The sequence below is a fragment of the Phoca vitulina genome, unplaced genomic scaffold, assembly GCF_004348235.1.
Source record: "Phoca vitulina isolate PV1807 unplaced genomic scaffold, GSC_HSeal_1.0 scaffold11, whole genome shotgun sequence".
Taxonomy (NCBI): domain Eukaryota; kingdom Metazoa; phylum Chordata; class Mammalia; order Carnivora; family Phocidae; genus Phoca; species Phoca vitulina.
In genome coordinates, this window is record NW_022589714.1 from 35,740,632 (window position 1) to 35,812,720 (window position 72,089).

At 38.9% G+C, this 72,089-nt stretch overlaps 1 protein-coding gene and 1 non-coding gene across 2 annotated transcripts; one reads left to right on the forward strand and one right to left on the reverse strand.

Moving 5' to 3' along the window:
* Positions 1–13,688: 13,688 nt before the first annotated feature.
* Positions 13,689–40,112, reverse strand: OPN5 (opsin 5). Its single transcript, XM_032409415.1, has 6 exons — positions 39,983–40,112; positions 35,997–36,116; positions 32,220–32,390; positions 28,092–28,426; positions 16,899–17,140; positions 13,689–13,752 (listed from the first exon to the last, which is right to left on the reverse strand). The coding sequence occupies exons 1-6, from the start codon at positions 40,110–40,112 to the stop codon at positions 13,689–13,691; spliced, it is 1,062 nt and encodes a 353-aa protein (XP_032265306.1).
* LOC116635956 lies at positions 18,262–18,368 on the forward strand. The gene has a single exon (XR_004300254.1). It is a non-coding gene; the product is annotated as a U6 spliceosomal RNA (small nuclear RNA).
* Positions 40,113–72,089: the final 31,977 nt, after the last annotated feature.

Below are 72,089 nucleotides of genomic sequence, written 5' to 3' on the forward strand. Positions count from 1 at the left end.
AACTAACTACTCTGGACACAGTTTTATGTTTAGGGAAACTAAATTAGTGCTCATTTCCAGACATTCTGGCTCATTTTCAGAGTGAAAAATGGTGAAGCTACTGAGCAAGTATCTGAATTGTCTTGGGAGAGAAGGCAGAGGAGGTGCAATTTTAGATGGGAGAAAAATATTCTCTGTCTCATTTTAATTACTTAAGCCAGAGTATTTTTAATCAGGAAAGACATTTCCTTTTCCTTTGCCACCATTATCCACATCCAATTAATTAGCAACTCTTGTCATTTTTCAATTCCAAAATACTTCTAAAATCCATCCCTTCCTCTGCAACCCAGGTCCAACTATTCAGACCCTTTTCAGCCCTCAGCTAGATTCATTTTCCTCCTACTCCTTCTTAAAACCATCCTTCAATGCTTCTCAAACTGTGGAGTATATAAAACTCACCTGGGGCGTTTAATAAACACCACTAGAGTTAAATATCACACAGTTTTAAATTGGTACCACTCCACAGAAAGTCTGATGTGGGAGGTATGGATTAGGGCAAGGTGATTTACATTTTAGTTTTTTGGTTTTTTTTTTTTTAATTTTATTATGTTATGTTAGTCACCATACAATACATCATTAGTTTTTGATGTGGTGATCCACGATCCATTGTTTTCGTATAACACCCAGTGCTCCATGCAGTACGTGCCCTCCTTAATACCCATCACCAGGCTAACCAACCCCCCCTTCCCTCTAAAACCCTGTTTGTTTCTCAGAGTCCATAGTCTCTCATGGTTCATCTCTCCCTCCAATTCCCGTCCCTCTCATTTTTCCCTTACTTCTCCTAGTGTCCTCCATGCTATTCCTTATGTTCCACAAATAAGTGAAATCACATGATAATTGACTTTCTCTGCTTGACTTATTTCACTTAGCATAATCTCCTCCAGTCCCATCCATGTTGATGTAAAAGTTGGGTATTCATCCTTTCTGATGGCTGAGTAATATTCCATTGTATATATGGACCACATCTTCTTTATCCATTCATCTATTGAAGGGCATCTCGGCTCTTTCCACAGTTTGGCTATTGAGGACATTGCTGCTATGAACATTGGGGTGCATATGGCCCTTCTTTTCACTACATCTGTGTCTTTGGGGTAAATACCCAGTAGTGCAATTGCTGGGTCATAGGGTAGCTCTATTTTTAAATTTTTGAGGAACCTCCACAATATTTTCCAAAGTGGCTGTACCAACTTGCATTCCCACCAACAGTGTAAGAGGGTTCCCCTTTCTCCACAACCTCTCCAACATTTGTTGTTTCTTTCCCTGTCCATTTTTGCCATTCTAACTGGTGTAAGGGTATCTCAATGTGGTTTTGATTTGGATTTCCCTGATGGCTAATGATGATGAACATTTTTTCATGTGTCTGTTAGCCATTTGTATGTCTTCTTCAGAGAAGTGTCTTTTCATATCTTCTGCCCAATTTTTGACTTATTTGTTTTTTGGGTGTTGAGTTTGAGAAGTTCTTTATAGATCTTGGATACCAGCCCTTTATCTGTAGTGTCATTTGCAAATATCTTTTCCCATTCTGTGGGTTGCCTCTTTGTTTTGTTGACTGTTTCCTTTGCACACTTTTTATCTTGATGAAGTCCCAAAAGTTCATTTTTGCTTTTGTTTCACTAGCTTTTGGAGATGTATCTTGAAAGAAGTTGCTGTGAGCGATGTCAAAGAGGTTACTGCCTATGTTCTCCTCTAGGATTTTGATGGATTCCTGTCTCACATTGAGGTCTTTCATCCACTTTGACTTTATCTTTGTGAATGGTGTTAGAGAATGGTCGAGTTTCATTCTTCTGCATGTGGCTGTCCAATTTTCCCAGCACCATTTATTGAAGAGACTGTCTTTTTTCCACTGCATGTTTTTTCCTGCTTTGTCAAAGATTATTTGACCATAGAGTTGAGGGTCCATATCTGGGTTCTCTGTTCTTTTCCATTGGTCTGTAAGTCTGTTTTTGTGCCAGTACCATGCTGTCTTGGTGATCACTGCTTTGTAATATAGCTTGAAATCGGGCAACGTGTTGCCCCCAGCTTTGTTTTTCTTTTTCAACATTTCCTTGGCGATTCGGGGTCTTTTCTGATTCCACACAAATTTTAGGCTTGTTTGTTCCAGCACTTTGAAAAAGTTCTGATGTTCCTCCCTCTGTACGTAAGGAATCTCTTCCCCCTAACTGCCCTTAAGATGGTTTCCTTGGTTCTAAGATTTGCAAGTTTTACTATTACATTCCGGGGTGTTGGCCTGTTTTCCTTGATCTTGGGAGGGGTCCTCTCTGCCTCTTGGATGCGAATGTTTGTTTCATTCCCCAGATTAGGGAAGTTCTCAGCTACGATTTGCTCAAATACATCTTCTAGTCCCCTCTCTCTCTCCACTCCCTCCGGGATTCCAATTATTCTGACATTGGAACACTTCATGGTGTCACGTATTTCTCTGATTCTATTTTCATGGATTCTGAGTTGTTTTTCCTTGGCCTCCTCTTTTCCCTTTTTATCTATTATATTGTCTTCCAGGTCGCTTATTCGCTCTTCTGCCTCAGTGACCCTAGCTGTTAGATTATCTTGATTGGATTGGATCTCACTGATAGCATTTTTAAGTTCTGCCAATTCACCTTTTATTTCTGCCCTTAGAGACTCTATGTTGCCATTAATTGATTTCTCCATTCTAGCCATTGTCTTCACAATTGCTAGCCTGAATTCCATCTCCGACATCTTGGTTATATCTGCATCCATTTGTAAATCTGCAGCATAAGTCATAATCTCTGAGTCTTTTCTATTTTGGGGGCTCCTCCTCCTAGTCATTCTGTTGATGGGTGTTTGAGGGAATGTATAGAGTCCAAATTATTGACCAGAACCCAAGCAAGATGCACCTGTTTTCTTGGGACCTTAGGGTTGCTGGCCTCTTGTTTTCCCAGCCTGTCTTCTGCGGGAGGGGCCTGCTGCGCTGTTACTCAGGCAACCCTGTTTGGGCGGAGTTGCCCTGCCCCCCTGTGGCGGGGGATGTGCTCAGCGGGAATCAGTTTTTGGGGCTTTTGTTCTCTGGCGGCTTTACCTGTCTCTTCTGCGAGTCAGAGCAGAAGAGACCGTTTCCAGCCCTCTGCCTCAGAGCAGAGAGACCTCAGTCTGTTCTTCAGTGAGCTCTCCAGGCCACGCTGTCTCGGTTTCTGTCCGTGCTGCTATAAACTGCAGCATCCTGGGTTGTGCGCCCCTCCTCAGTGCTCCCAGTCCGGCCTCCAGGTCGGGGCACATTTCTGCCCTTTGTGCTTCTAAAACCGCCAGTCGCTCCCAGTTCACACGCGTTACCCTGCCGCTCAGGGTTTCCGCCCTGGGGGCTGCAGTTCGCAGGTGCGACCCCACCGCTCTGGGTTTCCGCCCCGGGGGCTACCCTAGAGTCCTTTCCCCGCCGCTACCGGTCTGCAAGTCTGTGCCCGTCCCCAGTGCGCGAGGCTGTCGCTCACCGGCGGTGCAGGATCCCCATGGCCAGGCACCCTCCCGCTGCCGTTTATCCTCCAATATCTGCCCGCGGAATCACGGCTCCCCGCTTCGTACCTCGAAACCAACCGCCTGCAATATTCTGTTTGTAGAGATCCAGATCTTCTTACATCTCAGGCTGGTTTCGTGGGTGCTCAGACTGGTCTGGTAGATATCCAGCTCAATTCCGGGGACCAGTTGAAATAGGGTCCCCTACTCCTCCACCATCTTTCCCCCGATTTACATTTTAAACAAGCGTCCAAGGCAACTCTGAGACAGGTGCTCCAACTGCTGGGTTTTGATGAGAACGAAGACCACATTGACCTCAAAGTATATGGTCCAAAATGGAACTCTGAAAACAACCTTCATGTACTAAAAACACAAGTTTCCCACAGTCGGCTGGAAACAAAAGAAGCTATTGACCTTGATGTCATGACTTTACAACCCCTTCCCTATCTCTATCCAATTTCTTGGAGCCTCTGCAATATATCATGCCTTTTCATAGAGTGTACTTTTTCTCACAAAGCTCTGTCAAGTTTTGAAGATGCTTCCAGCAATTTCTTCTGACCAACTCCTGTCAAAAATCTCTTCTTCCAGGACAGGTCCCATCCTTTCCCACACTAATCTGAATTAGAAGAGCCCTCCTATGCTCATACAGCTCACTATGCTGCCACTCTCATGCACTCCCCACAGGGCAATCATCCTTTACTCATCTGTTTTTCCACCAGACCATGACCTTTTTTCATAAAAGAGCATGCATTCTTTTTTGTAGTAAGTACTCATTAAATAATGTTTACTTGAGTTTATCCTCACATGTTATCACCTTAACACACCCCCATACAACTGATTCCCTTATAACATAAACATAGTTATGACTTGCACCTGGTCTGGGACCGCCTGACTATAAAAGGAATGGAAATTGGTTCTTAATTCCCCATTACTTTCGTAAATTGAGCAAGGAAGTAAAATTATTATAAAAAACCTAGAGTAGGATTTTAAAGCAAGCAAAAGGGAAAGAGAAATTTTAAATAGAGAACAAATCTGTCAGCCTCTACAGCAGTAAGAGGCACAGGTTCTGGAGGCAGCCTGAGAGAGCTGGAAGCACAGCTCTTCCGCTGACTGCGTGATTTGGAGTAGGTTGCCGAAATTCTCTGAACCTCGGTTTCCTCATAGGGAACAAAGAATATCCCCTGGAGTTTTTAAGACATGTAGAACAGTAGAGCAGATTTGGATAGATTTTTTTCTGTGAAGTATCAGAGAAAACAAATTTTGGGTTCTTCGAGACAATCTCTCTCTCAACACCTCAAAAGGGGAAGCAACTATAGACAATATGTAAACCAATGAGTGGTTGTGTTCCAATAAAACTTTATTTACAAAAATAGGCAGTGGGCCAGATTTGACCTGAGGGCTGTAGTTTGCTGACCTTTGCACCTAGAGCAATGCTTGTGACGTGTTAAACTTAATAATATTGTGGCTGTTATTATTTCCTTTGGAGAAATTTACTTCCTGGTAAGTAACTTGAGTTTTAACCTTTTATACGACCTTGTGTCGTATAGTGTAGTTCCCACTATAATGAGAACACATTTCATCTATTTGTATTAATTGGAATCAATACAGAATGGTTGCCATCTGAGATTCACAAGCCTCGATGATTTCCCACCACTACTCATTCATGTTGATCAACAGAAAAAAAAACAGAAGAGTATTTTCTGGGAGAATATAGCTGCTCCTGTAATTTCAACCATTCTGAAACACAGAACTTAATTTGAAAAAACTCATAAGACACTATAATAGGAAACGTGCAGCTATAGTAGTGGGCTGACTGATGTGAATGATTTTGCTTGTTTGAAAATCATTCATATTGAGTGATATACTATTTTAATTAATAGTTGTGCCAAATTAAATCAAGATGACACTGAATGAAACCAAAACACTAAACTGCTGAATATGGAACAAATAACTCCCTTTCTTCACTCCAGTATCACATTTATACTTATAGTGCCAAAAATATACACATCCCTAACCTTCAAAATTATTCAGTTGTTTCCAAACAGCAAGTCATGGCATTGATACCACTACCTAGAAAATGTAGAGTACCCAAGGGGTGAGGCCAACAGCTAGATGTTCTAGTTGGGGGGCTTGTGCAACTAAATTTGAGTACAATGATTTAACCACTTCTGGTATTTTCTTTAGGAGCTAATAATAATTTTTTTTAAAATGAGTTTAAAGAAGCCACACCTGCTTCTTTTCTATATCAACTTTTGCAAGCAACTTTTTTGTAGACTTTGCCTAGAATTTGTTGCTCTGTGCTCACATAGTCACCAGCTAATTAGATCTTCTCAGGGCCTGTGTCCACCTATAGGTCCTGAGATAGGAAATTCCCTCCTGATTCACTCTCAGTGTACCTCCAAGTTCTCTCTCATTTCTGCCTTTCCAACTCAACACATCATACTCCAGGGGCGTTGACTCTTGCCACAAACACCTTTGAGCCAGTTGCTTCTTACAGAGGTGCCTACCTGGTCTTCTGGCTCCCAGGCTAACTTGACTGCTGACTTCTAGAACAGTCATGCTTCTAGTCCACACACTTCCATTGCAGGCCCTTCATTGGTGCCTGCCCAGCTACCTCAGCTAACAATAGCAGGAAAAGCCTCAAGAGAGGTGGCTGGGGTCTTTTCTCTTACCCTGAACCATCTTCTCCTTCTTCTGAGAGCTATCATCTTTGGAGAGTGCCTGGTTTCATCCCCCTCCTGAGCTAAGGGCTTCATCTATGCCCCCACATCCAGGCTCAACTGCAGAATTGGATTATCTTTTGGTTGGATGCCCTGCCAGTTCCCCTCTGGCAGCGAGTTCCTGCAAACCACTAGTTTGGAAGTGCTTGTATAATCTCCAGGCTGGTCCTATATTTAGAGAAGAGTGCCAGTTTCTCCACTCACTGTGAGTATTTAGAGTGACTTGCTGCTTTAATATATTATTCCTCACTTCCAATGCTTTAAAGCTTTTCATCCGTCTGGGCTCATACATGGCTTTGCTTCTACATGGATGTAGTGTCAAAATTTGTAGATTCAGATATAATTCTAGGCAGTTTGGATACATCCCACATGCTTGCTGCCAAACTTGGCTCATTTTTCAAGTGGATCAGATGCTTTTCTTTTCCTCTAACAAAATTAGATTTTGTTCATTTGGGTGTGTGTGTATGCGGGAAGGGTGGTTGTTACAAGTCGATGACTCCTTCAAAATAGAAAATACAAAAGTGTAACTTTTGGTATTAAGAAAAAATATCCTTCTCTGTGAACAAGTTAGCTCTGGGTAACTAATCCCTACTAATACTGCTGTATGTGAGGAATATGCTGACTCACCCAACAGCCTCATATTCCCCTCCCCTGGTTTCCTGGGGAGGAGAATGGGAGCCTTGTACCCAGCATTCCACAGAGGGCTATTGTCTTAGATTTCTCCCTCCAACATACCTGGTGCCATACTATACCCTTGTTCTGAGGATAGAACACAGCTTAGAGTGTGTACTTCTCACAGAAGACTCCTATCCCCAGTGTCCAGGGAAGCTTTCAAGCCCCCAGTTCCCTGCTCTCACACCAGCTGCCCACTGGCTGGGTGTTATTACTCAGGCAAGTTCTGATTGTTACCATGTACAGTGGGGAAAGACTCATAACCACATTAGTCTTAACCTTAACACTGACTTAAACTTTAACGGACATACAAATCACCTTGTTAAATTGCAAATCCTGACTCCATAGATCAGGGTTTTGGCCCAAGTTCTGTATATCTAACCAGCTCCAAAAAAATACCCAGGCTCTGGGTCTGAAAACTACACTCCGGGCAACAAGGATTTAGACCACATTATATACAAATCATACATAAATATTGGTAGGCTAAAAATCCTAGATAAGCTTTCAAAATGGAATATTCTCTGCTTTAAATACATTCTCCAGCTAGGAACCAGGAGTCAGGTAACTATTTGACAATTTCTATAACTAGCTCAAACCCCAGAATTTCTGACTCTCCTCTTTCCCACGAAGAAACATAGTGGGAAATTATAGTGTTCTCACCTCAGTGAATTGTCTACAAAAGGCTGATCATCTTGACCCTTCCATTAGAGGTACTCTGGCTTCTTTATTCCAAGATGACTCCCACTGGAATAGAGCAAACCTCTACTCTTTTGGTCTCAACCACTACCTGCTGCCCCCAACCATGGCTCAGATGGGCCAACATCTTCTCAAGATGGCAATTGTTAATTGTCTTAATTGCCAATCTATCCCTGTAGCAGAAATACCAGTGGCCACTCCCACAGAATCTTGGTGTCATGTTTCTCACTTTCTCAAATAGCTTGAACATCTTCCAGATCTATAGTGACCAGACATCTTGAAGAACATACTTGTATTACCTTTAGAAAAGAGTTTACACAAACTGAGGGTTGCTGGAGTGGTGGGGGTGGGAGGGATGGGGTGGCTGGGTGATGGGCATTGGGGAGGGTATGTACTATGGTGAGCGCTGTGAATTGTGTAAGACTGATGAATCACAGACCTGTACCCGTGAACAAATAATATATTAAATGTTAATTAAAATAATTTTAAAAATAACAATTTAAAAATTTTTAAAAAGAAAAGAGTTTACAGCTATCACTACAGAACCCACTCAGAATACTTATATGATTCTTCTAACAGTGGTGATAATAATAGCTTCCATTTATGGAATGCTTTCAATGGGCCAGAACTATCCTAAGAATCTTACGAACTTTATTCAAATTACTCACAACAAATCCTAATTAGGGTAATACTGTCCCTATTTCACAGCTAGGACGATTGAAGACACTGGGAGATCAAGGTATTTGCCCATGTCCATGCAGCAGGTAAATGACAGACCCCGAGTTTGAGATCAGGCCTAGCTAACTCTGTGACTGTACTGTACTTCTAATATGATGCTCTCTCTCTCTGATGCTCTAGTCTTTGAGAGAAAATGTGCAATTCTCAGTGTACCAAATCAGCTGGCCAGCCCAATTTTGTGGTATCCTGGAAAGAAAACAGATTTGTGAACTTTCCCTTTGCTCAAACCAATCATTCAAACTCCTAGAGATTATAGGAGATCATTGCCCCAGCAAAGAATGAATTTGTCTCTAGAGGATTTGGCGGAAGCCCCATATTTCTCTTCTCAACTGGGGCACAGAGGCACATGTATAAATCAGTTCCCAGGATCTGTCCTGGCATTTTGCAGTTTCTCAAAGTATCCCATCAAAATAAAACCTATTGGCGTCTATGGATCCCCATCTATATTGGTTCCTCTTCAAATATAGTACAGGTGTTGGTCAAAAATATGTTGCAAGAGACTACTCAAACTAGCTTAAGTAAAAACTGAAATTTAGTTGCTTTAATAAGTGAGATTTTTCATGGTAAAGCTGGACCTGGGGTTAAAATGATATAGTGAAAAAATAAAAATAAAAATAAAAATTATTACTATTAAAATCATTTGCAATGTAAATAGAAGTCAAGACTTTGCCAAACCCCCAAATTCTTAAAGAACACATCCTCCTCTTCTTTTGTATCTCTCAAAATATTCAGAACTGTGTATACTGCAGACACTTAATAAAAGCTTCCAGAATTCAAAGCTGAATAAGTAAATTCAGTATTTTGAGCAAAAGCAATAATAATGCAAATACACAATTTAGAATAATTTTTGCCCTCAAATAGGTTTCATGTAATGTATATAATGCGTGTCTGTCTTTTCTAGAGCCTGTGGTACATGTGAGAGTACTCTACTCACACGTGTGCATATATGTGCACATGCGTACATACATATACATAGTCTATGATCAAATTGGGAAGGTTTCTATATACAATTACTATAGCATCTCATCTCTCTGGCCTGGTTAAGAAAACCAGGTTCAAAGTACCCAAGAAAAGTACTTTAAAAGCCAGTGCTTATTCTGATTTAAATCTCTTGGATAAAATTATTTTAAACATATTTTCCTGAGAGTTCCACAACCTTAATGAATGTTGAAAGTTATAAAATCTTTGAAAAATCATTCAAGGTCACAGTGGTGACTGGTGGCTTTGCTATGTGGGCTCACGGCTTGACATCCCGCCAATGTGTTTTCTTACCGAATCCCTGATAGCTCTTATATTTCTTGCCATTTGCTTCTTTTCACAAAAGGAGGGCAGAAAAGTCAACTCTTTAGCTTTCCGGGCAATAGGCCTGCTTCACTTTCTACAAAATTAGTTATTGAATCAAAAGCTCATGCTACCTTCACTAGCCTTTTTTCGATAATGGTATATCCTCACTCTAGATAAATCATCCACTGACATTTCAGCAGAATTTAAGATATTTTATTCTGCAGGTATCAGCGATCCCTTCAATATCCCCCTCACTCTCCACCTCTCTCCCTCCCCCTTCTTGTTCCTCCCTCATTTGCACTAACTTAATGGAGAAGCACTCCCATTGGCAGATTTGGGGTTCATATTTCTAAAAACCATTAATGGTGGTACTGTGTTTTTCCAGGGCAACATAAATGAGACAAAAATTCTAGTTACCATTTCAGTTCTAAATAAGTATAAGGCTTGACTCTTGAAACAATTGCATTTCTGAGAGTTAAATAATTGGGTTTAACTGTATAATATATTCCTATTCCTTCACTCTACTTGGAAAAAAATCAAAATATTTTTGGATTTTATTATGATTTTTGAAATCCAACCTTTGAAGGTAATAGGGCATTTCTATTCTTAATCCCCATTTCACAAATTCATTTATTCATTAATTTATTAATGGGACAGTCATATTTAAACAGGTACATAGAAGCAAGTGAATTTAAAATAAAACATAAATTAGGGATCTAGGATTTTACATCTAGATTCGGTACTCTATTCCATGCTTCCACATCTCTCCCGATTCAAACCTGAGAGCTACTCTTTTGATTTCGACCATTCAATTTCCCAGCACCCTTCCCATGGCAGGCACTGGGCCAGTTACCAGAACCCAAAGGAGATGAGGCATTGTGTCTGCTCAAGGTTTCAGAATTTCTTATACACAGCCTCACCAGCACAAAATGTAATATGTCTTGTTTCTAAGCTAAAGTAAGCTTAAATTGAATTTGTAGAAGTGTTTGGGGACTACATAGAGCTTTCTCCAATCATTGGAAGCCCCAGGGGAAGGGGCAATTATCCACCAACAGCCTGGTATATACAAGCCAACCCTCAAGGGCTCATTCTTTTTCTTCTCCGTTCTGCCCTAAGGACCAACTTTCTCCTTCCCTATCAGTACTAGTAACAATTCTGGTGTCTCCCAGCTCCCACAGTATCACTCAAAAAAATGTGGAACCAGAGCATGTAGAATCAGTTTTTAAATCATATTTTTCAACTGGAAGCAGAAGTTAATTATCAGATCTCCCCCCAAAGCTCCTAGTATTTACACTCTTCTGCCCCCCATAACTATGCTAATCCTTTCCTATACATGCTTTTCCCAGCTGTGTAAAAGACTACACCCTAGGGCGCCTGGGTGGCTCAGTTGTTAAGCGTCTGCCTTCAGCTCAGGTCATGATCCCAGGGTCCTGGGATCGAGTCCCACATCGGGCTCCCTGCTTGGCAGGAAGCCTGCTTCTCCCTCTCCCACTCCCCCTGCTTGTGTTCCTGCTCTCGCTGTCTCTCTCTCTGTCAAATAAATAAAATCTTTAAAAAAAAAAAAAAAGACTACACCCTAGAAATAGTCAATAATGACAGCGTACGGTGTCTACCTTCAGGGACTTCTATACAATGTCAGTGTCAAACTCTACCTTCTGGACACTCGTCTGAATGTTCTTTTCTACTTCCCTCCATCATTCACTTCCATAATTATTCCTTCAAAAACAAAACAAAAAATTCTTCACTTCATTTTCTTGAGGTCTTTTGAAACCAGCAATTTCTCCCTTAACATTCGTTCTTTTCCTACCTGCTTAACTTGCAAATTCTAATACCCATACGTCAGGTATGATTTTGGATTATTTTTACCTATTATTTTAAATATCTTCATCTGTCTTGTGGACAAATAACACAAATACGATTTGGTGTCTGCCCCCATCCTTCTCCCCTCCTGCACGGTGTCCCTTGGTAGACACCACTAGCCTCACTGTTTCCTAAGCAGATGCCTCCCTGTCATCCTTGGTTCTTCCACCTTCCATCCAATCAAGTGTCAAGATCTCCCACTTAAAGTATTTTAAACCTATATTCTCATCTCCATGTCTGTTACCAGTCCTTACTTAATTCAGGTCCACATAACTGTCATTTCTTTATAAAGCTGCCCAAATGGTCTCCCAACCTCTACTCTTGAAACCCATCCCCACGCAGAACAATCCACCCTCCACACTGCCCTCAGACTGGTCTTTCTAAAAGTTATAAACCTCATCACTTCTTTCCCCTGCCTAAAATCCCACAGGGTTCCTCTCCCCTTTGAGGTAAGATTCACATAAGAGCATCAACAACAAGGCCCTGGCCTGATCACAATTTCGTGCCTCACTTCTGACCACCACCATGCATGTTCATAACAATTATAGCAATTGCTAATATGTAAGGGCTGCTTCCTCCATTGCAGTCATGGTGCTAAGTGATTTACATGCATATTTTCTCACCTAAGCCTCACAAGGACCCTGTGAGCAAGATGTTGTTACTATCCCTGTTTTACAAGTTTGCTGAAGGGCCGTGAGCTGCAAACACAGGCAGTCTGACTGTGCTCTGAACCTGTGTCTACCTCCACCTGAGATGCCACACTCTTCCTCTGTAATTTACTCATCTGCCTATAAGTCCCTTGCTCCTCTATTCTAATAATAATCCTGCCTCTTTTGTCCCCACTTGGGTGAGCAGTCCCAAGCCCCAGGCAGAGTGGTCACTTCTTTTGCTAAATCAGAGACTGTTTTATACACACATCTACTGAGCCCTTATCATAAACCGCTGATGCACATCAACTCCATCTTCACTCCAACTCTGGAGAAAACTAATAGAGAAAAAACCCAAGCTACCAGGTACTGAGGGCTAAGCCTTGGAGGAAGGTCTGATCTCTATAAATCTTCAGACAGAAGGAGTGGAGAGATTATCAAGGGTATTGGAGGGGCCTCTCCCTTCCTTCTCCCTCTTCTCTCACCAGCTGTTATCAGAACTGTAGGATCAGAATTGTTGAGCAGGATTTAGGGTCATAACAGAAGGAGGAGGTGAATGGAGCATGGAGCATGGGGGACACCTGCCTAGAACTGGAATGAAAAGAACTGCAAGGAAGATGACCCTACTCCTTGGATTAGGAAAGAAGGTCAATTTGGAGCTAGTATTTACATGCCTGCCCCTTTCATTAGTTCTTAAGGGGCAAGCATCTACCTTTTGAAATCATTCCATCCCATTCTTATCTGCATTTCTTCACCTCATGCAGTATTTGTTGAAAACAACCCATGAACAAAAGAAAGAACAAAGATAACATATAACAAACAAATAAAAAAAAAAACTTATATATAGCTGTTTTCACTAAATTTGTTTCTTGAGTAATTATAGCTAGTAATGCCCTGTTATATCCACTATGTTAATATGTGCGGCTTAATGAGGAAAATCCATGTAGGTAAAATTATCATCAGTGGGAATTGTTTTTGCTCTCAAATTCTGAGATACAAGAGATTTTTCCATTTAGGGATTTAAGGCAAAATTGATTTCCCTAGAGGACTGCTTTGTGGAATCACTACCATTAGAGTGTGACCTTCTGTCAGCATGAGAGGAGAATGGCTGCAAGAATCAGAAGCATCCACCAGTCAAAGAACCACAGTCCCAACATTCACCCACCCACTTGAATGGACCCCGAAACTGCCATCCTGGCCCTACATTAAGAAATAATAATGACGATGTAATGAAATTAAGTAACATCCTAATAAATAAAATGATGAAACATTTTTCTTAGTATCACAGACTTAATACTTTGGGGCATGACAATTAGGTTTTAAAATATAATAAAAAGAAAATTCCAGGGAGGCTCATCCTAGTAATATTCCTTAAATAGTATCCTATAATCTAATTTCCATTTGGCCATTGGAATTTCCCAGCAAATCCTGGCTGAAGGGAAAAGAGGGAAAGTGTACAAAATATAAAAATATAATATAAAGAGAAAAGTGTAGTCACAATCAAACATCAACAGCAGTGAAGAGGCAAACATGTGAATAATTGTGTCCATAAGTGATGCTGTGTCCATCTTCATACCTCTTGATGGATTTCCAGCACAGCAGAAGACTTCCCGACTGTGGTTACAGTGTGCAGCCTAAACACAGGAGAAGGAAAACATAACTTAACATATATACACACACATACACATATTGTGTACGTATATCATAGCAGGCATGTCTACCAAGAAGATTATATGCACAAGACTTGAATTAGAATGGAAGGAAAATAATTCACTTTAAAACATTCAAAGTCAAGAAATCCCTTGAGTGGAGCTTTCCAAAAACAAGCCACTTGTTCATGACACATTTCCTATGCCCCAGTGAGTTTCCCATCCTCAGAACAAAATTCATCGCCTCCCTATCGACCTACCAGTCAGTTGGCCCTGTGACTTACCTACAAAGAGTGTTCTTTGGAAAGAAGTAAAGTAGTCAGGAGAGTTTTATTAGAATGTCAATGCCAGGATTTAGGACTTTGTTTTCTGTTCTGTATCTTTACTAAAATACTAGGAGTGTAAAATGCCTCGATCCTTCCACTATGTACCCCCAGTATCATTTGATCATTTATATTGCATCTAAGATTGGCCTAGCACCAGAAGTCTGGTTCCCCTGTCACTCAGTGGTCTCTGTGTAGGTCGGGGGGAGAAGCCTCTGACTACATGAGCTGCACTCCTAATGTGTTTCTTTCCCAGGCTCTGGTTCACCGGCTTTCAACAACGGCTGGGTGTAAGAACCATCTGGGAGAATGAACCAATGAAACAAACTAATGACGCTTGGGCCCAATCCAGACCAATTGAAGCCAAATCTCTGCAAGTGGGGTCTAGGCAGGGGTTTTTCAAAGTTCCCTACTTGACTCTAATCCACAGCCAGAGTGGAGAAGCACTGGTTATGAAATACGGGAGACTACATCTGGATACCCAGATGTGATGAATAATAGCATTTCAAGATGGGCTCTTGGCCATATTTTTTGCTGTAGTTCATCAGCTTTTACCAAAATCTCAGGGGACTCAATTTAGGGGGGAAAAATGAGTTAACTTTTAATGAACTGTAAAAATTACTCAAAATTTATTTCTACAATCTCATATTCAACACATTAGCTTTTTTATTTGAATTCAGAATATTTCCCAAGAGGGTCTCCCATTATAAGCAAATTCATTTCAGAGCTCAGAAGAGGAAAAAACAAGGATATCAATTAATCTAGTTTAATTTGATTGAATTGTTCTAGTAGTGCATTAACCACTCTGGACTAGCTTTAGACCACTTCAACTCATTCTATCAGCCTCAATATTACCCATTTTCTTAGCTCCTTAATTACAACAAAGATGAAAAACAGAAAAAGTGTTTTTTGCTTCCTTGGAAAGTTCTCTGAAACAGAGCCTTCCAAAAATCAGCAACTCATCACACCTCTTTAGTGTTCCAAACTTGAAAACCCAAGGACTCCTTCCTGCTTTTAGCACTACTGCCTGCCTGCTTTTTCCACTGAAAGCTTCGAGACTCTGGAGTAAGGAAACAGCATTTGTCTTCCTCCAGCAAAGCAATTGTTGTATTTCATAGAAATGGCTAATGGGAGCAGGTGAACTGAACGGATTCTTGCCTGGCTGGCTTCTCCAAAGGTCTGTGGCCCCAAGTCACTGCCTTCCTCATAAATTTCTCTCTTTTTATTATTGAGCATTGAATATTTATGTGCTGCTCACACTTAAAAGCAAATGTACAGAACACAGAATCAGTCCAAGGCAAAATTACAAGGTAGGTGAAATTTGCCTTCAGCCATTCCTGTCAAATTCCCATCATCTCTTTCAGAGGAAGAAATGCCCATTATTTTCTCCCACAACTGCTCTATTAAAAATACTCTCTCTAACCTGCATTCATAATAAAGTATTAATAGTTGATAAGGGCAAAGTGTTATTACTGCCAAAGTAGATGCATTTTATCATTTGCATTTATTCAGTTCAACAGAAAAGGCATTAACTACCAGCAATGTGAAAGAAAAAACCCACTAACACTTGTTACCTAGCCCTCTCCAAACACGCATTTGGTGTAATTCTTACAGTTTCAAAAGATGGGTGTTGCAATCAGCTCAGCCCAATTCTAGGCTCATTTTCCCGAAGATACGGAAAAATCAACCAAACACTCATCTTTTATCTCCAAATTGTGTATTTCTTCCCCTGTACCACAACAACAATAACAATACTACTTTTTCTTAGTGCCTTTTTATTTTTTTTTTCATTTGATCCTGTACCCTACATGGTGAGGAACCTAAAGGTCAAAAGATATGTCACTTGCTCAAGCGTAGTAAAAGAACAAGATAAAGACCCACATCTTCTCCCAGCTAGTTCTACCTTTTTTTCTCCTCTGTTCCCTACTTAATCAGGAAAAATAGTACCAAAAAATAACTAGACATCCAGTGAGTAAGAAGTAATAGAAATCAGAGAACCTGGACCTTCTCAACAACCCTCACTTCAGACCATGCTCTCAGGTGCCTGATCCACATTCCACTGCTAAGACTGGCCCTGAATGGACACAAAGCCCACACATCGTCCTCAACTCTTTACTCACCCTGAGCCTTTAGGAAAAATGGTGCTGGATCCCCGGACTCACTTGTTCATTTTATAGCAGAAATAGTGTAGACTGTTTGGAAACCCAATAGACCTGAATTTAAATCTCTGCTCTGCTACTTCCTGGTTGTGTAAGCACGGGCAGCTCACTTAACCTTAACCTCACTTGCACCTCCATTTCCTTATCTGACAAAGAGAAGGTACAATAGGGGCTCTTGTGAAAATAACATAAAGAACCTGTCAGAGAGTAAAAATGTCACCTCCCTTCTCTCCTTGCCTGCCCAAATCCTATACTCATAGCTAATGGTAGAAACATCCCAAACAGGAGAATCTTTTCTGTTGGGAGAACCTAATTTTGGATCAATGCCAGGTGGAACCATACTCTTGGAGTAAAATGGATTTGGTCCCAGATAAGGAAGAGTGAGAAATAGTGGCCGCTCAAATGGACATAGCTTCCTATCTTAGTTGCTCTACAATCAGAAATGGGATTACTTTTCTCATTATCTACCCATGACATCCAACCCAACATATCTGATGACTTGATTTCAGGAATTTTGATGAACAGAAAATCCTCTTTAGACTACTCCTAAGTGATGAGCTCTAACCCTAAGAAGACAGCATAACAGAGTGGCTTGGACCCCACGGGATTTTGAAACAGTAGCATTCATTTCTGGCTTCTGAAATTTTACCTGAAGTCTTCCAAAGATTTCTTCTTAGTTGCTTTCAAACGACCAGTTTGGCAACAGGCAAATTTGTAATCAATGACCTGGTAAATGATGGGGTTGTACATTGCTGCTGATTTTGCAAGTAGGGTTGGCACTACAGAGAGTTGTATGGGGATGGAGTCTGGCCTTCCAAAAGCTGACCACACAGAGACCACCGCGTAAGGAATCCAGGCAATCAGGAAGCCAGCACAAATCAGCATTGCTACCTGATGAGGGAAAGCAATAGAACAGAGTCAAGACACCTGGTGGAAATTATGGGGGGGAGGAGAAGCAGTAGCTCATTTACACCCAAGAAAGTCTATTATTTGTCCATTTACCTTGCCTGTAGGAGACATTTCCTATGTGGACTTCAGAGATGTTCAGCCAGAAGAAGTTATTACAATGACTTATCCCATTTACCACATCCTATCCATTCTTCACTCCAGAATTTGAATGTACCAAAAAGACCCAAAGTTTAACCCTATAAAAGCTGTCAGATTTTACGTTGGGTAGGAAATGATGCTAAGAAGACATCCATGCTCCTGAAATTTCCAGACTTCTCAACCCACATTGATGGAAAATATGTTCCATCATATTTGGAACTAGATGGAAAACACGTTCACCTTGAAGAAATTTTAAATCACTCTTATTTGCCTCAGGAAACAGAAACTCTGCCCTTTTTGGAAATTTTAATATGAATCTTCCTCAGAGATTTCTGTTAAGTGTTACTTCTTTTGGCTCGTTTTCTCAAGTGTGAGGCTTGGATAGTGGAAATTCACTAGAAATAAAATAAAATAGAATCACCAAGTTTTAACTAAAGTGACACAGTGGCATAAAGCAAGACTTTTCCAGAAAGCACTTTTCTCTCTCACAAAATTATAATTACCTTAGGAGCCTCTTAACTTTCAGATCAAAGAATAATTAGAAAGAGGGTTTTAAACACTCTCACTGGTTTCTTACCATCTGCAACCCAGTCCCTGTACTAACGTAGCCCTAATTAATGCCCTGTAACTACATACCTGACCCTATAGATTATCTCACTTGAATTCAACAACCGCTTTTTACCAAGTGCTCGGTGCCGGACACAATGCCAAGTGCTGTTGGGGACACCAGTCCACCTTAGGGCCTGGTTGTAGCCCTCTGGAATACAAACTACAGTACAAAGAAGAATAGGATTTAAGTACCAGCAGAGGAGGACCAAATTACATGGTACGGGGCAAATTCAGAACGGTCTCATGAGGGACATGGCATATAACCTGCATGTTGGCAAGTCGAAATAAAGGACTGGTAGTAAGATCAGCGTGAGCAAAGGCACAGATATGTGTGAGATTTGCATAGAAACTAGCAAGTACTTGCTTCAGCAACACATACACTAAAATTGGAATCATACAGCGAAGATTAGCATGGCCCCTGTGCAAGGATGACATGCAAATTTGTAAAGCGCTCCATATTTTTGGGGAAAAAAAAGAAAAGAAACTAGCAAGCAATTTACTTTGGCATATAGATGAGGCTAGAAAGAAAGATAATATCCATGTATTCAGGGTTTTGTATAACTTATGACCGGGCTGCCCTTAATTCCACATGCTTTGAGGCCCTAGTAGGTTTCTGAGCAGGAGACTTAATGAGAACCGTGTTTAGGAAGATTTACCTGTAAAATGAAATGGCACAGGAAGAAATTGGAGGTAGAAAAATCATTATTTATTCATTCAATCAACAAGCATTACTGAGCATCTCCTATATGTTTCGTGTCGAGGATCAAGCGATGAACAAAGCAGACACAATGCCTGGCCCACATAGAATTTCCACTTTTAACAGGTTTGTTTAGGCAACAGTCTAAACAAGAAACGAAAGGGCTGTTCCTCTGAATACTGACACTGGCAACTGAAGCCCAAGCCTTGGTGTTCATTTTAAACATGAGCTATTTCAGGTCCTAGTTAAGAGAGAGTGTACTAACTTCGAAGTATCTTTATACTATTACCTACTGCTTTTCTATAAAATAAATAATGAAACGATATTCAAATTAGCACTCTGGGTAGTGGACATCTGCTTTTGCAAATCGACCAGATGTCTTTCATTTCCTCATAAACTTTAGCATCGCCAGCATCCCTTCTACCCCTAGGCTGTTGTATGGAACTGGCATCACGTGACCCAAGCCTGACCAGAGGACGGCATGCCCCTAGCTACAAGAGCAAGAACAGGGATGGGCACATGACTAGGAAGAGCATCATCAGACCCATCTTTATGATTTTATAAGGGATTTGTAGGAAAAAGGGAGCTTCCTTTTATCTCTGAGTTCCCCAAAACCCAGGAAAGATGAAAAGATGGAGCTATCTGAGGCAGGCACCACATCCTCTTTCCCCATCCTCTTATTTAAGAAGGAAAAGAACAGTGTTCCCAACATGAGAGTCATGACATGCTAGTGTAGAGAATCAAGGATGAGGAATGAGACACAAAATGTTTTATTAGTAACAGAGCAACAATATTTATGCATGCTTTTTTGTTTTAGAAATCCAAGTGGCTAAGTTCTTTTATAACAAAGTCATTTCTATGCATGTGCATTTCAATATGCTCCCATGAGAACAGAGCTATTGTATGCAAGGAATGGTCTATAGCCCTATTTGACCTGCAGAACAGCCTGTCAGTAGGGTGTTTATCCTGAGAACCCCACATTTGTGAGCTGTGTCAACTAAGAAGCCTGGAAAATCCACCATGTGTCTCAGGTTATAAAATTCCACCTAAGAAACTCAGGGCTCATCTCTAAATATTAACTGCAGCTGAGACACACCTCAGTTATATCCATTTCACTCCATTTTACAAATAGAGTCTAAATCTCAAAGAGATGAATGAAGTGAGCCCACACCTCCTTCGAGTCCTGATGCCCTGTGTCAGGGTCCTGCAGCCTTACTTTAAGGTCCTGAGCCAAAATTCTTACCTGTGCTTAATGGTTATCAACCAGACCCAGATCACACATGCACTCCTCCCTCTCGCTTGCTTGCTTGCTTGCTTTTTTCCCACCTCTCTGCAAAGGGTTACCCAGGAGAAATTGTATTTCATTTGGTCTATGTGACTTTTGTTTGTAAATGGAATGGATGCCTCAAGGCTCAAAGTGAGGGTCTTTTTTCTAAATCCCCAAATAAACAATAACATAAATAAAACTTGCTTTAGCAGATGTCTGGGAACTTAACATAGCTCCATCCTTTCTCTTTGGTGACTCATCTGATGATTTCACAGTATCTCAAAAGCTGTTTTCTGTGTTGCTGTCAAAGTCATTGACAAAAAATAGATTAACACTTAGTCCATAATATTTTCTACATTTTACATATTTTCTACTGTTATGAGAGTGTGCAATGGGGAGAGAAAGGACTTCAAACATTTGCATTATGTTATCCTTTTTAAAAGGACATCAGAGAATTAACCATGCTGTGGTTTTTAAACACATAGCGAATGAATCGTTGTGGTTTTTCTGACTAGGATAAAACTAAGTGCCTTAAATTGAATGACTAGAAATCAAGTTTAGAGCAGAAAGAGGGATAAAAGCCTAGATCTGAAAGCACTGCAGAATATTACTTTGTATTTGAAGTGAATACAAAGTCAACATGAGACCCATTTATTTTCTACGATCTTCTCCTGTTAAAATACACTCCACAAAACATTAAAACATTAAATATTAAAGGCATTTTAAGATAAACTCCATAAAAGTTACAAAACTTGCATGTTACACTCATTGTCCCAGTGTTTTCTACTCAAAGTGGAACATGTTTAATCTTTCATCAGTCTCTTTCCTCATTTCTGAGTGTGTCCTCATTTTCATTTTCCAGAATTTCTATTCCAAATACCCTGAAACCAGATCTAGCACAGACACCTGGACCTGTGAGCTTTTTTCTAAGTTGTTTATTTTTTAATCGCTTCACATGTATCACTGCCTTTTGGTTTACTGGAAAAGCAGTAAAACTTCAATTCTTAAATTAGGCAATTTTTGTGGGAGGAAATTCACAGAATATGTGCTTGGCTTCTACAAAGGAATCACACATCTGCAACCCAGTTCACTTTAAATATATCTTGCGGCAGAGGACTAAAGGATATCTGTACGTTCCAGCTACAGTCCAAGTTGGCATTAAGTGTCACATGGGCAATATTGTCCATAATTGATCGATTGATCAATTAAAGCAGTAATAGAACAATGGGATTGAAAGTAAATTCTCCAAATTATATAAGCCTCTGTCTTTGGGCCCAATTCATCTGAACCATTCCAGCAGATATGATTTCCAAGAAGCAAAGGCCTGCCCTCTCTCCGTGCTGAGGCAGTGTGCAATAGTGCAAACATCGTGGATAGAGATACTCGGGTTTGGATTCCAGCTGTGGTTCAACTCCAACGACCAGTGTGAGTGAGACAGAACCCCTGATTCTCTAAGAGTTGGCATTTCAGTTCTTGCACCAGGCTCCTTTGCTCGGATATGAGTAGGGCTTCAGCCAACGTTTGAAGCTGTGTGCTATCTTGAATAATGAAATGGATGAGAAGAGGACATGGAATTGATGTAGAAGTGAAGTTTACAAGGAGAGCCAGAAAGATGGAATAAATTCCCTACCAATAACAAGATTGACCACATCACAGAACCAGCTAGACTACTGAAATCAAGCATATTGCAGTGGCTGGGGTGAGATAAGGTCACAAGAAGCAAGATCACTACATGTGTGCATTGAGTAAATGGCAGGGGAGTATACAATTGACCAGAACATACAGATAATAAGATTTGGTTTTCCTATCTTGAGTCTAGCTGGCAAGCACATGGATTTGCTCCCAACTAATCAAAAAAAGAGAGAGAGAGAGAGAGAGAGATGAAAAGATAGTAATGTAAGAGTAAAGGCCAGTTATGAGGCCACCTCCCGCCATATGTAGTCAGCCTGCCATTGAGTGACACTACCAATGGCAAAGAGGAAAGGGGGCAACTTAGCAACCGTGACCTACCTTCATTGGCCCTCAGTTCCTGATATGTATAAAAATAAGGGTGATATTTAGCTTTCACACCATCTTTGAAGAAATAAAGTCATTCGACAACTCTAAGCATGTCTAATTTGAGTTTCTTCCTTCCATTTTATCAATAGAATGACAACTAAGGCCAACTGTCCCAGACCCTTCATCATGCACTTAGAAAGAAAAGAATTCTGAGAGCTTTGCTGTGTCTACCATTATGTGAGCCCTGGGGGTGATCCAAGTAGAAAATATTAATTTGTACTTAAAAAAAAAAAAAAAGACCTAGAAAAAGGAGGGGTCTGCACTTCCCCGCTGCAATTTTCTCAAATCTTAAAATACCACTCTTCTATAAACAAGCAAAAGCTGTGATTGAAAGGAGAGGATGTAAATTAAGTCGTGTCACTCTGTACATCTGTGTTGCAGGGTTTGGGTCTAAAACTGAACACAGCATTCCCCAATGAGGCAGCGGCTGGCAGGAAATACAAATCTCTAAGTATCTGGCTCAACAAAACAAGGGAGACTTCACTGTTCATTATAGACGAACCAAGCCCTTAAGGTATGGAAAGTGCTACTCAGTGGGGAAATGTACTCAGGTGGAGAGACCAGGTGGTTTTAGCAGTCAGAGCTATTGCTGTCAATCCAACCAATCTAGCCATTTTTATACAACTGAGAGTTTTAGAAGGTAACTTAGACAGCATTTAGTTCCCCTGCCCCACCTCCTTTCACAAACAAGAAAACCAAGGCCCAGCAAGGAGAAGTGGTTTGTCCAAGGTGAATCTGTCACGATTCTGAGTCCAAGAAATGGACTTCGGCCAAGTGGGACAAGAAAAGGAATGGGTTGGTTAGGACAGACCATCACTGGGAACGCCAAGCCGACAGAAATGACACCCAAACCGATGGCCTGAACCAGCTCTAATGCAGAAAGCACTGCTGCAGCCATGCCCGGGGGAGACATCTCCCTGCCTCTCTGCTGGTATCACTGGCCCCTGAGACAGACTGGCTGGAGCCTAGGGTCATAGCCGTACTCCACCTGCAGGGGAACCTTGGAAAGTCAATGACTGGTCCTTCCGCATCTTTTTTTTTTTTTTTTATGTTATGTTAACCTTCCGTATCTTTTAAATTAGGAGTCAGCCTTTGCTTAGACATGTGGCTCCTCCCCTCCACGACCCAAGACTCAAAATGTTGGAAATTCCTCAACACAGAAATTCCAAACACAGACAGGGGTTCAGCCACTGGCAGCAGAAATAAATAACAAATGTCAGCTACGTGAGACTCCCGGTGGGCTCGTGGCAAAACTAGGATTGACCCCAACTTGAAATTCTTTCCTTCAACAAATATATATTTTATATGTATTTATTTATATACTTGTATTTATATTTAACTTGTATTAATATAATATAATTAATTGTATATTATATTATTTATATCACATTATATTATAATGTTTAATGTATCATGTTTGAGACATTATGCTATGTCCTAGGGACACAAAATGAACAAAATGATATGGTTGTCACTCCACAGGCCTTACTGACGAATGCTAAAGCCAGACATTGGGCAAATAATCACAAAAATAAGTATGTAATTATAAATTAATTATAAATTATGACCTGTTCTAAGAAGAAAATGTAAAGACAGCATTGCCCCATGGTAATAGGAAGATCTGAATTCAATTTGGGGAATGCTTTTCTGGGAAGTGACATTTAAGCTAAGAACACTTATGAGGAACCAGAGGAAATGAATTAATTAGTTTAAAAAATAAAAAAGCAACACAGTTCAGCTTTCCCACATACTGCCCTTAGAGTCCTCCCAGGGGGTTCTCTGAATATGAACCTTCAATGATAAATAAACTGGATGAGCAATCAAAGAGAGGAATCATGTGAGGAAAGCAGAGATTTACATTTATAATTTTTAAAAAGACTTCACGATCAATGTGAAATAACAAAGCAAAACAAAATGCCTGTCAGTTATAAAAGGGACAGAGGAACTCAAGCCAGGGATCAAGGGACCACTTAACACTCATCAAGGTAATTAGATTAACTTAATTTATTCAATTATGTATTCATTATAGCAATCTTGATTAAGCATCTAGTAGGCACCAGACAGCGAGGCTCAGTAGCAAACAGGATGTGTAACACTTGAGTTCACCTACCTACTACTTGCAAAGAAGGACAAGCATGTGGCTCAATAAAGTGAATGTGTCAAGTGCTCTGATGGCCTATTGCAGAGGGACTTAAACTATCCAGGGGTGATCAAGAAGGCTTTCTGGTGGAAATAAAGGAAATTAAGAGAAATCCAGATGCCCAGAGGATCTAGACACTACTTATAGACCTGGAACTCATAGATAATCTATCTGTGCTAAATGAATAAGTATTAAGTACTAGTCCATACAGCATAATAATATTTGGGAAAATTAGTCTATGCCTCTGGTATTTTCTTCCTGGGACTCCACTGCCCCCCTCATTAAAGCAGAAGCAAGAGTGTTCACTGCATTGTGTGAAGATTTTTTCAAGCCAAAATACCCAGAGAAGTAAACCATTCATTTCTCAGCTTGTGAGTTTTAAAATAGAAATTTAAATCTTACAGGAGAGAAAATACTTGAGAGACAGGGGTTTTGAGTATACAAAAAATGACATTGAGTTCCCACAGCCAGAAACTTGAAGGACCAGAGGCATTAATCTTACTAAATGGGGACAATTTTAGAGGGATGCACATGATTACAGGTTTCCCACCCAAGAGTGGGTAAGGGTCTACAGCTCAAAGGTGAGGGAGCACCTCAGAGGAGCCAGTAACTGACCTTGAGAAACTGTCCTGGTGCTACTCCACAGAGCTGAGCACAAGGGGCCAAGGATGGTGTTGGGGAGCAAGAGACCCTTAATGCATCTGGGGATCTCAGAGCCAAAAACTTGTGCCTTGCTTCCCAGGGTCCCAGCCAAGCTCCCAACATGCACATGATGAATTGCAGTCAAAGGACAGGGAAGTAGCTGGAATTGCTGATGAACTTGAAGAGGGCTTCCAGTTGGAACAAAAAGGATGTAAAGTGACCCATGACAACTGATGATTGAGACCAGAAAGAAACTTAAATATCTCAGCAATACCAGGGGCAATAAATGACAATTAGACCAGGAGCCCCCACCCCCTGACACCATGGAATTATAAAAGCCTCCCTAGAATTTATAGATAGCCCTGGGAAGACAAGGAAGACCCCCCAATTCAACTGAATTTATCTTGATTGTTTAATATTAAGTTTGTTTTACAAAGTCATATACAGGCAAATGAAAATGAGATGATACTGAGTCATAGAAATATAAAGAGAGTTTTTGTTTGCTTGTTTGTTTTTACTTCTTGGTCTTTTTTTGCATACCTCTGTTGGCAATCTGTGAAGTTTCAGCCTGGTACAAAAGTCTAGCAAAACCATCATTCTTAAAAAATTAATTCAAGAGAAACTACAAAGCAGAGAGAGATTTGTAGGTGGGATGTCAATTTTCAGGTGGATAAGACCAGACTGGCAAAATGCAGGCCCAGATAATAACCCAGCTGGAAATCATTACAGTACCCAGAAAAGTAAATTATTTTAATCCCAGAATCCAAGAAGGTGGCCTTTAAGTAGTAAGCTTTTAGACAAGGCTATTCTAAAAGATCAGAAGCACCAAGTGAATAAGCAAACTGCCAATCCTGAGAGGTAGTTGAATGGAGAAAAAGCTTCCTAAGACTATGAAAAGGTCCAGTGTGAGGTTGTTTTTACTTATTTTTACTCAGTAGAAAAAAAAATCAAGATCAGAATTAAATGGCAATTGAAAACATTTTAAATTTAGCAGAGAAGACGCCAAAATAGAAAGTTGTGTTTATCAATGTGCGCTGAATTTTGATTTATGTTTTTTGCATAAGTGTTAATAATTAGAAGCATTTTATATTCAGGTTATTTTACATAAGTTTTATATATACAAAAGAGGTACAGATATATTGTATAATATATAACATATATTATGCCATATAGACATTATATATAATATAATGTCATTTAGTATATGTCAGAAGAAGATATGTTTAAAATAAGATCATACATACAGATGCCTACACTTTTCATTTAACATCTCTTCGGGCTGGGTGAGCCTGGTTATTTGATCTATGCAGTCCAGTCCAGGCCAAGGAGACTGATAACCACAAACCAAATTAAATGGTGCGTGCCAAGTTTCACCTCGCATGCATAACGAGCTTCAGAATCACTCACTAAACAAATTGCCCACCGTCCAGAATACACAAAGAACCAGATGCTAGGGTATTTATGAAAGCTAGCTGTGGGTTGAGTTAGGCAATTCAACTAAAAGGAGAGCATATGATTAATAACACACTCAGAGAAACTGGAGAAGGACCTCACAGGAATGAGGATCTGGACTCGCTAATCAAGACCATCAAAATGTCTTGAGGCCAACTCCATTGGAGGGTGGCAAGAAGAGAGAGGAGGTCATATGACATCTCAGCAGCTTTCTGGTATGCCAAACTGCAGGACTACAAGGTAAACTCGAATTGACCTACCAGTGTGATAGACATCACATCATTTCCTTGAACATACTTCCATAAAGTATTGAGAAGGAAAATTTTTATTATTGTTGTATTCACTTGTTCTTAGAACAGTACTTGGTTCTGAGTAGGGTTTGGATTAAACATAATCCAAATTTAACTTGGATTCATTTATTTGGATTAATACTTTTTTTAAAAGTCACAGATAAGAGCTAAAAGGAGAGCTGGAAATGAACTTAAATCATGACCTTGGATTTTATGGAAATATTTTTTTCTATTTTACAGCCAGTGATAAGATAAAAAGCATATTATGATTCCTGATCTTGTATTTTTGTCCAGGTAGAACTGCTCTATTATTAGATTATGAGTATAGATTTAGAGTAATGAAAACTTCCTTGGAGCTTTCTTTTACTCAGCATATGGAGTTTAGGAAGTAAAGGTCAACTGGAACCATTAAGAATCTCTAGCTCACACTGTACGACCAAGAGATCCTTGTACCATCTCAAAACATCTGTAATGTGAAAAGAGGAATATTACCAGAACAAAGGCCCTGACTTACTACAAGAGAGCACAGGCCTGAAGGGAAATGTTACTATAGGTCCTGAGACAAGTGGTCTCCAAATTAGGCTGTGAGGACACGTGAAGTTGGGATACCAATAATATGATTGATTGATACCAGAAGGAATGGTTAGAACTTCAATCTACATTTATTTTTTTATCTTTAAAAGTAAAATAGAAATTAGGGCATACTAATGTTAATATACAGTTTGATGGTATTAGCTGCATGTCATTTATATTGAGTATGTGCTGGAAAAATATTTTGTTCAATATAAAGTTAAGACAGGACAAAAGTGGGAAGACCACTGCCTTATACTTTCCCAGAATTCCTAAAAGTTACAAAAGAATGAAGGAACTACTGTTTCTTTAACACCTTCTATGCACCAAATGACAGAATAACATGTGTTGTCTCATCAAATCTCCACCACAATCCGAGGAGATGTTACTATTCCTGTTGCACAAGTGAGAAAATAGAGATTCAAAGAAGTTCAGTATCTAGCTCTGGATCACAAACTTGGCAAGTATTGGTAATGGAATGAGAACCCTAGTCTATTCTCAAATTGTGTGTTCCTTTCCTCACATTACAGTATCTAAGGAGCTGTCAGCTCTGAAACTAGCATTTACCAAGGGACATGACCCTGCAGAAACTGCTCTTGTATTAAGATAAATTTCCTATAGGATAGTAGATGCGGTAAGCTCTTACTCTGTAAATAATGTGAGGTGGCAGAAATGTCCCTAATCACGCCCACCAAAGTCAATACAAAACAGTATAAATACTGTGAGGTATTTTATGATGCATAAAAGTTATTATTATTATGACTTAAATAATTTTTGAGAACCAAGAATATCTTATTCAATAGAGAGAATAAGCTCCAAGTAGAGCCACCATACAAATTTAGTAAATATTAGAAGTGTGTGTGTGTGTGTGTGTGTGTAAATGAGAGAGACAGAGACAGAAACAGGGAAAAGAAATACTACAAAGGTTTAGATAAATAATAGCACATTTCAGAAGTACATAAAGAATAGAGATTCTAAAATTCTCCCAGCCCCCAACATTCCCTAACCTCTTTGCCCTATGACATTTTAATTGATTAGAAAACCCCTCTGTAAATTATTACTGTAGTTACCTTGGTCAGTTTCATCTCCAGCACATGGCTGCTATGTATCCGACTGTCGAAATGAGCTACTTCTTTAGAGGAGGACTTAACCTTGGCAATGATCTTCACATAGGAGAACACGATCACAGCCGTTGGGAGTAAGAGGCAGAAGAAGAGGATGTTCAGGATGAAAATCTGGCCACCCACGGAGGCCTGGGCCAGCCACCAGTCCAGCGTGCACGAGGTTCCGAAGGGCTCAGGAGCGTAGTCCCCCAGACCGACCAAGGGCATGGTGGTCCAGAAGGAAGCATAGGCCCAGATGACTGCCAGGCAGATGTAGGCGTGCTTTCTTTTCAGCCAAACCCCTGGAGGTAGAAGAAAAGCATTACCGGGATGTAATCTGCCCTACACCCGAATACCTCCCCTCGATATGTCAAATTCCACATCCAAAGAGTTATTCCATTGGATTCTGGGAGAAGTGGTCAGATAACTGAATTCTGAGGGAGAGTGGAGTGAAGGGAGAAAAGTTCCAGAGCGTGGGCCTTTTTCCAAGCGAATAAAATCAGAAGTGCTTTCACAGGGAAGGTTTCCATAGGCACGCAGGAGCCTCAGGAGGGGTAAGTGATAAAAGCTGAGGAAAGGGGACAGTAGAAAGATGAGAGGATGCCAAAGACAATGAAGGAAGGATCTTAAGAAAGCACCCAGAATGACCTTTGAGATCCTATCCAATACGGGGCCAACTGGTAGAATAGAAGGACCAAGCCCCCAAAAGCATGTATTAATGGTTCATCCAAGGTAGACTCCTTTTGGGAAAGTGAGAACTGATAACACATTGCTTGTGCCTTTCAACACCCTTCTCCATAAAAGCTTTCACGTCTCTTATCTCATTCATCTTCCTAAGCGCTTGACAGTGGGGGTCGGTGGGCCACAACCATGACTGCGTGCTGAGATGGTAAAGTAGCTGACCCTGCTTCATGGGAGCAGGTTTTGAATCTTCAAACGTGACAAACACAGCAGTCATGCTCACACAGCCATAGCAAGAAGGGTAGAGAATCTAGGTAGGTTGCATCATGTTCTGCAAAAGTAATTCTGTGAAAATACTTTCAGGAAAACAAAAAATGAGCTCTAGGTTTTTCAGAACTAGTTTCCATTGACCAAAAGAGATCTCCAAGAAGAACTGGTGTAGTCATCTAAGAAAAGCCATAGAGCACTAGTGATCCCTTTCCACAGTTCACCATAACCACCAAAGACAGGGCAGCCTGAGCTAGTGCTGCAGCCTCCTCGTGAAATTACCTCCACACCCCATTTATCGCCTCAAAGAGAAAGGGCCAGAGAAGTAAATCCTTACTGCCTTGGTTTTGGAGTAGCAGAGAAGAAATATCAGAACACAGTCAACAAAAGCCAAATGATCTCTTCAACACAGACTCAAGGCCTGCTTCTGCTCAGAGCCGTATGCAGTTTGGGAAGTCAGTAGGGCCTAATTCTTCTCGTTCTAGTGTTTGACCCTCTTCGTGTGCCCTTTCTAGATGCCCATGTTCTTAGCAGTAAAATGGAGGAAATAAGAATACATTGCTTACAGGTTTTGATAAGGGTTCGATGAAATAATGCAAGGCCTGATTTGCAAACTACAAAGGACTACTACATTAACACAGATTTTTACTCCTGTGTTTGTCTCAGCACTAACAAGAAATATAGATTGTATCTATACTCTGTTGTCTCTTTTTTTTCCTCAAATACATGGCATTTTGTATCATAAAATCCAAATTTCTCAAGCCCAACCAGAGTGAGGTAACAATCATGTAGCCACAATATATGTCAGCTCCTGATTATCCATTATAATGGATAAAACATTGGCACGGATCATCACATATATTTAGGGGAATGTGCATACGCATACGTATAAGCATTTATGGTTAGGGTTACTTGGCGAGGTGTTGTATACTTACATTCGAGTATGGTGAAAGGCTGTCAAGTACAGGAGGGAGTAGATTAGTAGATTGGTTCTGTGTTGCTCCAGAAGTCAGAACTAGGACCAATGGGTGGAGGTTACTGGGAGGCAGTTTTGTCTCAATATAAGGAATAACATTGTAACAATGAGAGCAGACCAATCAGAGAATGGGCTGCCTTGTGCAGTAGTAAGCTCCCCGTCACTGGTCCCTGGAACTATTCAAGAAGAGGCCAAGTGGCTGTCTGTCAGGGATGCCTTAAAACAGTTTATCACATTAATGGGAGAAAGGTCTCCATGTTCCCAAGTGGTCTTCTAATTCCAACATTTTAAGACACTGTGTAGAGGGGTTTAATCATGAGTCAAATCAAATGGTGAAACCATTCTATTGAGGTTCAATCTTAAAAGAAGCTGGAAAAATATATACAGTTCCCATATGGAGTGATGCCCTGCAATGATGCTGGGGGTGGGCAGTATCATCTCTTTAAAGGACACCAAGCCTTAATTCAAGGAAATATTTAAAAAGCAGAGAAATCAAGGTATTCCTCATATATCCCCAGGAAGTTGAAATTCTGCCTTCTCATCTATAAAATCTGTAAGTATACTTACAATCTACTTGATACGACCAAAAATAAGTTTCTAGAAAGTATAGGACTCTGAAGTCATCCAGAATATACATAATTGAATATTTGAATATTTTTTATTTTCTTGGAAATTCTGATTTAAGTTATTTCTATTGGAAGGGTTAAGCTGTTTAGAAAAAGAGATGCAAATTAAAAAAAAAAAAATGATTGCTAGTTTGTGAAGATGATGGTCCATGACCTTAACCTCCCCTGCATGGTTTCCTTGGAGTCTGGGACTATAAACTTTTAAAATATAAAGGAAAAGGGGCGCCTGGGTGGCTCAGTCAACCAGTTAAACGTCAGCCTTCGGCTCAGGTCATGATCCCAGGGTCCTGGGATCGAGCCCTGAGTTGGGCTTCCTGCTCAATGGAGGGTCTGCTTCTCTCTCTCCCTCTGCCCCTCCCCCTGCTCGTACTCTGTCTCTCGCTTTCTCTCTCTCAAATAAATAAATGGAATCTTTAAAAAAAAGTGCTTTAAAATGTAAAGGAAAATTCTACCACATTGAAAGTATCACGTCAACTTGATCCTTCCCACCTCAGGCTCCAGACCATCCTCCGTCTCCACGGTCACAACTGTTCTGATTGACAGATTAATAAACAGAGCAGCTTTTTCCAGAGGAAGCCAATACTACTCCCTGGTTGCACCTGGTTCTCAGTATTAAACGGAAGGGCCCAAATTCTTCTCTTTGGGATTCAATAAGTTCCCAGAACCCCAAGAAGCAAAAGTAATAAAAATTTATTCTTAACATGTTGAATGGTCTCATTATTAAAAAAAAAAAAATCTTGAGCCTCTGGAAACTTTTTCATAGCTGGTTCTACCCCCATCAATGCTTCTAGTCCCTCATCTTTCTACCTATAATACCGCAAAAAGAGTGTTGAGTGATATTTCTGCGCGTGTCCTTTCTTGCCAGCACAGCTGCGCGGCTTCCTAACTTGGATCTGGACTTTTTGGAATTCCTCATCTCTGAAATCACAGGGACCCTGAGGCCTAAAGGAGGATCAGAAACATCTTTCTTATAATTACATTTACCATGTGGGGAACCAGCTAAAACATCTCGGACCTAACGTCCTTTCAATGCATTTTATTTCTTTGTTTGCATGGCAAAACACGGTAGAAGCTTACACAGATTATACAAGGAAATGATGTTTGCCAAAAGCACTGTAGCCAAACACCAGACATCCCTACAAGAGTAGTATTAAAAGAAATCTACAGGGCGCCTGGGTGGCTCAGTTGGTTGGGCGACTGCCTTCGGCTCAGGTCATGATCCTGGAGTCCCTGGATCGAGTCCCGCATCGGGCTCCCTGCTCGGCAGGGAGTCTGCTTCTCCCTCTGACCCTCCCCCCTCTCATGTGCTTGCTCTCTCTCATTCTCTCTCTCTCAAATAAATAAATAAAACATCTTTAAAAGAAATCTACATTGACACAGTTTCAAATCTTTAAACTTATGTTAGAACAAAATGGGCTCTAAATAGAGATACTCTTAGTCTCTTAGGTTATTAGTAATCTTTGTTCATTACCTATCGGTACAATATTTACAGTCTGACAATCCACTAGTTTTGACTATCAGGGAATGAGAAGCCTTCATACTTACCATACGATAAATAGCAGATTTTCAGATATCGATCCAGGCTGACAGCAGTCATGGTGATGAGACTTCCACAGCCAAAGAAAAATCCAGCCCATCCATACCAGCGGCAGCCAATCCAGCCAAACACCCAGCGGTGACAGAAGCAAGAGATGATCATGAACGGTTTGCCTACAACTAGAGCGCCAAGCAATTTGTCAAGGGAAATTCCCTCCAGTTAAGGTTACCCACCTGCCTCAACTCACCCTTGAGTTATATTCTATTCAGACAAGAGACAGCTATTTTAGTTAATGTTAGGTTCAAACTGTTTGCAACCACACCCAGATTTCTGGGATTTAAACCATTCCTTAAAACAATAAAATAAGACAAAATCAGACAGGGAGACAAACCATAGAGACTCTTAATCATAAGAAACGAACTGAGGGTTGCTGGAGGGAAGGGTGGTGGGGGGATGCAGTAACGGGGTGATGGACGTTAAGGAAGGCATGTGATATGATGAGCACTGAGTGTTACAAAAGACTGATGAATCAATCACTGGCCTCTACCTCTGAAACCAATAATACATTATGTTAATTAACTGAATTTAAATTTAAAAATATTAAATTACAAAAAAATAAAAATAAGTAATAAATAATAAAAAATAAACTATTCCTCAGCCTCTGTTAGTGTTTTTGTGTTTTTTACTTTCTAGAAAGCATTGTTCTACTTTAATTTACACCCTGCACCCTTCGTAATCAGCTATTGTATTCAATCTTCGCCTTCCCGGACGGGAACATGCTGAAGAAGCTCTCCACGACCTCTATGTGATCTATCATCTATCTATCTATCTATCTGTCTATCTATCTATCTAATCTATCTATCATAAGGCTCCCTAAACTTATCGCATTAGGAAAACCAAGTAACTGATACTCACAGGTGCCAGCCCTGCCCCCAGGTGTGTCCCTTCTTCAGTAAACAGAGGTACACCCAAGTTCCTGTTAGTGTAGTCAGTTAACACATATTTCTTAAATGCCATCTGTAAGTCAGACACACATCTCCTCTAGTTTGTCTAGTTGTCCAGGTAGCTAATTTCACACTCCATCTTGCTGGACTGTGCACCCCCCTATTAGGGCTTCCTAATCCCAGTGGTGAGGAAACTGAGTGTAAAAGAACTGTTTCTTATTCAGCAACTAATTACTCAGTGCCTCTTATGTAACAATTACAGAGCAAGGTGATGGGGACAAAGTGGAGGTCAAGACTGACAAATGTATTTAATAGTAGGGAGAGCAGATAAGAGAAATACATAATTTGTAATATAAGATATGATACGATGGAATGATAGTCATTAGTGCTGAGAAGAAAAATGAAGCAGAAGGAGATAGATAGAAATTGTTGTTTTATATCAGGGGATCAGGAAAGCCTCTCTGAGAATGTGACATTTCGGGAGATGTCTAAATCACTGGTAGAGATCACAGGTAAATGTCTAGAGGGGAAATATTCTAAGCGGAGGAGACACGAACTCAAAGCTTGAGCTCAGTGTCAGCTGGGTGGATGCTAAAAGCATCAAGAGACAAGTGAAAGTGACTCGGATGCAGTGAAATTAGTGTCTGTTGTGGCTGGGACTATTTTCAGCTTCCTTCTGGAGTGGAGCCTTTGGTAAACCTTTGGAACATCATCTAGAATGCGTCTCTCTTCTTCACTTCATAGAATAGTTCTGAACCCGGCTGCACACTAAATCACTGGAGGAGTTGTTTTGTCCTGCTTTGTTTTGCTTGGTTTTGTTTTACTTTAAGTATCAATTTCCAGGACTCTAACCTCCAGAAAGTCTGATTTAATTTATCTGGAGCAAGCTCAGGCATCAATATATTTCCATATACTTTTTTTTTAGCTCCCCAGGTGATTCTAATACATATATACAATTGAGAGCCACCGGCATGTAACCACAAATATTAGTTATATAGATGAAATACACCTGGTCTCCACTATGCACTTCAAGGTGCTTATAATGGGATATAGTTGACCAAGGAAAAAAATAAAACAGACAAAAATGTTTAAAGTTTATTGGAGTGGAAAATGTATTAGAGATACTCAAAGTTGAAAAATGATCTGGGTTCATCTGCAAAAGCTATCACATGGAAGAAAATGCTTTCTTGCTGAATTACTCTGAAGACACAGGCAGAGTAATGAGGTGGTTTGTGCAATTCTAGAGCAGATTTGCTTGGTGGAAAGCATTTTCAGTGTATTAGACCACTGAAGGACATTTTTATTCAAGCTCAGCCTAATTCAGCCTTAAACATGAACCTGGTATTATTCGCTGGTGAAGGATGTGGATGAAATGGTAGGTTTCATTCGAGCATTTTACGTTCAGTACCAGGGAGAGAGCCGTCTGGGCTCAGGAGAGGTGACCGGGAAAGCCATCATTCATGTTGCGACACCGCCATCGTGTGGCTATTACTAAAATTGCAGCCATTGTGCAGCCTTGCAAATTGCCCGGGGTTCCTTTCAGCTGTTTTCATCCCAGGAGGCCTGACACAATATGCTTCTCTTAATGTGCATGTGCATGTCCGATAAGAGCTCATGATATTTAAGCCTGTCCATACTGAGTAAAGCCTTCCCAAGTAACGAACACCACGCAGACTCTCAAGGGCAACACATCTGCTAGTGATAAACAGTGACTCAATAGGTAGAGGCTTATTTATTGAGCCTTGTTTTTGGAGATTGGCAGCGGCAGAAAAATCCACTTATGAAGGGAGAAACAAATATCAGAAAACATTTTTAAAAGGACGTTTAGATGGGGAACTGCTAAAAGGTTTCCAGTGGAAAGAGGAGTTGCTGTGTGCTGTCCACACTCAATTTCCCCAATTCTAGTAACTTAAGACCATACTCCAAACAGCAGAATTTGGGATCCAAAGGCACGTTCGAGCGTATCTAGGCAACCCTGGGACTTTATAGATGAAAGCAAAGGGAGGCTACTTATCCAAAATCATTTATATTTATAAAAATTAATTACAGTTAAAGAGAAATTTTATTCCAGTTCCTCCTTGGTTGGGTTATCAGAGAAGCCAAAGAAGCAAGAAATAATCCAGTGGTTTCCAATTTTGACCTCATATTAACTTACCTGATAATACCAACTTTAAATATCCTGATGCCCAGGTAACATTCTCAACCAATTCAATAGAAATTTCTGGATATAAAACCCAGCTGTGAAGTTTTTTGCTTTTCTGTTGTTGTTTTGTTTTGTGTTTTTTAAGTTTCCCAAGTGGCTTTTTTGTGCATCCAGTTCTGAGAACAACTGACCTGGAGGCTTCCTATGCTTGCAATCAGTCCCGAAGCCACACTTCAATGTACCAGCAGGTCAGCTCTCCCGTCTTCCTATACTCACCTCTCACACTGTCTTCGCCCATCATTTAAGCTTCAAGACCTAGCCCCTTGGTGTTTATTTTAACAGAGTCCCGTGTGGGTGGCAGGGGTGTAAAGGAGCTCAACACAGTGATCTGTAAGTTTCTGTCTTCTCAATCATTTAGCCAGTACACTTTGAGGTGTAGCATTACAAGGAAGGTATCATGCATCATTCCAAATTGTCTCCTTAGCATCTAACATGCTCAGCACACAGAAAGGACTCAACAAATGTTAAATGGATGAGCTCTTTAGCCTGACGACACTCCGTTGACTTACCACAACCTCTGTAAAGATGATTGGTGAAAGGAGGAGCGAAAGGAGGTGGGGTAGGGGTGATCTCTGAGCCAGTGAGGACTTTAGAATGGGGCACAGCTCAAACCCCCAAAGAAGAAACGGTTGTGTTACCTGAAATGCCCAGATCACAGATTGCTAAATTGATAGTCATTATTTCCGCAGGTCTCAGCTTCTTCTTTCGTCTAGAAGACATATAAAGGACATACCCGTTTCCAAATGTGGACAGAATCCCTACAAGGAAAAATATAAATTCCCATTGTCAGCACCAGGATTTGGAGTTCACTCAGATATGAAACACTTCTCAATTTCAAAAATGGACACCATAGATTTAGAGGGTAGTGAGAGGACTCTAAATAAAAATCTAAATTAAGAAGATGAAGTAAAAAGCATGAGTTGCAAGTGACAGGTGAGGGATGGGTTGCCTCCAAAGGGATAGGAGTCAGGGATTGTAAGACTGAACTTACCCAGAAAAAGGAACTGCTAACTTCCCAGTGAAGTTCAGGAGGGGGTGGGAATCCCCATGGTCAGTTCTTGTACTGGCCCCCAGGATGGAGTATTTCCTCCGCCATTTTTACCGAGTATCGGCTCTATAGAACTCCCTCCCTCTAAGAAGTAGGGTTAACCCCTTGGCTCTTGGTAAATTCTGATGCTGAAGTGACCCCAACCAGACAAGGTGCTTTCACTATCACTGTGGACTGCTGAGGGAGCACCAGCATTCAGGAGAGGCAGAGGCCAGAGTGGGCTGGCATAACCCCCTGCAAGGAAAGGGTCATCTCCTGGAGACACATCCCAGGACTTTTTGCCTCCTGAGGACACATGGACGCTGGGTGTCTGCAGCTCCTTCTGGACTAGGTATTAAGGGGAAGTAGGTGACAGTGGATAATATGAGCTCTCCCCTCCCACCAAAGGGAGAGAATGTGACCCTCAACCCACCAACCTGCAAAAAATGGTATAAATGTGTTCCCACTTTTTTATATCCTTTTATTAATGACTAGTTGGCTTTGGCATTACAATGATACTGTTCAAAAGTTCTTACAAACCCAGTTTAAATCCAAAAAGACCCAATCCCTACTGACTTTATTTAAGAAAAGAATACACCTACTTCCATAGCTTAACATGTAGAGTAGATTTCTTCAGGAATTCTTGCTTCATAGTGTAGCTGTGTATAAATGAGAATCTGGTACAGCTGCCTTTAGTAGTAAGGAATAAGGAGAGTATTAACAGGAGAAACCCAGATTTTTCTATTTTAATTTCTACTTCTCCACCACAATTCATTTTGGGGGCAAGGAAAGAAATGTGTGTTTCAGCTGATGGTATGAAACCACCAGGAACGAACTGCATTGTGCTCTTAGGAAATTATGAATCCCTGGAGTCAGAGCTGCCTAATGGTCTGTTAAAACCTCTTTAGCTTTCCTAAGACAGAAGAGGAAAAAATAGACGAGATTACGGAGTTCTAGAGCAAACCAACTAAAATGAAACCTACATCTCATTAAAGGAAACCAGCTAGCAAGGCACACTGGGAAATTAATATGCAAACATGGCTTGAAGAATTTTAAACAAATGCTTTCTACTTTGTATCCAAGAAGATTAAAAACAATAAGCATACATATGCAGTTGATACACAAAGCTCCTTTAAGCACCCTTTGTCTTCCTACTTCTCTTTTAAGAATATTGGTTTTCTTATTTTTCCTTTCTTAAATTATCTTTACTCGTGTTTCATGTGCCCAAAGCAGTATCAAAAAATAGTCAACTCTCTATGAGCTGCATGTAGGTGATTCCTATAGGCAATCTTATCCGTAGGGGATTATCAAGAGAATGCAAACATTTTTGATGATAGTTGAGGAAAACAAGATTAAGAAGCTAAAGGCTAAAGGCAGGGGTGGGGGTGGGGAGGGACATTTTTTGATTATCAAAATCCTGAATCTTTCTAGGAATACAAAATGATGAAATCTCATATATAGACTGTTAATAAACCAAGTATCTATAATAAAAGAGTTGAAGGGTGGAAATGGGTCTCTAATTTATTTCTCCTCTATTCCAAACTCAGATTTATCTTTTCATCTTCCAGTTTTCCCTAAGACTTCCAGGATTTAACAAAACTCACTGAGAATGTCATTTCACTCTGGTCCCTTAAAAAGATATCTGGGCATATCCCCATACCTATCCTAGGAGGGGTAAAAACCAGACATAGCACCAAGTCCAAGACTGGGTCTAGATGAGTCCAAATCCCTCCAAATGACCCTGGCCTCATCCTGAATGACTGTTCTGGAACATGTCTTTGGCTCCACCCCCAGCTTCCTGAGTCACCTGATGTTCCCTTTGTTTGGGGACTCCTCTTGGACCTATTTTTCTAGCTTCACCTCGGCATGCCCATTTGAATCTGACTGTGAATTTTCCTTCCATCCCCCCATACAACAAGGGAGAAATTTTCCTGATTCCCCCACCCACCCAGCCTCATTGCCTCTCTTCCTGAGATCTTCCATACCAGGGTGGGGAATGGACTGTGATCCCTCTCCCTCTTTTGTTTATCTGGAGTGCTATTTTTTAACTCAATTCTTGCAATTGGTTGAGACAAATTCAATTTTTAAGATGTCAATTTTTCCGCCTTTTCTGATAATTGAAAGTACTTATGTTAAATGAAAATGCATTGTGGGTTTTACTACCAGATAGTCCCTGTGCAGAAAGAGACTTTGCCCATTTTGTTCACTGTTGTATTCCCAGAAACTTAAACAGTGGCATAGAAGGAGCACTCAATATATACTTGTGTTTGAAAGGACACGAGGGTCCATTGATAAAAAATAGAATTTAAATCAGTGTGATAATTGCTAATCATAAAGCCAAGGACCCAGGGAATCCCTTTACAGTGGAATTTCTGATTCAATCTCACCGATTCCTTTTGCCTCAAGCACTGACCATAGAGGTGTCGCCAGACTTTTCTAATGATTTTTGCTAATTTCAGGAGGTTAAATGAAATTCTTAGCCCGTAATAAATAGATGAGAGAGAGGGAAGGAGGGAGAGAGAAAAGGAGAAAGAAAGAGAGGGAGAGAGGGAGAGAGAGAAAGCTTGACCCAAATCTGAAAAGATTAAAGGCAGACACACCTAAAGACGTAACCCACCTGTGTACTGGTGACCCAAATTTAAAACAACAGTCTTAAATTTAAGAAGTTTTGTGGTCGAATTCTAATCGCCTAGACTAATGCTGTCCAATAGAAATACAATGTAAACCAGAAATGTGAGCCATATGTATTTCAATTTTTTCCTGGTAGCCACATTAAACAAAGTATCTAACCTAGTATAGGCAAAATGGTATGGGTTTGACATGTAGTCAAATTGTTTTAATTAGTCATGAACTGTTTCACATTATTTTCGCTAGTGCTAAGTCTTCAGGGTCTCGCGTATATTCACACTACAGCACATCTTTTGGACAAGTCACTGTTCAGGTGCTCAGCAGCCACACATGGCCATGGCATTGGATAGCATAGTCTGGAAGCAGATGCACCATGTTTTGGATGATGCACAAACTTTTTGACCCTGGGCTGACTCCCATTTTATTACCAATACATTTTTTCAACTCTCACCAAACTCACTTAGTGATGCCATCATAGAGCAACTCTACTTTAGGTGCAGCAAACTTAGTGTGTCCATTGTGACCACAGCCCGGGGACTGTTTCCTCAGTTGTGACAAGAGGAGGCTGAACTAGGTGATTTCTAAGGTCCATTCTGAGCCTATCATCTTATGATTGTATCAAAAGCATTTTTTTTTAAGTAAAAGCACTCTATTTAAATAAGATATCATTATCATTAATTTTGTTATTCAGAAGACAAACCTAGTCCTAAAGCAACCAAAATAGTCTCAAGATAAATGATTTCGTTGTAAAACTTCTTTAATTATTGAGGGAATAATAAAGATAACCAAGTCATTTCTATGAAACATTCACTGAACCCCGCAATGTGGCCCCCATCTTCTACCTTCCTCCCACTCTCCACCTCCGGTCAAAATATCTGTGTAAGTTTGTGAATCCTTGGGCAAGATCAATATATTAGCCTGTGCATTTTCTAGATGCAGTCTTCGCACAGAAAAATTAAGGAAGCTTACCAATTATTGTTAAGTAAAAGCCAGCCACTAGATCCGCTTCCCAGGAAAGTTTGGAAGCAAAGGGGTCCCCTTCTCGAAGGTAGTGTGGCAGGTGCTCATCCTGGGGCAGGGCTGTGTGGTTTAGCGCCATGCTGTGCTCAAGGGACAGGAGTCTGGAAAGCAAATCAGTAGAGATGGCAACAGACCCGAATAAGCCAACTTGAACCAGCTCATAACCATGCCCCCCTCTTTTAAAATGAAAATGCAAGTTTCTGGAGTCATGCTTGATTCCCTAATTAATAACTGGTGAGTATTTTAACACTTTTCTTCAAAGAACCAAATATGTCAGCATCCAACTATTCAGTGTCCACGTTGAGTATCCAAGCCTACATTATGTCATTTCTTTATCATGCTACTCTCTTGTCACTTCACCCCTCCCTTGGGTGAATAAGACATTGAAGGCCAAACCCCATCCATTTTACTGTTGCTTAGCAAGTTTTATAAAGGGCTAAGCTAAGAGAAGATATTTATAGGGAGTGTACATTATATCTGTATGTCTATATAGATCTATACATCTATATGTAAAGGGGGAGAGAGGGAAAGCATTCCAACAATATTTAAAATATATTGTAAATATATAAAATGTTTTTTAATTTTCCAGAGTATGATATATTTTTAATTATCCAAATTGCCCAGAAGAGCACCTCTATTGGTTATATGTTCAGTGAGTGTTAGAGGTTTTCCAAAAGAAGAAATAAAGTCATTAGTTACTAGAGCATTGAATACAAAGGAACATAGATCTTCACTAAGTGAAATTGAGAACTAGGAGATTTTAAAGGATATATTGAAATTTTTAGAAATGAATTCAATCTTGGCTGTAACTCACAAGGTTCATGCACAGGAAGATTTGGGTTGCAAGTTTCCTAAAACAGAAAGCAATTTCATTATTTCCCACCACCACCCCTTCAAATCCATTTCCTAAATTTGCTCAGCCCTGCTCCAGGATGAAATCTTTAGCAATGAGGAACTCCCAAAACACACAGGCCTTTGTAGTGTTTCTATTGAATTTGGATTTTAAAAGCCTTACAGAAGTCTTTGATGGGCCCTGTAAAAAAAAAAAATATGTCACACCCTATCCCCAATATTGAAAGTTGACTGGTGTGTTATTCCCGAGATAAAGCACACTGCTGATGTCATAACTTCTTCTGGAATGATTGTTATTGTTTGTTTTGCAAGGGGGAGAAATACTAATCATGGATGTTTCTGCCACTTTTGAACTTGTTATTTCAAATTGAACCAATAGATGTCACTGTTCAGTCTTCTAGGAAGCCATGTGGGACAGAACCCAGGTGGAACTTGGAGTCTTATGCCCCATAAATTGGTGACAGACTGATGAGCCGACACCTAAGGATGCCTCAACCTCTCCGAAAGACACAGATTTAACCTCTTCCTAACTTTCAACTTACAGCAAACATAGGACTTCTCAACCCACCCATGACCCTCCCCGTGCCCAGTGGCTGGGGCTCCTGTCACCTTCCACACACAGTTTGAGGACAGTCATGTGGTTAATGTTCGTTCAAAATCCTTCTTCCTAGGAGCTCTAAGAAGTGGAGCTGTCGGAAAGAGAAGCCTCTGGCTGCCAACCTCCCTTCCCCCACCACCACACCCCATCCTCACCATCTCAAGTGTTGCCCCAAGTCCAAATTTACCTTTAGAACTCCTAATTCCCTTTTGATTGTGCCTCCTTCTGGTGAATTCTCTCCTCACCACAGATTCCCCATTCCCACTGCCTGACCTGTCCTGTCCTCCACTTTAGATGCAAAATCATAAGATAAGGGTTTGGGTCCTGCTGCGACACCCACCCTCTGATCTGGAGCAGATTATTTGAACTCTCTGGACCCTGGTCATTTCATCTATAAAGTGAGTGATATCATTCTTACCCACCACTCATGCTTCTTGTAGAAACAGTAGGACGTTGGATGTGAAAGCACATTGCAAATGGGGAGTACTGTTTGCTTATTATGTGCTGGGACACCTGCTTTTCCCAAACGTGCCCATCCATGAGTATACTATTGAATGACAAATTTCCTCTGGGGGTCCTATGCCAAATAAACGTATGCTTGGGTAACAATTGAAGTAATTATCGAACATCTACTGTTAACCCAGGATAAGGCAGGATAAGAGATATGTATCACAGACTTACCTAGACTTAAGGAGTATAACTCTCATTTTGGACAGAGAAAAAAAGACACAATTAATGATCAGAAAATAATAATACAAGAATATAAAACAATAGAATGCTGACATATTTGGTTTTAAAACAAGGAAATAATGATGTGATCTGAGAAATTAACTAGATGGGGAGTTCTAATGAGCAGTGAGAACCACGGAGGATGTTTTCAGCCGGGAAATGACATAAGCAAGGGTCTGGAGGCAAAACTGAGCATAAAGCATGTAAAGAACAGAAGCTATCTGCTTCAGGGAATAGAGTCCATGATGGTGAGAAGTGAGATCCACCTTGGCTTGGTGAAATGGGATCTTGTTCCAGAGGACCTAACATGCCTGGCAGAGAAGTTACTTTTGCGTTATCATATGTGGGCTTATTCTTTTCTGGATCCACTGATCAGAATTTGTATTATTCAAGTTTGGCAATAAAACATTTGAGGGTAGGTGTTTCCAATTCTTTTCAAAAGTACAACTTAGGTAGTTTCCTGAGGCAAAGTGAGACAATTCGGAAGTGGAAAATCCTAAACATATTGGTTATTCTGGGACTCTTCCTCATACACTGCAAGCTCATTTTCAACTCCACACTTTGCACATGGGGTGCCCCCTACATGTAGCATCTGTACCCTTTCTTCCTAGACTTATTCAAATTCCACTTGACCCTCAGGTCCCTGTCCACAGTCCACATCCTTCGGAAGGTGAATCTGGCTCCTTCAATACCTACTTGAGGAAAGAGCCTCTCTTCCCTTCACTCTTTAAAGTTCCCTGAGAGGTACTTCATCATGCTTAAATTACTTAATTCTTCTTCTTGTTTACCCACCCGTGTGTAAAATAACTCTTAGTCCTAAAGGGAAAAGGTGGAGGTACCAATGCATAGAAACAGAACATCACTGGCTAGGGCTCATTCTCATTACTCTGTGGGGGTGTTGTTTCATCACTGGAGTAGGATGAAAGCAGGATGAAGCAATGGGACCATCACAAGGGTTTCTGCAGAACGACACTAACCGTACTACTTAAAATATGAGTGAAACCCATAGTCGTGATTCTACTTGTTCAGAGATCCGTCTAAGGGAATTCCTTTTTCAGTATTGAATGGGCCTGAGTTACTTCACTGTGTAAATACCATAAGACTGGTTATGTGCTTTCCCATTTTACCTCCTGTATCGGAAGACTGCCTATGGCACATGGCTTTCCATCTTCCCACGTGCTCAGACCCTTCACCACCATATCTGCCGATCCCTGGGAGAACATCCGCAATCAAAACCAACACTTCTCCACCAGCTGCACGTCTGAATCACCTGCACACTTATTTTCGCTTTTTTTGTGTGTTAGCTATTGGTTGTGTTCTAGTTGTTCTTCAAACACTGTGGTCGAAGGACAACTTCCAGAGACTATGATAGCTATGGAAAGATCATTTCCAAGAGAGTCCAATAGTAGTCAGAGCCTACCAAATTCTGGAGCCATGGAAACTTTCTTTTCTGTCACAGTATCTCCTGGTACTAGTGCTCGGAGAGACAGCATACCCAGAGAAATGCTGCTTTAGTAAGCTGCATTAAAGAATCAAGAATTAAAATAACGTATTTGTGACTGGAGATTCTACAAGTATATGGCACGTAGAGAAAGTTAGCTTTCAGTGGAAATACAGGAGCTTTTGGCTGCTATGGAAATATTGCATAACACTGGAAGAACTTATTTGAAGAGTCTAATATTTCAGGGAAGGTGTGAGAAGGTTGCAAGAGAAGCATCCTGTCTAACAGTGGAGAAAAAATAAATAAATGACCTCTCAGGATCGCCACTGAATTTATGATTCTCTGCAAAGATACAAAGTAACCTCTTGGAGTAAATTATATGTGATTATTCACATTATTCACATCAGCATAAGCCTTTAAGCAATAAAATATACCCTATTGCCTTCACATTTGCTAATTAATGGTCCTTTTGACCATGAATTATACTGTTAAGGCTGTTCTCATAATAGCTTATTACAGAAAAATCTGAAAACATCCCCATTCCTCATCACTCATAAAAATTTTAAATATTTTGTGTTACTAAAATTAACCTGAAAAAAATCCTTTATGATTCCACAATAAAAACTGAAAGGTAACTTGAGACATAGGCAGACCCAAATCCTCAGGTCTAAACTGGACACACTTACAAAACAGCTATTTAGCAACTATGGAAAAAAGAATGGCAAAGAAGCACCTCTGAAGAGGAAATAAACACAATAAATGAGTATTGAGGAGGTCAGTACAATTCTGTTCACTTTATTCGGTCTTAGAATTATCTTCAAAAAATGTTAGGCACTAAATTTTCCCTTTGATGGGCTAAGTTGTCTCTGGTGTTGGGCAGGAGTTAGCAAAAGGTTTGGGCATGTGAATGGCTACTTATGCAAAATGTTTGAGAGCGTTCTGCCCAAAATGAGCTTCCGCACCTGCTTTTGGCCTCCTCTGGCCTCTGAGACATTTGTCATTTTTTGCCTTAAGGGATTATCACCCCAAAATATATTGCTAGGTATATATTATCTGAGAATAAAAGATTTTAGTCTATCAACCCCCATGAAAACTTTAACATGAGGGAGTTTATGAAATTAATTACTTGATACCTAGCAGCAGCCAATGGAGATGAAATTAGGTGTGATAGAGCTTTTATCAATTATGGCACAGAGGAAGGAGGTGGAAACTGTGTAATCCTTGGGTACATTTGAAAGAGCATGAGGATCATGAAATGTCCAAAAAGTTAACAAAGAAGCAACCAGGAGCTAGGGAAAGGATGTCAAAGAAAGATGAGCAACAGGAATTGAAATATTCAAATTTTAGGGGTAAATTTGTTAGTGTTTATCTTATGTTGTTAAGATAAAACATAAGCTGGGACGCCTGGGTGGTTCAGTTGTTTAAGTGACTGCCTTCGGCTCAGGTCATGATCCTGGAGTCCCAGGATCGAGTCCCATATCGGGCTCCCTGCTTAGCAGGGAGTGTGCTTCTCCCTCTGACCCTCCCCCCTCTTGGGCTCTCTCTCTCTCTCATTCTCTCTCTCTCAAATAAATTAAAAAATCTTAAAAAAAAAAAAGAATGAGTTTATAAAGATAAAACGTAAGCAAGGCAACATACGTTTTTAAAAATTTGAAAGTCCTATGGATGGCTTCTATAGGTCTTTATGAAGTGGGTGTTTGCCCATTTTTACTACTGTCTTCAAGGATTACCCACAATAAGTCCAAAAGAAAGATCTGTGGTTAGGTTCATTTTGCCATCAACTCCAGAAATTTGTGCCACTCATTAGACTAGTGTTTTATGGTGAGGGGCTAACAACACAGAACCAGACATCTTTGCTCCGTAAGCCCAGTGGCCAGCACAGGTCCATCACTGTGCAGGAAGGAGATGATTACAGACCAGGAAGTGGAGTTTTCCTTGGCTCCTTTGTTCTACTCTGTCCTCCTCACCCTCACGCTCTGCCTCCCGGTGGAGCACAGGTGTCTCCTGCCGTGGCCCCTTTCCTTTCCTGTCAAATTCTTCTCTTAAAAAAATGGAGTTGATACATTTTGTTGACGTGGTAGGATGTTCACAATATATTTGGGGAAAAAAAACCTAATTATTGAAGAGCTATGAAACTTTTTTAAGAGAAAGAAAAGTATAGAAAGAAATATTTAGAAAAATATATGCCGAGGGATTATTTAATTAATTAATTAATTAATTAATTAATAAAACATTATTTAATGTTTACTTTTTATTGGGGGGGTACTTGATGATACAGCTATTTTCTAATTATGCAACATGGCTGTTACTTTCATATCTATCGTCCACATTTTTAATAAAGGATTTGTTAAGATTATTTATAATTAATGAAAAGTCTACACTCAGGCGCCTGGGTGGCTCAGTCGGTTAAGCGTCTGCCTTCAGCTCAGGTCATGATCCCAGGGTCCTGGGATCGAGCCCCGCATCGGGCTCCCTGCTCGGCGGGAAGCCTGCTTCTCCCTCTCCCACTCCCCCTGCTTGTGTTCCCTCTCTCGCTGTTTCTCTCTCTGTCAAATAAACAAATAAAATCTTTAAAAAAAAAAAAGTCTACACTCATCCATGTGTTCATTTGTATAAATATTTAATGACCACAGATTATGTACCAGGCCCCTTCTGAGTCCATGAGTTACTTCCCCTGGGGCTTTGCCGTTAATGGGGCACCTCACAGGAGCTGAGATAGAAGATTTTTCCGCAAAGGACTCTACTCAGAGCTCTGAAATCCCACCACACAAGCAGCAGCTCAAATCCGTGCTCCTGATCATGAGCCAGCACTGTGTTGCGTGTATGTCGGCCACAGGTCAGAGCCCCAGGTGACACCTTGGGGATTTTCTCCCCAGTAATTTTGTCTCTTCTTGCTCACTGAGTGTTCTGTAAATTCAATAAGCACAGCCGGGCTCTTCATGATGATTTCTTTTTTCTGTGTGAGCAGCTACAAGTGCTTCCTGTGCATTGAGCAGTAACAATACCCATACTAATAGGTTGTCGATCAAATCTGTCACCCAAAGATTTGGATTCTTGGGCAAATATAAGGATATTGTATTTTTCTTTTATATGTTAAAAGGAAAGTTACAGCAGTTCAACAGGCAAAGTGGCAGTCAAGAAATAAAAGTAATAATGTGGGGGCTCAGAAACCCCCCATCCAGGTCAGCAGAGAGGGCACCTTTATCTATTAGTGGTGCTAATGAGATCCCTGCCTTCTCTACAGGGGAACTGTTCACAACCACAAAGAAAACTTTTGATCAGCAGAGGTGGGCTGTCACACAAAAATGCATATACACCCTTCAGGTTTTTCCGCCATGGTTAAATATGATGTTAGTGAAGAAAAAAAATAGTTCGAATTTTTTTCAACCCGCTTCACTAGAAATATGGCAGGAAACATGGGGAGGGAGGGAGGGAGGCAGGGAGGCAAAAAGGAAGGAAAGAAGAATATTTTCCTCTACAGAACCAAGCCAGCAAGAGAGCAATCAATTCAATTCGATAACTTCTAAGTCATGTAAAAATGGGCAGAGTTGTCTGTTCAGAATAATAACCACCGGGTCAATTTATTCCGAAGCAGATTCAGCTTGAACCAAATTGGCAAGTCCCAGGTAATAGGAGAATTGTGAGCCATGGGAAGGCCTGCTTTAATATTATCTCTAATTTTTCCTATTAATTCTTTGAAGTATCCACTGTCATGTAACTCCTATTTCAACCATCTCTCTTCTCCTGAATTTCTGAGTAACAAGTTTTACGTTAATTTATCCCCACATTCTTTCCAACCCACTCACTTCCCCCAGGTAAAAGGGATGAGGCCCAAATTTCATATAATAATTACCATTTGAATTGCCAGCCCTGGATACTTTTCACTCACAGAACAAGGGGTCCCTCCAACTCAAGTTCCAGATGACATTGCTGGGCTCTGGCCTGGGGCCCATTCTTCTCTTCCTCTCCCCGGCACCCAATACACCCAAGCCCTTCCTTGGGAAGCAATCCCACAGCCCAAAAGTCTGCAGATAATCAAGGTGGCACCTGGCCTCAAGCCTACAGGAAACTGTCAACCCCAGAGATGAAACTGGACCCTCAGGATTCCCGTCAACATTGTTACAGAACACCAGACCTGCCCATCCTGCTCGAATTGGGAACACTTTTGTCTGCACCTTCATTGGGAACATTTTCTTTCCCCCTCCAGCCCTCAAATTTTAGTGTAAAAAGACACTTGGACAAAGTAAAACAACATTTAAGAAAGGGTCAGAAATTCCCTTTTTACTTCTCAAATTCAAATACTCCAACCCTGAACTCAGACATCTCTACAGATCAGGTTAGCAGTGATTTATAGCAATGAAGTTGCCCTCGGTAATTATAACGGCCAACACGAAGCACATGCAGAATTTTAAGCAATTGAATCTATTCATTCCTTCTCGAAAAGAAAACCACACCACACAAGGTTTAAAAAAAAAAAAAATAGGAGGAACAAATAGAGAAGACACACAGTTTTTAGCACGAAACCCAGATACTTCAGACGGATCAGAAACTGCAGTTTTACAGTTTCCCATTGTTCTACTGCTCAGCGCCTGCCTTGTTTTATTCCTGCTCTGAAATTCTGTTTCTGAGATGTCTTCGAAGCATAAAGTTGATAAGCCTTAGTTGATAGATTTCGGCCTAAACTCAACAGGAGAAAAAAAGTCCAATTAACTTCATCAATGTACAGTGGTATTCAGAATAAAGATGCAGACGGAAGGACTCTAACTTGCTTCTAGCTTTCACTGCCACAAAGACAAAGGGGAGGGCAGGGGATCCCATTGTCTGTGTGCCCGGTGAATCATGACTCGCCCATCCTCATAATTCCCTCCGACTGACCTTTCCATGCAAAGTCCTATTTTCAAACAGTAAATCTTAAGAATCTGTTGTTTCTTAGTTATTCCATCCCCTGGTTAAAACTCACCAATTTAAAGGACTGCCAGAAAGAAGTTTCTCTCCCTGGGCTTCTCGGACTGGGTTTACTCAGATCTTGCAATGTCTTCTTATTGGTTCTTCCCAAAGCAAACGCTACTACTGTGCACTTGAACTGCTTTTAAACATTATCAAGTGAAAGGTATTCATTTTCTAGACTTTCCTGCTCTCTCCACCCCTCTGCTGAAAAGACCAATCATATCTTTGGAAAAAATAATCTCATCTTATTGAATTATGAGGAGAGATGCAATTTTTGGAAGCTTAACTTTTTGGTGATTAAAAAACCAGCAGCAGCTACTTGGCCCCTATATTGATCGGAAACTAGAATAACACCGTTTGCTGACTGTGCTTTAAAACACCGTATCCTCGCTTTTTTTCTTTGCAGTTTTCAACATCTCAGATCAATCTTTAAATAATCAAGAATTAAATCCGAAAGCTTTTATTAATTGTTTGTCTTCTTAGGCCATTTTTTTTTTATCAAAACATACTCTGTTCAATTACCTAATATAATTGCTTGAGAAAGACCACGAAAATAGAAAAAGAGGCTCACACATCATATTTAAATCCTAAAAATTAACACTTTTTCCTCACCTGGATTACAGCCCTAAAAGGTGTGTCAGCAAGGAAAATGAGGCTTTTCTGCTGCGGCATGAAGCAGCCTCAGGCTCGAATGTCCACCCCGGAACAGGTTCGCTCCCCATTACCCGCACGGTGCTTAGCGCTTCCCACGCCTTGTTCCGTACAAGACCACAGCAATGCTATGAGGAAGGTTTGGTTGTTACCCTTTTTTTCTGTTGATGGGAATACTGGGATACAGAGAAATTCAGCACCTGCATAAAGTTTATACTGCTCAGCTCCTGGGATACTCTTGTTAAACTTTGGGACTAGGTCAGGGAAGCCCTTAACCCACACCTAACAATGCTTCAAATACGTTTTCATGGGGAAAACTGGGTAATTCTATTTATTTTAAAGAAAAAAAAAACGTTAACGTCTCAATAAACACAGTCATTTTAGGCAAGCCTTCTAAAAAACAAGATGATTTCAGACCAGACCCCAAAAAGAAATTTTCCCAGATTTTCCAATATGATCTGTTTTAAATATCCTATCCCACCAACACTGTGATTGTGCTTTTCCAATCATATGATCTCATCTATTTTTTTATTCATTTATTTGAAAGAGAGAGAGTGAGTGAGCATGAGCAGGAGGGAGAGGGAGAAGCAGGATCCCTGCCAAGCCGGGAGCCTGATGTGGGGCTCGATCCCAGGACCCTGAGATTACAACTTGAGCTGAAGGCAGATGCTTAACCGACTGAGCCACCCAGGCGCACCATGATCTCATTTTTTTTAATTTCAGTTTTATTGAGATATAACTGACATACGAAATTCTCAGATATTTAAAGTGGACATCATATACATAGTGAAAAAATTCCCCTCCACTAATACCTCCATCACCTCACATATTTTATTTATGTATGTATGTATATATTTATTTATTTATTTTTATTTTTTGGTGAGACCATTGAAGTTCTATTCTCTTAGCAAATTTCAATTGTCTAGTACAGTGCTATCAACTCTAGTCGCCAGACCTTATCCATCTTATAGCTGAAAGTTTGTACCCTTTGCCAACCTCTTCCTATTTCTCCCAACACCCAGGCCTGGCAACCGCTTTTTTACTGTTTCTCTGAGTTTGATTTTTTTTTTTTTTTTAGATTCCACATATAAGTGATACCATCAGTATTTGTCTTTGCCTGGCTTATTTCACTTAGCATAATGCCCTCAAGGTCCATCCATGTTTTCACAAAAGGATTTCTTTCTTTCTCATGGCTGAATAATATTCTATTCTATATATGTATACGAATATCTATATGGAGATATAGATAGATATATATATATCATCTTTTTTGTTCATCCTTGGATGGACTCTTAAGTTGTTTCCATATTTTGCTATCCATATGATTCCATTTTTTAAAAGATTCTCATCATAAGTCATGCCTCAATTCATCTCCCACGCACCCACTTACTCTTCATCTGGAGATAAGATACCTAGTTTTTTTTTTAAAGGTTTTATTTATTTATTTGACAGAGAGACACAGCGAGAGGGAACACAAGCAGGGGGAGTGGGAGCGGGAGAAGCAGGCTTCCCACGGAGCAGGGAGCCTGAGGCAGGGCTCAATCCCAGGACCCTGGGATCATGACCTGAGCCAAAGGCAGACGCTTAACGACTGAGCCACCCAGGCGCTCCTAAGATACCTAGTTTTTAAAAGCCTGGACTTAGAGGACAAATTTGTCTTTCTTGGAGGTGTATGATTTTTTTAAAACTTAAATGTCATTATATATCTCTCCAAAGAATGATGCTGGAATGAGAATAATGAAAAGATGCTTAAATGGGTTGTGGGGAGAGGTACAGAATAGTACAAAGAACACTGATTTCCTTGATGTGCCTGCAGATTCTCTACTAAGATCAAACTACCCCTTGTGTATAAATTCAGGCTTGCCACAAAATGAAATCTCTGACTGTAGATTCAGCAGACCCAAGTTCCAGGGTTAGTTACCCTTACAGTCTGTATGAAAAGATAACTAGCAGTTAGAGAAAGTCAGAGTTAAGTGTCCAAGAAGAAGCCCAAACACTGAATTTCAAGGAGGAAGACACCAATGGTTTGGAAGATGTTGACATCATCTATGTGATATAATAGTGTCCATATGACAAAAGGGTAATATTCTCTATTTAAAAGAAAAGAATATCAGTTTGTCCACTATAAGTCAGGAAATCTACTAGGTGCTGAGGATACAACAGTAAAAAGACAAAGTTTGTTCCTGCCTTCATAGAGTTTCCATTTTAATGGGGGTTCAAGGTCACTACACAAAAAAATTTTTTTCTCCAAGTTTTTATTTAAATTCCAGTTAGTTAACATACAGTATAATATTAGTTTCAAGTGTAGAATTTAATGATTCATCACTTACATACAACACCCAGTGCTTATCACAAGTGCCCTCCTTAATCCCCATCACCTATTTAACCCATTCCCTCCACCTCCCCTCCAGTAACGCTTTTTTCTCTATAGTTAAGAGTCTGTTTCCTGGTTTGCCCCTCTTTGTTTTTTAGTCCCCATGTTCATCTGTTTTGTTTCTTAAATTCCACAAATAAGTGAAATCATATGACATTTGTCTTTCTCTGATTGACTTATTTTGCTCAGCATGATACTCTCTAGTTCCAGCCATGTCATTGCAAATGGCAAGATTTCATTCTTTTTTGATGGTTGAGTAATATTCCATTGTATACATATATACTGCGTCTTCATTATCCATTCATCTGTCGATGAACATTTGTGCTCTTTCCATAATTTGACTATTGTTGATAATGCTGTTATAAACATTAGGGTGCATGTATCTCTTCAAATCAGTATTTTTGTATCCTACAACACAAAAATTTTTAATTAGAGTTGGGATAAATACCTATCCAATAAGCATTAATAGGAATTTAAAATGTCTCCAAAATCTTGTGGCAGTAAATCACTATTTTAGAAATAAACAAATGGGCCAATGGAAGTGAGAGGATATACTTCCTAAGGATACTGAAGTAGGTAAAAACATCAAACCCAGGACAAGAGTCCCTTTATCAGATCCAGCACCTAACCGCTGTTGGGACCCCAGTATCCACCCAAGACAAGAAACTGTGAAGTGCACATCTCACACACCTCAGGAGCTCAGCCAAAAGTATCTCAGTGCCACCACCAGGACAAGAGTTTCTAGCATCTAGTCCACTGAACTGTGATCCCCAAATGTTACATAGTCCCAAATAATCTTGAACCTCTCCTTTGTAAAACTGGCAACTACCTTTTTTACGTGCCTGACAGAAAAATTCATGAGAACAGAAATTATGTCTCTTGGTCATTGACAGTGTTCTCAGGGCCAAGCACAATATCAGAAACATACTCAGTAGGCACTCAGGAAATATTTGTTGAGTGAATCAATTGGTGAAAAGGAGGAAGGAAAAGAGTTCCGTGTTAGAAGTAGAACAAGAGGCATGGAACCAGGATGACATTGCCGAGATCCTATACAGTGAGACTTGATAATGTTGACTCATCTCCTCATGAAAAAAGAAAAAGAGTATAGGAGTCTGAGTTTACTTTTATCTCTTCTTTCTTGCTTCTAAATTCTTCAGATGATTAGCCATGGTACTATTTTTCTGACCCTTCAATACAGCCTTTTACTTATAAGCTCTTTATTAAGCCTCAGGCTCCAGATTTTGATAAAGGAAGACTTTCTTTTTTGTTCATTTTTCCTTAATCTCCTTTCTTGTCATCTTGACTTATCACCAATAACACTCAAAGAGATGGTTTCAAGTTAATGCTGCATCCCTGAAATTTAACATATAAACTTGGGCATCAAGAAAGATGCAGAATTGTTCCTCCATTTAGATAAGGAAAGCAATCATTGTAAAAAGCCATCTCAATGAATGTTCCTTCCATACAGAAAGCAAAACAAAACAAAACAAAAAACTATGCATCAACTAAACTGAAGTAATCCAACTTGTCACTTGAGCTACAACAAATAATTTATCTAGCAACATTTTATTTTCAGAATATTAGCCTGTACTGTTTCTGGGGTCATGGTTTTGAAGGATTGCTTTCATCTTAGCTGGGAACAAACTTGAATTTATCTAAATCATTTCACAGGATGCAATAATTATTTTAGATATCCATGCCCTATAACAAATTACTTGATAAATAAATTAGTACAACATTTAAGTTTTATGATAGCTAGCTATTTTTCAGTTCTCTTTATTTCCTCCTCAGGGCCTTGGCCCTTTCTCCGGCTGGAAGATTCACATTGCAGACATCTTCAAGGATTTCCCTCTCACCTCCTATGAAACTATGAGACTCCTATGTCACTCTGTCCTTCCCTGACACCACTTTCTGCCTTGAGAGAGTTTCCAAGTGTGACCAAAGGAGGAAGAATCCAGACTTCCCAAGTTGAAGAGCTAGAGTTGGGAGGTTAAAAAAAAAAAAAAAAGGCAGGAAAATGCCATCTCTAATGAGTAGATAAATCAACCAATCAAAACTGACTCAGATCTGAGGCAAATGTTAGAATTTAGCAGGCTAGGACATTAAAACAGTTGTTATGACTATGTTCCACATGTATGTTTGAAAGTTACCTAGAGGCATGGAAAATATAAAATATAAAAATGTCCCAAAGCAAACTTCTAAAAATGAAAACTACAATGTCCAAGAAAAAAAAAAAAAAAAAAATATATATATATATATATATATATTCTAGATGGGAGTGACAGTACATTAGACAAACTAGAATTTGAAGAAAAAGTAATAAAAACTCAAAATGCAGATATAGAGAAAAGAGAAATTCAAAAAAATTAAAAGTGAATCAGAAACCCCTGGGGGGCTGTCAGTTAAACGTCTGCCTTCAGCTCAGGTCATGATCCTGGGGTCCTGAGATGGAGCCCCTAGTTGGGCTCCCTGATCAATGGGGAGTCTATGTCTCCCTCTCCCTCTGTCACTCCCTGCTGCTTTTGCTCTCCCTCTCTCTCAAATAAATAAATAAACTCTTTAAAAACAGATAAATATAACAAAAAAATTAAAAATGAATCAGTGGGCTGTAGGACATCTTCAAATGGCCTAATATATGTGTAATTGGAGTCACTTTAGCAGGAAAATGTTCCAAAAAATATTTGCATTTTTTCCAAATTTGAGTAAAACTCTAAACCCGCAGATCCAAATTCAATAAACTCCAAGTATAAGACACACAAAGAAATACTACGTCAAGGCACATCATAATTGATTTGTTTAAAACCAGTGATTGTAAGAAATTTTAGAAGAAGCCATAGAAAAAGGTCACATCACACACAGAGGAACAAAGATTTTCTCACTAGAAACAATGCAAGAGAAAAAGGAGTGGGACAGAGTGTTAAAAGTAGTAAGGGGTAATGGGGCAGGGGCAGAGATTTACTTAGAATTCTATAGATGGAGAAAATGCATTTCAAAAGCAAAGGCTAATAAAGACAGTTTGAGACACAAAAGCTGAAAGAATTCAGCAGCAGCAAACCGACACTACACAAGAAGTGTTCAAAGAAGTCTTTAAGGTGGAAGGAAAATGATGCCAGATGGAAATACGGGTCTACACAAAGGAGTGAAGAACAATAGAAATACAATTATATGCATAAATATAATTATATACATAAAAGATATTTTTCTTATTACTTAAATCTCTTAGAAATTTCATTGTTTAAGCAAAAATAATAAAAATGTAGTGTAGGATGTACACCATATGTAAAAGTAAAGTGAATGACAACATCACAAAGAACAGGAATGAAGAAACAGAAGTATAATATTGTACAGTTCTTATGCTATATGTGAAGTGTCTATCACTTGAAGGTAGACTGTGTGATCAAAGATGTATATAATAATTCTTAAAGCAATCACCAAAATAACAAAAGAAAGAGTTGTAACTGATAAACCAACAACAGAAATAAGATGGTATCATAAAAGTAAAAGAGGAAAAGAAGAACAAAAGTTAGATGGTGTGTTAGTCAAGGTTCTTCAGAGAAACAACCAATAGGATGTGTGTGTGTGTGTGTGTGTGTGTGTGTTAGAGAGATTTATTATAAGAAATTGACTCACATGATTCTGGAGGCTAAGAAGTCCCAAGACCTGCATTAGACAAGCTAAGGACACAGGAGAGTAAATGATACAGTTCCAGTGTGAGCCTAAGACCTAAGAACCAGGATAGATGATGGTGCAAGTTTCAGTCCAAGTCCAAAGGCAGGAGAAGATTGGGGTCCCAGCTTGAAGACACACAGTCTTCCTCTACTGCAGGAGGACACTTGTGATCTATTCAGGTTTTCGATTAACTGGACAGAGCCCATCTGCATTAGGGAGGGCAATCTGTTTTACTCAGTATATCAATTCAAAGGTTAATCTCATCCAGAAATATCCTTGTAGACACATCCAGAATAATGTTTAACCAAATATCCAGCACTCTGTGGCCCAGTCAAATTGACACATAAAATTAGCCATCACAGATGGGACAGGTAGAAAACAAACAACAAGATGAGAGATATAAACTTCACTATCAATAGCCACATTCAATGTAAATGGTCTAAACACCTAAATTAAAAGTCAGATATTATCTGATTGGGTAAGAAAGCAAGAACTAACTACATTTTGCCTACATGAAATGCACTTTAAATATAAAGACATAAATAGGTAAAAAAAAAATTAAAGATGAAAAAGATATATCATACTAGTGATGAGGGAGCAGAAGGCAAGCTGAGGACAAAGCACAAGCTGACACCCCACAACACCTCCTCCCACTCCCAGGTGGAACATGTGTGACATTCCTCAGGTACTCTTAGCTGCCCTAAAGCTAAGGGAAGGAAAAACAAATGGTTAATGTATAGAGACTACAATCCTGCAAGACATGAGTTTCCCTCAGTTTACAAATGTCTTAGTGATTTACAAGGAAAAAGCATTCTTACCAATAACCTAACTTCCAGAAGGAAATGTAGATAAAATTAATGTCTTTATAACCGCTGCCCATTGACAAATACTTGAGGCAGGCAGAGCATAACATTTCCCAGGAAGCTCCCAACTGTCTTAATGTTAATGCTTTATTAGAGGGAAAAACAGCCTCAACTTGACAATGGCAAGGCTTCCAGTATCTTGTAGGTCCTCTTTAGCGTATGAAAGTTCTTTTGAAAACCTCCCTTTTTCCTTACCCCAACTCCCAAGTATATAATCAGCCATCCCTCATAACCCCAGTGCAGCAGCTCTTTCTGCCCACAGGTCCTGTCCCTGTGCTTTAATAAAGCCACCATTTTGCCCCAAAGTCATTTCAAGAATTCTTTCTTAACCCCGGATCTCACCTACATTCAAAAACTACATCACTAACACTGATCGAAAGAAAGCTGTTGTGGTTATATTAATATCAGAAAAAGTAAATTGCAGAGTGAAGAAAATTACAAGGAATAAAGGTCATTTCATAATAATAAAGGGTTGAATTCATCAAAAGTATGTAAACACATAATTTATAAAGAAGTTTCTCAAATCAATGACTTAAGATTCCATCTTAAGAAACTAGAATGAGAAAAGAACAAGTATAAACAGAAGAAAGGAAGTAATAAAGATAAAAATGAGAATCAATGAAACAGAAAACAGAAAAACAATAAAGAAAAATCAATAAAACCAGCAATGGCCATTAAACTGTTTCCTGAAAGAAAGAACAGGCCATGGAATTGGGTATCCAATGGCATTTGCCTCAGTGAATGATTGAACAGTGGGAGGATGAAATTTATAACAATGCAGGTTTAGCTCAGTGATTTAAAACTTTAACTGAATCTTACGATCCCTTAGCAAGCTCATTTAAGTGCCTGGGCCCCACTGGGGATTCTAATTCAGGTCTTATTATGCATATTTAAAACCCTCCTCATGACTCTTATGAACTCACATCTCATGAAATAATGAGATAGAGTCCTCCTAAAGCAAACAATTCCTCAGAAATGAATGTGTGTGAGCAGTGACATCAAGAGAGCAAGAAATGAGAAGAGCATTGGACCCTTCACATCACAACATGCCCCAAGTCATAACGTAAGATGCCATCCATGAAACCCAACAGGAGAACCCAGTGTCCTCCAGATAATTGCTCAAAACATGATAGAATATAAAACACAGTGAAACATGAAATCAGCTACATACATTCTGAAGTATCAGTCAGGGTCCATAGGTTCTAAAATAATGAGGACAGAACAAACTTCTCAAGAGAAACAAAGATCGAAAAAAAAAAAAATGAGTGAGAGAAACAAAGATCAAACAGCACCTCATGGAGAAACTTACCACAACTACCTAAAGAAAATTTTTTTTCACCTGATGACTATAACTAAGATGATGTTTAAAAAATAATGGTGATGATTGTAATAATAATAATTCCTACTGATTTTTTTTAAGATTTTATTTTTAAGTACCCAACATGGGGCTTGAACTTACAACCCCAAGATAAAGAGTTGCATGCTCTACCAGCTGAGCCAGCCGGGTGCCCCAATATTCCCTACTGTTTATTGAGTCACTACTCTATGCCAAACCTATACTTGTATAAGTATGTGCACATGTATGTGGGAGGGAGAGAGACTGTATTTGCCTAATAGTGGTATTTGCCTTATAAGAATGAGGAAGGAAACAGTCCCAAAAGCTAACTTCACAAGAATTTTTCACCCTAGATCAACAAGGCAATTATGCTCATCATATCCACATTTTAGGTTATTAAATGTTATTATTCCTTGATTGAACCACATAAACTTCCATGAACTATCCTGGCTTATCAGTTTAAGACCCAACAGGGGAGGTAGTGTGGGGCTGTCCACATGTTCCATCCAACACTCCCAAAGAGAAGCTCCTAAAAGCTCTCAGAGAAGAGGAGGTAGGGTTGCTGGCATATCAGCCACTGATCTTGATTCTGCACAGCTTCCCGCCCAAATGAAGCAGCAAGGAAGATGGAGTCCAAACCAGCTGAAGTATTACTGGGCACACTCGTGAGTTCTAGCGCAAGTCCCCAGAACACGTATAAATGCTGAATGTTGTGGTTAAATGAAACATGGAGCCTGTCAGATTTAAAAAAAAAAAAAAAAAAACCTTGAAAAAGAGTTGTGTGGGTGTGTGTTTTGAAGGGAATTTATAGAAGTTCTCATGGAATTGGCTCTCCAGAGATTTACAGGGAGCAAAGTGCAGAAAGACTTCACAGAGACTTTCAAAAAGGAAAAAAAGTGAATGAAGTGAAGTAAATGATATTTTAAGACGTAGTTATTTTCGTACCAACTGAAATTTCCATTCAGATATAATTGGAGAATCCCTCAGGTGACACTTCCTCTCAATGAAAAAATGCTATAACATAATGACAGAATTTTAAAAATCTATCAACCCTCAAAATTTATTTTAACAACAAACAAAATTTTCCCGACCTTTCTCATGTTGACCAGGAACATAAATATGACAGCTAGTCAGCTAAAAACGGTGGGGATCATGGACTTCGACATGATGATTTCTGAACAATAGATTTTATTTACAAATTTTATATAAACTATTACTGCTGTTCATTACATATCTTTAACACAAAATGAAATGCAAATATTTTTTGCTTGTTCCTGTTTTCTAGTTATATTCTTTATATTGACTACAATTATGTAACAATGTATACCATGAATAATAAAATATAAAACAAGAATGACCAAGAAAAGTCTCTACATTCATACATATCCATGTGGGTGTGTGCATCACAGAACCTCTTTAATCAGATCTGTGTAGCTTTTTACTGTTACTTTAGACACAATTCTAACAAGCTTAGTTATCTGGCTTCCCTGACCGCAGGATGTTGGAAAGAGATTAAAAGTACAGAGGTAGCATAATGTCCTCAAAGTTCATCTATATTGTAGCATATGACAGAATTTCCTTCCTTTTTTAAGGATGAATAATATCCCATTGTATGTATATACCGTATTCTCTTTATTCATTATCTGTTGATGGACAGTTAGGTTGTTCCCAACCCTTGGCTGTTGTGAATGTAATAAACAATGGAGTGCCAATATCTTTTTGAGATCCTGTTTTCAATTCTTTTGGATAAATGTTCAGAAGTGAGATTGTACTTAGGACAAATACTGCTCAATCACTTATATGAGGATTTAAAGTAGTCCACTCATAAAAGCGGGAAGTACAATGGTGGTGGCCAGGGACTTCTGAGAGGTAAAAATGGGTTGCTGTTCAATGGGTATAGATTTTAAGTCATGCAAGATAAAAAAAGTTCTAGAGATCTGCTGTATGGTAATGTTCATATAGTTAATGATATTATTCTGTACACTTAAAAATTTAAGAGGGTAGGGGCGCCTGGGTGGTGTAGTTGGTTAAGCACCCAACTCTTGATTTCGGCTTAGGTTATGATCTCAGTGTCGTGAGATTGAACCCCACATGGGGTTCCATGCTCAGTGCAGAGTCTGCTTGGGATTCTCTCTCCCTCTCCCTTGGCCCCTCCCACTTGTGTGCATGCTCCCTCTCTCTCTCTAAAATAAATAAATCTTTAAAAAAACAATTTAAGAAGGTAATTTCATGTTATGTGTTTTTACCACAATAATTAAAAAAAAAAGTACAGAGGAAAACTAGAGATCCCAAAAACAGAAGTGATTACTTTGGAAGACAAGTTGGTGGTTTCTTACAAAACTGAATATACTCTTACATATGATCCAGCAGTCACACTCCTTGGTATTTACTCAAGTGAGTTAAAACTTATGCCCCCATAAAAACCTGTACACATCTGTGTACAGATGTTTATAGCAGTTTTATTCTGCTCAATTTTGGTATGAACCTAAAACTGCTCTGGAAAAAATTGAGTTTGTTAATCAAAAGAAGACATGATTACAGGTCACCAGCAAGGGAGATATATACTTATAAATATATATACGTTATGTATATAATTCTATATACATATATATATAACAAAATAAAGAATTTCTTAGAAGATCAAAATGCAGAGACACTTAGAGTCGAGATAAATAGCTCTGCGTATGGTGATAGCACCTGGAATCATCAATGTTTTATAGCACAATGCAATAATGGAATATTAGTATCCATAATTATGATCTTACTAACTACACAAATATTTATTAAGCGTTTTCCAGGTGACAGATATTGAAGGGAGAGATGTGGCTTATGATGACGTCAGTCAAAGATGCTTACCTCTATGGGCTTTTAGTCTGGTAAGAGCAGAAAAATTAGGATGTGCAGTGCAATATCTAACCACATAATGTAGGAAAGTTCCAGTGCCATAATTCAATGGTGTGAGTTAGATGCTTAGATGTAAGTTAGAAGCCTTACATAGTCTGAGACAGTTTAACAGGCAAGATGAGCTCAAGTGTAGGAATTTGAAGGGTAACTAAGATTTAAATAGGAAAATATTGTAGTGGTTATGAGCATAGCTTCTGGAGTCCTAAATCCTGGGTTCACACACCAGCTCCACTCACTACTTCCTAGTTGTTTGCTTGTGGGCAAGTTACTTACGATTAAATGAGTTAATAATATAGGCAGTGTTTGGAACAATGCATGGAAAGGTTTGTTGTCAACATTTATACAGGAGAGGAATGAGGGTTAATGATTCCAAAGGATGTCTACAAAATGAACAATATGATCCATGTGGTCAGGCAATAATAAACCACCACTGTATATGTGCATCTGCCCACAGAGGTCCGTACACTGAAAAGAAGTCTCACACAATAGAGAAAAGCTTGCAAACCGAATGGTCACAAAACAAAAAGCAGTTGAGTGAATGCTCTTACAGACAAACACATGGGTTCAAATACCAGGACTGCCTGAGTGATCTTAAGAAGATACTGGAACTCTCTAGACTTCGTTGCCCCAGAAGCAAAATGGAGATAACAATATCATGCCTACGGTACAGAGTTGTGAAGAATAAATGATATTTGGCCCGTAATGCACACTGCTCAACAAAATTATGAATACATTTCTGGCTAACTAAAGGAAGAAAATGTCTTTGATTACAACCACTTTATTAAAATGATCTCTGAAATATATTTATCTACTTTCAAGCCTTAATAGACCCCAGAAACCTCCTAGTTTGTTGTCTAGCTAGAATGTGACTTTTGTCAAAGAGAGGATCTCTCTCTACCTTCTCATACGCTACCACTGCTTTCTGGAATACTCGTCCTCTGTCCTCCACAATCAGTTCAATGTCACCTGTATGTATCATTCCATTCTTGTCATCACACTCCAATAGAGAGTCACTAATTCCTCACTCATTTCAGTTCTTCTAGCTCCTGTGCTAATCACTATTATTGCACATGTCGCTTTGTACCTCAGTTAATCCTCTGTGCCCTTGCTGACCTCGTTTTATTGTGCAATTCTTAAACAGAGACTGTGTTCTGCTCATCATCTTTGTATGCTTCACATCTTCACCTTGCCTGCCTCCTAGGAAGCATTCCAAAAAAGCATATTGAGTAAACAGTAATTATAATTTAACATTTCAATGCAATACACCAGGGTCCTCATTTCCATTCAACCCGATCTCTGAACCTTTCTCATTGGCATCTACATATTGCATGTATATTATAAACTCATGGTCAGAATTTAAGGACCTGAGTGGTTAGGTTTTATTAAAGAATTTGACTCTAATTGCCTTTTGCTGATTCATCTACTGCACAAAATGGAAATTAGCATTTGTTGTCCAACAACTTCCTTAATTTAATACCCTGGACCCCGAGAGAACTGTTAGCATGATGTCATGGGGAAGCATTCCTGGAAAGTAATGTTACTCATTCTCAACACCAATTTACATTTAAAAGTTGAAATCTCAAGCTCATCATTACATATATCCTTCTCAAGGTGATTGCCTTAGGAAGTATTGACTTTGCCCTGTTCTCATTTATTCTCAAGTAATTCTTTTTTCCTTAATAAATGTATCAGAGTTTAGAGGGACCTTTACTTACTTTTACTGTGACACTGTGTTTATTAAAAACCTAAGATCACATTAGCTATTTGGTTTCTTTTGGTTCTGAGACAAATTCCAACATGTGTATAGCAAGAAGACATCCTCCCATACCACCAAGTGATTCTCTAGACACCAGCAAGGTGTCCTACAATTCAACTCAATTCTGCCACCATCTATCCAGAAATAGCATCAAATTTCACCAGTTAAGGGTCACTCCTACAAGCCTGCTCCTCCTCCACCATCCCCCTCAACTTCAGATGCCAGTTGAAAGCCAGGTTGTTATCTGTGTGTCTGACCAAGCTGCTACAAACTAGAATTTCCTACAAATGGTAGTCCCTCCTTAGGTTGGATTAACTTGCTAGAGTGGCTCATAAAACTATGAGAAATATTTTACTCACTAGATCACCATTTTATTATAAAAGGATGTAACAGCCAGATGGAAGAGATGCAACTGTGCAAGTGCAGGGAAAAGACACAGAGTTTCCATGCTCTCTCAGAGCTTGCTACTCTCCCCAAGTCTATATGTGTTCACCAAGCTTCCTGGTTGGAAGCTCCCCAAATCCTGTCCTTCTGGGGTTTGTGGAGGCTTCATGACACAGTCACGGTTGATTAACCATTAGTCATTCGTGGGCCCCTCTCCTCTCTTGAGAGGTTGGGGAGGTGGGTAGGACTGAAAGTTCAGCCCTCTAATCACAAGGTTGGCTCCATGACAACCAGCCTTGAACCCCTAGTAGGGTCCTAATTAACATAACAAAAGACATTTTTACTTGCTCTCATCACTTAGGAAATTCCAAGGTTTTTAGGAACTCTGTGCCAGAGACGGGGATGAAGACCAAGTATATATTCCTTATTTTTAATCACAGGTCACAACTATCACTTCAATGAGAGTTCAATTAAATAACGCTCCTGGGTCCTTTTCATGTGAGTTCATCTGGTATCTTACTGGTACTTGTTATTCTTTTGAAACTAAAATATGAATTAATTTATCAAAAGACTCATACATTCTTACTAAATTTTCTTTCTTTCTAGTTATTATTCTAAACTGTAAAGATCTTTTTTATCACTGTGTTGCAAGCTCACTATCCTCCCAATAAAAAGGGTAATCCATAAATCTAACAGGAGATAAATGATTAAACTATGGTATGCCTACATCATGGAATACTGGAGGCCATTAATTGGTATTTATGAAAACCAGATAATAGCATGAAGAAATGCTTAGGATGTAATATTATACACATAAATTAAACATTCAAAGCTTAGTAAATGCTCATATGTCACAAATATGTAAATTAAAATTTGTAGAAGAAAATGTAAAAGGTTGATTCTAGGTGGTAAAATTATGGGTGATTTTTTTTTCTATTCTTGTTCTATTCTCCCAAATGTTCTAAACTCCCCTATTGATTTTTAAATCAAAGAAAATATTTAAAGAAAAAAATGAGGATGGAGATTTTAGATTATTACTCTGAGAAATCAGAAGAAAGTAATTTTTTCCCAAATGATTCTGCTAATTCCCCAGTTCCTGCTGCCATTGCCGTCGTCTGCTCCACAGCCTCAAATGTGCTTTCCAGCTGGTCCTCCCCTCCTATTGAAAACCTGTGGGGCAGTCACTAGGTATCTCACTGCTTGCTAATTACTGACCTGCTTTTGTGCCTCTAAGCTTTAGTGCATGTACTTTGGTCTAAACTTTTTCCACCATTACTCTTATAATCCTACATGAGGTTCAAGGTCCATTTCAAGAGCCACCTCCTTCATGATGGTCCCACTTTGCTGAGGATTAATGGGTTTATTCCAGGTGGAAGAAAATAGGTTGAAGTTACTTGGAACGAAATGAATAATAGCAAATCTCATATGATGTTCTTAGGTTGTGTTGTTCACAGGATGAAAATCCAGAGCCCAGACTGTGAAGCAAGAGGACGCTGGCCTGAGCCACTCTTTTCACCCCACCTCCCTCCAATTCTTAGGCTTCAAGTCATCCTGACCTGCCACTGCTGCTTCCTTCCACCAGTGGTGCTCTTTACCTTCAGTTCTCTGTTAACTCCTCCAGTGTCTGTTCTATCGCTGATCTGCTTTATTGACCATTTCTAACTCCTCTCCAGCACTGATGACGGCCTCATTTATTAGGCCCTGACAGTCTCAACGCAGCAAAATTTTCCTCAGGTGATGCAGCTCTTTCAGCCAGTTTTAAATCATCAGACTCCAAGTGGTTTGTGTCCTCAAAAGGTAACCCTTTGCTTTGAACTTGACATCTGTTCCTTGAGGGACAGTTTCTCAGGTCCCATAGAACCTGAGTCTGGAAAGTTTCAAAATGACATTTCCTAGCTAACTTCTGCTAAGAACCATGGCCAATCTCCCAAAGAAAAAACACATCCCTTCATTCTTGCAGCCAAGATTCAGACCCAACTCTTCCATAAGTACCCTTCTTAATTCTTCTGCTTTCTAGGAACCTGACCTTGAGCCCAAAGTCCCCTTTCTATGTTTCCCTCTTCTTCTCCCAACCCCTCTGGGGTCCCCAAGGAAAAATAAAATGCCCGAGATCTTGCTGTGACTTTCTAAAGTTCCTGAAGTAGCAATGTAAATTTAGCCCTGCAGGTGTTCAAGGAAATCAGGAATATAGATATCAATTGGACTTCTAGAAGTTTGAGGTTATTGTACATTGACAATGTAATAAATTAAAAAGGTAAATATTTGAAGTGGAAAAACAAAATCCTAACACTTCCTAAAGTTCCCTAACATGTAGGAATCAATTGTTTATTCATTATTGAAATTGAGGACCAATTCATATTTTTAAAAGCTTGCAGAAATGATGACATTGGATTCTAGGTACTTAGGGGCTCATTATACTACATCTCTACTCTTTTCTGTATTTAAAATTTTCTAGAATAAGAAGTTTATATATTTGTATGTATACACATATACATATATACACATAACTATTTCCTTATTTAAGTAAATTGCACGTTGAAGAATCTATCATGATGAAATGTGACAAACAGAAAACTTTATGCATGCATATGTTCATCATAACATTACTTTAAATAATGAAAAGTTAGGAAAAATCTAATTGGACATATTCATACTCTGCAATTAGTAAAATATGTAGTAGAATAATATTCGATGAAACAAAAAATATTTGATACATTTAAATGAATCAGATTATAAAAAGCATATATGGGATTCCATTTAGTCAAAAACTAAGATATGTATATAGTAGAGATATTGGCTGCATATATGTATATATGGCCAGCTCAGACTGCCATAACAAAATATTAGAGACTGGGTGGGTAGCTTAAACAATAGAAATTCATTTCCCACAGTTCTGTGAGGCTGGAAGTCTGAGATCAGAGTGTGTCAGCATGGTCAGGTTCTGGTGAGAATTGCCTTCCTGGCTTGCAGACATCTGCCCTCTCACTGTGTCATCACATGACAGGGAGAGAGACTGCAAGCTCTCTGGTGTCTCCCTTATAAGAGCACTAATCCCCCCAGAGCAGGGCTCTACTCTCATCACTTAATTACCTCCCAAACGCCTCTGTCCAAATACCATCACATTGGGGGTTAAGGCATCAACATATATATTTTGGGTGGACACAAACTTTTAGTCCATAGCATTTATGAATGTTAAAAGTAATTATCTGGAAGATGAATGACTTATTTTCATATTTTCTGAGTTCTATAGTTGCTACAATAAATATGTATCCTTTTGTAATCAAGAGGGAAAAAAAAAATCTATAGACAGTGCTAGTTTCTATGACTTAGAAAGACTTTCGCTTCCAGCTATAAAAGTTTACCTTGGAGAAAACCAATTTTCCCACTGAGAATAACAAGGGAAGTTTGTAAAATACAAAAAAAAAAAAAAAAAAAAAAAATCTGAATGCAAGTATCAAAATGCCACCCAGGCAGCCAGGATTTTATAGGCAGACATCAAAGAGGTGAGTCTAACCTTCTTCAAAGCTTTTCCCTTCAAGGCATTTGTTGGTTCATAAGTAATACAGGCAAAGAGATAAAAGCTGAACAAAACTTGGATAATAGAAGAAAATTTGAGTAGAATTTCCAGTGGTTGGAAAGACATATTTGTAGTTTAGGGCTACCAATGCAATCAGGACCAAAATCCTATAGAGAGGAGCAGCTCTCGGAAAAGTGAACTTGGCGCCTATGGTCAACAAAGTACTTGCTAAGAGGCTGAAAATCTCCGCACAACTATTGGCAATCTCATTGTGCTGAGAAGATAAAAACTGGAGTTTAGATGTGTGTTTATTTGGAGGGATAAACAATCCGAGCCTTCAGAAGTACTGCATCCTAGAAATTAAGGTTGGGTGGAAATTGATCAGGTCTTTTAAATGACTGAATTAAAACTTAGAATCATTTTAAGCCCTGAGTGAAGTAAGATGACGTCCTCTTCTCTGGAAGAAAATAATCATCCAGAACTTCTACAATATTTCATATACAATAAAACATCACCAAGCACATATATCCAGAGAAAATAAAAGACATAGGACAGATGATACTGTAATTAATGAACAGAATCACTTCCTTCAAAAACTGTGATTACAAGTTCAAAATTTAATAAAAAGATAATGAACCAGAGAACTAGAATCAACAAGAAGAGATATAAAATGGAAGTTCTAGAACTGAAAAATATAATAACTGAAATTAGAAATACAATAAATAAATTAAAAAGCAAATTAGATATTAACATAGCTTCAAATATTTAAGGCTGACAGAATTAAAAGGAAAAATAAAGTTTCCCAATCATAGTGAACGAGCTTAACATACTCTATCTGATAGAACAAATGTAAAAATACATATAACAACTTAGAACTGTGCTGTCCAATTTACTAGCCATGAACCACCTGTGGCTACAACGGAAGAATTGAATTTTTAATTTTATTTATCATTTTAAATCATTCAATTCAAGTTTTATAACTGAAGGACTATAAAATATTTTTTTGCTAAACACAATTGTGTTTTGGTAAGTGCATTTCACTCTTAGCTGTTGTAAGATATTATTGCCATATGTAATACATGTGTCAGGTGCTTATACCAGTTCCAATATAATAAATATATGAAGATATCAATCTAGTTGGTGTCAACAAACTGATTAGTTGGAATGACTTTGTTTCTATATACCAGTGTAACATTTTAATATGCCTATGTGAATATTTTGTGGAGACAGCAAGAATTAAAGACTATGTAGATTGCATTAGTAATTAATTAATTACAATGTAATTAAATTATATTTTAATTTAAAAAATTAGTAGGAACAATTTTTTAATTTAAAATTAAGGCACCTTACAAATGCAGACATGAGTATAGATGCGGAAACCAGTGTTATAACTGATACAGTGACTATAAAAAAACTGGGAAAACAGATGCTACAAATTTCACAATAAATGGCAATGTTAACTTTTTATGACAGAACAAAGCAAAAAAGCTGTTTGTTGGGTTAAAAAACTGTTTAAAGATAAAGTGAAAATATTAAGAGATATTTTCAGCATTATATAAGAAGTTCACTTTCTTTTTTTTATTTTATTATGTTATGTTAATCACCATATATTACATCATTAGTTTTTGATGTAGTGTTCCATGTTCACTTTCAACAGTCAAAAAAGAATTGGCAAAACTAGCCATTTGAAATCAGAATTGAATGTCCAATAAAAAGTGTTAAACAATTTTTGAGAGGAGCTAGACTTGTAACTTTGTCCAGCTATAAAGCAGCTTGATTTGTGCACAAAATAGAAAACCATTTTTAGATATAGATATGAGAAAATTATCATTTTAAATATAGAAAGTCAGCCAGAAAGTTATAAGAAAAGCCCCAAATTAGAAATTTTACACAAAGTAAAAGATCTTTAATTAAGCCACCAAACCATTGCCCATAACATACAAGACCATAAAATGCAAATACTTTTCTTTAGCTTTAAAGGAGTTATATAATATAACAGACTCTGCCCAGTTAATTTGGGGGGCATGTATCAAGGGCTTCCCAACTTACAAAAAAGTTGGAAATTTGCAGCCTAAAACTGTGTCCTGATGGCATAGATATTCTTAAGTCTTTTACAGCTGTCAAAGAAAATTTAAACTAAATTTTTAAAAATTAGTTTCTGACACAGCAGATACTATTCCAGTAATTTTAGATCAAAAATCCATATTTATTGGAATTTTAAACAAGAAATTCATGCTTTCCTCATTAATTCATTTTAATATGTGATACATATTGAAAATACTGTGCTCACCTTTCTGAAACAGTCTCTATGAAAAATCTCATGCATAGAAGTTATTAAAATTGTTCAGTATAGGGGCTCCTGGGTGGCTCAGTCGGTTAAGCATCTGCCTTCGACTCAGGTCATGATCTCAGGGTCCTGGGATCGAGCCCCACATGGGGCTCCCTGCTCAGTGGAGAGCCTGCTTCTCCCTCTCTCTCTGCTGCTCTCCCTGCTTGTGCTCTCTCTCTCTCTGTGTCAAATAAAGAAATAAAATCTTTTTAAAAAATTGTTCAGTATATATATATGCAAGTGGTAGGATTCATCACCAATTTGTGGATCTACTGAAAGAAATAGAAGACAATGAATTTAATTATCTTATGTTCTTTGCCAATGTTCATTGTGGAAGATTTTACAAATATTTATTGTACTGTTAACTCCAATTCAAGATTTCCTTGAAACAAAGGATGCCTTTCAAATATCTAATAATCAAAAAGACAAAAATTTAGGAGTGTGATTTGTATTTCCTCACTGATATCACACTGCATATGAATGAGCTAAATTTTCAGGTTTTAAGGAAAGAAAATGCTTATTAAATCTAGCTAAATAGGTACAATAATCTATATTAACAGCACAACTTTACATAATACAAGTCAGTAATACTTAGTTTTACACATTTTTCTAACATGAATCAATATATAGAAGTTTTCATTGTAATCAACACTATTATATAAATTGGCTGCAAACACTATAAGAAAATTTGAATGATGCTTTCTTGATATTGATAAATTTAAAATTGCTTTTCAACTTTAGCAATATGCATTTAAATTGATATTAATATTATTGAGTTGGCACAAAAGTTAGTCAATTTACTAAACTTGAACAGGTATAGTTTTGAAAATTATATGCTTTTGCCTCAAAAGTTAAATCAAATATTCTAAAACAGATAAACCAGTTTTCTTGACATTAATGTAAATATTAAAGGAGAATTATTTTTGGCACTTAATTGAGGTATTGAAAACTTTTAAGTTTGGGTGGAACAACCCGGATATGTGAGTCTCTATCAATTTTTTAAGCAGTAAATTTTGTGAAATCTAAATAAAGGTCAAAATTTGGCACTTGCATTGAAATGTGCTGTAAATATCAGATATATATCAGATACTGAAGGAAAATTTAAAGATAAAAAAATAGCTTCATTAATTTTATACTACTTACACATTGAAGTGATGATGTTTTGGGTATATTGCATTAAGTAAAATATATAATTGAAATTAATTTCACCCATTCTTTTACTTTGTAATGTGCCTACTAGAAAGTTTAAAATAAGAATTATATATGTGGGCAACATTAATGTGCTGACATAGAATATTTGAAAAGCAAGAATGATCAACTTCACCTAATTAACATGTATAGAACACTGCATTCACCTGTAGAACACACAGATTTTCTTTTTTTTTTTATTGTTATGTTAATTCCCATACATTACATCATTAGTTTTAGATATAGTGTTCCATGATTCATTGTTTAGAACACACAGATTTTCGTGTGCACAAGGAGGATTTACTGAAATTGATCATACAGTGGGCCCTACAGCTAGTCTCAATAATTTTTAAAGAATTTGAATTGCCAAAATTATGTTCTAAAGCTTATGGTGTATTTGCTGTACATTTATAATAGTGGAGGGGAAAAAAAACAAAACAAAAAAAATACCCAATGCCAAAAAGAAAGAAAGAAAGAAAAGCAAGCAAGCAAGCAGGAAAGAAAGAAAAAGTGCCCAATGCCAATATAACACTCAAGGAAGCAAAAATATGCCTAGTGGACCATATATTATGTGATCATTAAAATGAAAAGTATGGAAAACATAATACAAAGTTACATGTGAGAAATAAATGTTGCATAATAACAGAACTCAAAATAATATATATCTATACATATGTAAATAGTATGTATTTTTTTTAAAATACATATTAAAGTATTTAGTATAGTAAAGAACCTCAGAGGGTATTTTAGACATTATTTTTAGTGAAATTGTTAAAGACTATATTTTAAACATTTTTTAAAAACATACTTTTTATTAGCTTGGAAAAATGAGATCTTACCTAATGGTAGTCCTGAATCACACAAAAACTGAAAGACACTATAGCATCATGAGCATCTATAATTTGAATGTTCCAATTAGGCATTTTTTAAATACAACTTAATTTCTAATTCACGCTGGTAGGACTTCTGAAATGATCATTCAGTATTAATCTACTAAAACCAGAACTTCCTACCACCAGAATATAATAATGGGCTTTGCTCTGTAATAAATGCATTAACAAAGTTAACTATCATGGTTCATAAATAGATAAAATATATTTAATTTCTGGGCCAATTGGTGGATAGCTGAAAGGGATTTTCTTTTTTTTCTTTTTTATTTCTTTTTTTAGAAAATAAAATAGAAGCTACTTTTAGAAAAAAAATGAACCATTCAGGTTCATTTGGGTTCAATACATGCAGAAATAGGATAGGAAACAAGCCATTATAGAAACTGACACTTTCCTTTATATTTGCACGTTCAGTACTTGTTTCGCAAAGACCAAGAATGTGTGAATATTGTCCACCAGTTGGCTGATTTAGAAGAACTGTGCTCTACAAAGTCACTAGTAGCCTAAACTTTTAATTGGACGCTAAAAAAATATCACTTGCAGTAATCAGGAAGTTCAATATTATAAGTAAAAAGGATAATAAGCAAGGAGCCGTCAAAAAGCTATATTTATTTAGAGGGAAAAGATTAAATTGGCTTACTAGGGAGAGTAACGTGAATTACAGTAAACTTCCCCAGGGACCAGGCTTCCTTTAACGCATGGGAAAAGTCTTTGTAGCAAGAACCAAAGAACACTTCTCTCCCTGTGACTTCAGGATGGTGAAGAACACAGATTGCTGTATTTTCTAAATTTCCCTCCATCTGTCCCTGCTATATTATCAATATTTTTCTAGCCTTATTTTTTAATTTATATGTTTATTTTATTATCTTCTTTAGACTAGCTCAAATCCTTTGTGGAATAGTATGGTCAATTAGTGAAGAAAAAATTCACAATAAATAAGTTACATAAATACTAAATTTGCCTATTTTCTCTATTGTCAAGATCCTGTAACATAACCTCTTAGCTCTGCTTCTCAATAAACCATTCTTCATTTTCTCTCCAATAGAGTGATCTTCATCATAATGGCTAGTGCTTTCTCTTGGATTCATTCATTCCGTTTTTAGTCACAAGGATAGGAAGCTTAGTTTAAAGGTAGGATGCCATGGAGAGTGCTGTCCTGGCCATGTCTTTTGTACTGGGAGGGTGCAAGCACTACTGGTCCTATGCATCCCTTACTCTTCACTCCTCTTGGGGTCTAAGCATTAGGTGAAGAAGCAAGAGTCGGCTGGGTTTCATTGAATAGGCAGTCATCACAGGTAGACATATTGAATTGGAAGACTTATGTAGAAGAGGTGGCAAAGAATGGAATGAAGGTATGCTCCTCAGTACATCACAAGATAAACAGAACCAGATTTCCAGTGAAATAATGAAAAAAAAAGCAAAGCAGAGGCAGGAATCATTGCTGTTGACTTTGAATCAGAAGATAATTACTGGAGATTGGTATTCCAGTAAAGAATGCAGGAATGTCATATGACTGTCCTGAACACTTTGTATATTCTTAATTTGCATGGTACCATTAAGAAGTGGTAAATAATAATAATGTTGCTATTTCTAAAATGACCTGGTCAGTGCTGCCTGGCATGATAGTAAGA

Bases quoted from the DNA above. Each gene is read 5' to 3' on its own strand.
- OPN5 (XM_032409415.1), bottom strand. From the start codon at position 40,112: ATGGCGCTAAACCACACAGCCCTGCCCCAGGATGAGCACCTGCCACAC. The intron at 28,427-32,219 runs GTAAGTATGAAG...TTCTACCTCCAG, and splicing joins AATCTGCTATTTATCGTATG to GGGTTTGGCTGAAAAGAAAG. The intron at 17,141-28,091 runs GTAACTACAGTA...TTCCCTCATCAG, and splicing joins TGGAGATGAAACTGACCAAG to GTAGCAATGCTGATTTGTGC.